The sequence below is a fragment of the Magnolia sinica genome, chromosome 14 (assembly GCF_029962835.1).
Source record: "Magnolia sinica isolate HGM2019 chromosome 14, MsV1, whole genome shotgun sequence".
Taxonomy (NCBI): domain Eukaryota; kingdom Viridiplantae; phylum Streptophyta; class Magnoliopsida; order Magnoliales; family Magnoliaceae; genus Magnolia; species Magnolia sinica.
Window position 1 is genome coordinate 9,488,961 of NC_080586.1, and position 60,948 is coordinate 9,549,908.

Here is a 60,948-nt window from a genome sequence, read left to right on the forward strand (position 1 = left end):
TTTTAATTTTTTAGCATTGAGTATGGTGCACGACGATACGCATAAATGACGCTTTTTCATTAGCCCTGAATAACAGTGTCCAGAGATGAACTAATAAGTAAAAGACTACACAAATAGGAAAACAAGATTGTGTATTGTTTATTGTAATTGTGTGTGCCCCCCAGCCAACAAAAACTTCATGTATGCAGAAGCTACAAGGGGCCAACAGAGAAGCATGTGAGAAATCCACTCCATCCATCAGTTTCAGCGGGTCATGTTAGGGCATTCACCATAGTGAGGTTGGAAATACACACCATTGGAGCCTCCCTAAGGCTCATGGGCGTTTATTTATATTATAAACGGGTCATAAGGTCATTCCCACTTGGATGAACCTAAAAAAATAAATAAATATTAGCTTGATCCCAAAAAATTTAAAAATAAATAAATATTAGCTTGATCCAAAACTTCTATAGGCCAAGAAGGTTTCATTTCCTACCATGTGATCGATTTAAGTTTTAGATCAGTCTTATTTTTTGAGCTTACGCCCCAACACAGACCTGCTTCGAGTTTTAGATCTGCCTTATGTTTTAGCTCATGCCCTCACACAAGCTGACATTTCGGTGGAGCACAGGCAATTTGCATACTATTGTGTACGCATCCGCGTCCGTGAAACTTATGGACCATGCAAAGTCATTTAATTACGGCAAGCTAATAGCCACGAATGCTTTTTAAAAGTTATTTCTAAGTGCCTGCGTACCATCTATCACACTCTGCCGGAGTATTAAAGTTTTTCTCTAATGGATAAGGTTACAAGTGGTTACATGGCACAGCTCTTGGAGATCCGAGCCGTGCATAAGAAGGGCCCACAATGTATCAGATACAGTACGTGCCACCTCATTCACAGTTGAAATGTCCCACACACACATGCTAGTTTGGTACTTGTGTTTAGAAGTGCGTCTCAAAAAAGTGCATGTGGGGTCAGCAAGCTCCAAAGGAGGGAAACATTTTCCGTGAAAGAAATGGTGTGCTTTCCTACGTGTGTATGTCTTATCTGCATCTGAAGTGGGCCCCACTTGACCATGATTTATGATGCCATTCCGCACTTGGTTGGTCGGGATTTATGGTCCGTTTCATTCCACGTCTCGGTCAGGAACTGGTGCATAGCCGGGCGTGTCTCTCTCTCTCTCTCTCTCTCTCTCTTTCTCTCTCTCTTTTATATATATATATATATATATATATATATATATATATATATATATATATATATATATATATGTATGGAACATGGTTCTATGTAGTCGAGCTCATGAGAACTCCCACAAGTTCGAGCTGTGTGGGCCTCACCATGATGTGTGTCGAACAACAATACCGTGCATTTGATGGGTCTCCTTTAAATTATGGGATATTCTAAAAATTAGCCATACATGGAACTCAGGTGGGCCCTATTATCTAAAATCACGTGAAGACATGCCTAAAACATATAAAAGCACTTGGTGGGGCCCACTTGAAATTTGGATGCATCTGAAACTTAGTCTAACCCCTTATCTAAGTGGGACACATAAACTTCCCATGAGGTCGAGTTGTGGGCCCACTGTGATGCGTGTTGAACATCTACGCCATCAGCCAGATGCACCATTCCATGGTGGGCCTAGGGCTTAAAAATCAAGTCAATCCAAAACTTGTGTGGGCCACACCACATACAAAAGTTGACAAGGGTTACGCTACATTAAAACATTCATAATCATTTGTTGGGCTCACTGAGATGTGGTTCACAAATCCAGCCTATCCATTTTGAGTGTCCCACTTGGATGAGGGGTCAGACCTAGTTTCAGACGCATCCAAATTTCAGGTGGACCCTACCAAGTTCTTTTATATGTTTTAGGCATGTCTTCACATGATTTTAGATGGTATGGCCCACCTGAGTTCCGTATACGTTTGATTTTTAGGATATCCCATAATTTAAAAGGGACCCATCAAATACATGGTGTTGATGTTTAACATACATCATGGTGGGGCCCACATAGCTTGACCTCAGGGGAAGTTCCATGCGCTCGACCGCATAGAACTCACGTGCACATTTACACACGGGTTGGAGGCATGAAGTTGAGCCGTTCATGTGATGTGACACCCCATAAAACCCCCGAGGCTCAAATTTTAACCTTTTCCAAAACTCTAGTAGACCATAGCAAGCAGAAGCATTATCTTCCCTTGATTCGCTTCTCCCTTGGGTCTGGCGCACCAGAATTTTGGATCAAGCTAAAATTTGAGTCATGAAGGTTATATGAGGCGCCATATCACATGGACATACTTTATATTTTGTGCCCATACTATGTATGCGTGTATGCAAAGTGTACACACATGCACACACAAACCCGCACCACACACTCTTACACATGGTCACACCACATGGGCACTTGATCCCATAATCAGTGTTGAAATGAAACTTGTTTACTATTAAGTCATGAGTTAGACATACATTTCATTATATTTGATTAATAAAGAAATTAATAAATTCTATGTAATAATTAATTAATTGTTATAATTTTCTTTGCTTTCTTATTTTGAAAATAATTTAAAAAAACAAAGCTTAAAGTCACGGTGGATTAAATAATAATTACTCACAGTCTTCTATTACAAGATATAAGGTGATAATTTCCTAACAATTTTAATGAACTCAACACATATCTTAACTATTGCAATTGAATTAATTGCATACCTGGACTCCACTTAGTAGATTTCAATAATTACAAATTTACAAGATAAGCCAAACGCTTTTTGGTGATTTGTGATATTTGGAAGATAAGCCAAATGCTTTTTGGTGATTTATGTGATGGATTGTATTATTTTATTTTTGTCTTGTAAATATAGCCCATCGAATGAGTTGAATAGATTGATAAAATGCTAAAGTAATTTTCAAGGTTGGATCCACCTATTTGTAGTACTGGACATTTCACATATCTACGGTGCTATGGCATGTGCATTGTAATTTGATTCTTCATCTCCTTATGCACGGATCATCATAGCATGTGTTCTAAAAATGGCCATGCTCTTATAAGGTTACAAAGTAACTTTTATATTTGTTTATTCTATTGTTGGCCTGATATTTATTTTATACATCTATTTTTTAAATTCTATTAATTCATATGTTTAAAAATTTAAAAAAAATTCAAATTCAATCCTTTAATATTATAGAAAAAATCATAATATTAAAAACTTATCATTGTGCTCGGTCGTATCTATGTTTTCGATGTACACAGGAAGGAAAGTTTCGATAACGGGTGTTTCCATCTCATTGGTATTTTGCTATGCCTAATTTCACTTTGGATCTACTTTATTTTTAGACTTTTGTAGTAAGATGATTTGGGAAAAATAAAAGATGGGATTACATTTCTCACTGATATTTCTATGGGCCACATGGAGGATTTCGGCTCAACAGTAGAAAAGCTAGATTATTTCTGGTCAATTGTTAAAAGTGTAAGGATATTTTAGTAAATTAAACTCGGGAGTGCGCAATCCCGAGAATCCGAAGGTGGTATGAATAGCCCGAGAAAGAGGGAGGAAATTCGCGTGTCATTTATCCCAACGTGCGCTTTTCACCTTTTTGCAGCTTACGTGGAAATGCTTAGGATTTCTGACACGTGCGACCTACTGTACTTGTGTTGACCAACAGATACAAACTACCGAGGGTATATCCGTAACAGTATATCCGTAACAGATACGGTACATTGAGTTCGTTTTACGTCTGTCGCGACTCAGGACGCAGCGTCTGTCGCCAACCACTGGACCCAAATGCGGATGTCATTCAGTGATTTGGACCGTCCATATGTTCTTCATCGACATAGATGATAGACTTGTAAAGTTTCAGTAATGATTTTAAACGTTGATTTTAAGAGTTGAATGAGAGGCATTGATATGGTTGCTTTCGTTGTTGTGGCCCAGCTAGCATAAGTATCACAACATGGACGGTTAAAAGAAATTGACTATCAGTTCGATTTTAATTGTGCATTGTGGACCATTAGATGAGTGCACTTGATTAATTTTCAGCTGTACATCTAGATGGTGGGGCCATCAATGGACTGATAGGATTTGATGTTGAGGCCTGTGAGCAGCACGAATTTGAAAGGCAACTCTCGCAGTGTACTATCCATTTCTATTTCTAATGTGATACTAGTGCTTTCGTGGGACATACGAGCATGTGGACGGTGGTAATCGTTATCAATCTAGTGGGCCCACTGAGGTGCTCTATGCTCGTGATTCACGCCTACCCGACAAGTCAAACTGTCGAACAGTGGACAGCTGCTGGAGATGAATGCTCTAGGTTTGTTGATGAGCACTGGACCCGCAGGTGTAGAGTGGACCCGATTATTTTTTTCGGGTCTGGGTTTATTTTTTTGGACCCACTTAGGAATCTGACAGAGCTAGGGTTTGCCATTTTGTGACTGAGCTAGAAATGGACGAGATTGCCTGTGACAGGCTATTGCCGGAAGTTTCTGGGCTGGAAAATTATGGGGATCATCTATGAGGTTTTTAAGAAATCCACCAGGTCCATTTGTTTTGTCAGACCATTTTATGATATGATATAAAAAAATAAAGTAGATTCAAAACTCAAGTGGGCCACATGAGAGGGAATAGTGGGGATTGAGCTAGTACCGTTCAAGCATTCATCGGATCATCCCAGTGGTAATGAGCTTATAAACGGTTTGAATGGCATATAAACATGATGTTAGATCCCAGGAAGGTTTCAACGATGGGTATTACTTTTCCACACTTTGTTGATGTCTTTAATTGGCAAATAATAGGGTTTATTGATTTGATAAACCACTCAATGTCTTTAAGAAAGGGTTGTTGCCATCGACAAAATCTTGATATCATCGAAAAAATTTGAAAAAATATATGGTTAGTTGTTGGAACGTTTTTTTTTTTTTCTACTCGATATCATTGAAGGTGTTCGATGCCATCAACAGATCATCAATACTTGCAAGACCACCTTATACTCATACATTGTCCAAGGGATGGACGTGATACACCTGGACACTGGAATATATATGCATGTTGTATATATATATATATATATATATATATATATATATATATATATATATATATTGGTGTAATCAGGATTTGTGATAGATTAGAGGAGTTATAGGCTTTTTAATTCAATCCTAAGAATTTCAAGAGTATAGCTTAAGCTTGTAAATGAAATTCAAGGCTTTTTCAAATCAATAATTTTTTTTCTCTTGTATTTTTTAATTTTATAGTTCATCATTCATCGCTATGTGGTATGACTTAAAAAGAAAAACAAAAGTAAAATTTGAATTACTTATGCTGGAACTTGACGGTGTGATTGGTAGTACTTTGGTTGATTCAGCTACGTGTACTTCTGCGGTTCGCCAACACCACATGCATGTAAGAGTGGTCATTAACCAACCATGCATGTGTCAAAGGAGCATCGGTGTGTCCCATCTAATGCATCCATCAGGTGGTCCTTCTATCAAATGCGCTTTTTGACACAAACCCGACCCAAACAAAGTTCCAAACACCTGATGGTCTGATGGATACCCAAGGGATATCTGGACCTGATCAGATCCCCGCCGTAACGAGACCCGGACCCGGCAAGACCCCAACTAAATCAGCCCCGCACGGGTACTCTACCACCTGAAGAGGACCCAACCAATTGTCAGCCCTAAATTGCTTATTATTGTTTGAAGTTGACATCACATCCGTCAATCTTAGGCTATATATCTGTCCAGTCCGGCCCATTCTTCATATTCTAGCATCCTAATTACAGCATATCGACCGGATGGTCCTCATCAACATTCTAACAAATTGACGGTGGAGATGAATTATAACAAGAAAAGTTCAATCATCAATCTGGATTATCCACCTGATGCACCTAATCGGCATCCTGAAAAACTGATCACCTTGATAAATGAAAATCGGTAACAATAAAATGGTCAATGATCAACGGTTATATAGAATCATCTGATTCATGTGATGGTTTTTTGCATGGTTTTTTGTAGGGTGTCTTAATAAGAGGCGGATGGGTTAGATCAACGGTGCAGATCGACTCATTCCAGTACAACTAATTGCATTGAAAGCTGCAGTGTGCATGGTGATGGAGACTATAGGCTCTGAGGGCTCATCGTGTATGGGCCACAGTTCAAAACTTGCACTGATGGTATGATCCTTTGGTGGCATACAAATTAATGGTACCACACAATTTCAGTGGAGCAGTGGGACACCTTCCTTTTTGCTTTTCAAGTACTTAAATTCATACCCTTTATTCCCCTTCCCCACCTCATTTGTCCCCCAGATCATCTCTCTCTCTCTCTCTCTCTCTCTCTCTCTCTCTCCCGATCCCATAGATGCTATGGCCATAGACCAAAACTCATACCCACTAGACAATCTTAACCCTTAAGTTAGAGGTTTTTTTATTTTTTGGTAAGAAAAAATGGATGATTGGCTGATTTTTTATTAATCTTGTACTAGCATGAAAAATGGTCCACCAAATGATTGGCCAGATTGTATAGTGCGTGTGATTTTGGGCTCTAGCTCATCTAAGGTGGGCTATGTTGATTGATCAGCTTGGATCTCATACATATGTGCCATATGTACAAACTCCCACATGACTGATGAATAGCTTGCATATTGAATCAGGTTGTTTCATTGAGATTTCCTTGTAGAAAAATGTTTTCTACAAGTGCTATGCCTGGTGATAAACAATATTATCTTAATTGGTTTAACCTTTCATTTATATTTGGTTTTTCTTTTATGTATATCCGTTTATTTTTATTTATATCTTGCTTCGTATACACATTATACATCTCTATACAAGCTTTATTTGGGGTAAAACAAATATATAAAAAGTCGTTGAGAGAATTCTCCAAAATCTCATATGTTTATTGTATTATCATGGTGTCAGGGCAGTTCCTCTCGACCATTGTTATCATGATATCGGAGTGGTTCCTCTCAACCAGTGTTTGTTGAGCTCCGTCATGATCCTCATCGTCATCGCCAGGCTTCCAAACATCACGGTCAATATTGTTACTGTTGGGGGACCACGGAAGCACACAGAAATGAATCAAACAAAGTATTTCAATCGCATAATCAAGTCCAATTACAAACACTCAGAATTTAATGTGGAAAAACCCTTACGGGAAAAAACCACGGTTCAAAGCGACAATAGAAATTACAAGAGATAGAGATTACCCAATTCGAACAAGCCTCGAATCTCCCTAAGTTATGCCTTTGAAACCCTAGAACGAATTAAAAAGCTCTCCCAATTTCTTGATACTCCCAAATCATGATTACACCCATATATATAGCCTATATGAGAATCACAATTGAAATCGAAAATAAATCCCGCACTTACGCAATTTTGTGCTCGCCCTCGATGACATATTCGATGGCATCGATAGACCGTTGATGACATCGAATGTCTTCGATGGCATTGAGAATGTTTCAAAACTGTCCAGCAATAAAACATGAATTTTTCAGATTTTTCTAATGGCATCTTCAATGGAATTTTGATATCATCGACGACTTATCGATGGTATCAAACTCCTTTGATAGCATCAAGTAGGACACCACAAAGTGTCTAGCAACCAACATGGGATTTTTGAATTTTTCTGATGGCATCGAGCAGCTGTCAATGGCATCGAACAACTATCGATGGAATCGAACAGTCTGTCGATGACATTGACAACCCTATTGCTGCAAGATTTGAGACATTAATCGTTACCGCCATTGAAAATACTGCATATTTCCCTACGTGCAGTAGGCCAATGTCTCCTGCACCCATCACCACCTGCAACAATCTCAAATCTCACAAACCCTGCTAAGCCCTTGACACTCATCATCGGAGACCCAAATCCGCCATTACAGTTGTCCCCCTTGCCCTTGCAGCCCGCTAGCATCACTGCTCTGTTGCCAACAAAGAGAGGCAAGGATGAGTGCATGCATCCAACCCATCCAACAAGATCACCCCACCATGAAATTTGGTCCCCTAAAATCAGTCGGATCGATCCAACCATCACGCCAGCCACCACGTGAATTGGTTTTTGAATAGTTGTTCATTGATTTCTATAGTGGAGCCTGCTATATTGTATATATACCATCCAAACCTGTTCAATATGTTGACCTAATAATGACGATGAGATACCAAAAAAAATCAGGCAAATACAATCGTCAGGCGGACCAAATCATATAATAAAACAGATAACTGTTCCAAAAAATCGAAACTTACACGGTCACTTACATGATGGTTGGATCACCTTAGTTTTAAAGCGTCCAACTTTTATGGTAGGTCGACCCTGCTAGACCGGTGTTGCGCCATACACACACCTTGGCGGTCCCAGGCGCAACACTCATATAATAAGCATACTCTACAGGGACTCTTAGAGTAGCCAGCCTCCAGGCCACAGCAGCATCATAGCCTCTCTTTCAGCAGTTCATTTGGTGCACGCCATGTTGTGGTACATTAGCAAACTTGCACAAGTCGCATGTACAAGTGGGTGCTTGTGATGGGTACGCATAGTAGAAATGACTGACGGGTGTCGAAATCATGTCGACTGTCGGCAACTAACGTGCGCCTCTATGGCCCACTAAACTCTCATGAACGGTTTTCACAACCCTTGCTCCTCTAGATGATAACATTGTCTCCCACAATGCTAGCCCGATTGACGTATTCCCTCTCTCAAATCTTGCTAACTTCAATGAGAAACCATTGAAAGTGTTGGTTGAAAGGATCTCGAAATCTTTAGGAATCCTGCATAAAGCTAGTCCAAAAGACCACTCTCACCCCACATTTCAAAAAAAGCTATGAACTTGATTATCACCATGTCCCCTTCTCCAATGCCCTTTAAGGATTCTAACTCTTTTATGGTGGCCCACCACTTACTAATGGCACGTCACATCGTCGTCTGATGGATTGGCCTTGTCTGACATGAATCTCCGAGCGGCTAGTCAATCTCAACAATGGGTGACGCTGATTTGATGTTTGTTGGGTATTATCTAATGCGTTCGCCAATACAAGGCCAGGCTTTTTCAGGACCATGACATCCTTTGTATGATTCATAAGTTATTGTGACTTAGCGAGTTTTCTTATACGAAAAGAATTTCTTTCCATTTAGGATTGCATGCGGTCATATATAAGGCGGTACAGGATGTTTGGTAGCTTTATGTCTGAGTCTTGCGTCCCGCCCGATGGACGCGCGGGTGGTGTTTGTTTAGGTGGGTTAGCTATTGCTTTTGAAAAAAAGTGGAATAGAGTTGAGTTTGGCCACAGGAGGGAAATTCATTATAGCTAGTGGAAGCTTTTATACAACACTGCGAGTGTATGTGGCCTTTCGACATTGGAAGTACATATGTGGCCCACTCAAACTTAGTTTTTGGAGAATTTTTAGCAGGGTTTTATCTTACTTTGAAAAGCACATCACTTCCCTTTCTTTGGGTCTAATAAACTAAGTTCAATCCTTTTCTTTTTTATTTTTATTTTTTCTCTTTTTCACTTTGAAAACATGATGGGGAGGGTCCAACAAACCCTGGCACAAGGCCATTTCTTGCTTTAAACTGACGAAACATGAAAAGCGAGCATGGCAGGTGGGCGAAAGCTCATCCCGCCTCTCAGGTTGGCCACTGGAATGTGTGGGACCGAAGGAGACACTCGTACGAATACACTCAAGAGATCTCTACTCATTCAAAACTATAAAATGCACAACCATTTTTGGTGGGGACGACTGACAAGAGAATGAAGTAACAAATCCCTTTATTTCATATAATCATAAGGTCACTAAATGATCAATGGCACCTCCTTCCCAATGGGCCATTATTCTTTCAAATGACTCTATTAGATATGGTTAGATCGATGATGTCTTTCCAACTTTTCATAAATCACTACCCGTCCACTTGACATAACACTCACCAAATGTTAATTACCGGGACGCAGGTGGTAGCATCTTAGATCTTCCGAATCTCCCGAGTGGCCCACCAAACACATAAATCCGGGTTAAAGGAAGACTAAGCCCCATGTTGCACACCTATTTGATGTAACACCTAAGTCTAAGTGCATGCCCATCCTTTTGTTTCTTATGCTAGGGTCAACCATCCACATCAGATGGACCATTAGCATGTCTGGGATGGGTATCTACCTTCCACTCATTAAATATTTTTCTAATCCTAAACAAATCATGCAAAGTGCACAAAACATATCTTCACATGTAATGTAGCACTAAGTGCTTTGAGATTTATTATATGTTATTGTAGAGATAATGTTTGGGCACTTTAAATCATGGGAAGGACTTCCCAAGTGCAATGATATTGAGTATAAATAGAAGATATTTGATACCATACGACCTCGAGGTATTGTTATAGGATACTTTGCGATTGCAACCATTGGATCTAGGTCATATTTCAACAATCCAAACTGTTTATATGATGGGTCTTTTTGTGGATGGAGATGCTTAAAGAAAAATAAATCTCAAATTAAATTATTTCAACCCACACTTTGATTATTCAATTTTTTTCCTTTGAACATTGACTTTGTATATATGTAACTTTATTTTTCTAGGCTATTGATCAAAAGTTTAGTATTATCTTGAAGACTTTTGAGGCAGCACCATTGCCTCTATATATCATTAGAGCGACGGTTTGGATCAAACATACCAAATATAGTGGGGTCATGTCAAGGCTTATATATTACAACAAATCTCTAAAGAAAATTACTTAGAATTGGACCTCTACTTATGGTTTAATAAGAAATATATAATCATCAACCGAAGAAACACAAATGATGCTTGTGTTCTCGACGGTATACAAGTCGGGGCATCGGTGATCCGAGCCATTAATCTTTGGATATCCACCATAGATGGACCATGATCCAAAATTTTCCGACATTGGAAGATCATAACCCCCACATGGGCCTATTTTCAATTGAATGTAGATCGTGGTTGTATCTTCATCCTCGATCGTCAATTTGCAGGCGACGCACTGAAAGGTAGCATTTTATAGGGAGATCTTTGGATCATGGACCATCTACACTAGATCACAACAGACCAATGGTCTGGATCACTGATCCATTAATGGCCCACTTGTACAACTTGAAAGTATACCATGTTGTATGCGTGCTTGGGTCCTCAACCTCATAATTATAGAATCCAGAAAGTCCTCGAGAGTCCAAGATCATCCCTGGCATCACTAACATTGAAAGAGAAATAGTGGGCCCCACTGTCTCTCAATGCTTTTGAATTATTGTTGCTCTTAGCGACATGAGCTTAATAAGTTTTCAAGCCTCCAAATGCAAGAGAGAATAGCTGAGATTTTGTAATTATCACGAGTAATTGGAATATGAAAAATAGCTATAGGAACTCTCCGTGCAGTGCCACGTGGCCACGTGGTTGAGATATGGTCCCACATGATCAATGGTTTGAACTATCAAACCATGGGCCACAGCTGTATGAATTGGGGGTTACTCCCCCTGCCACCAACCAAGGCTGATGGTCGGTGCTCTGTGGGTCCCACCATGATGTATGTGTTTCATCCATGCCGTCCATCCATTTTTCTAGATAATTTTATGATATGAGACGAAAAATGAGTGATATCCCAATCTCAAGTGGACCACATTATAGGAAACAGTGTTAAATGATCGTCGACCATTAAAAACTTTTTGGGAGCCATAAAAGTTTTTTATCAATCTTATATTTGTTTTTTTTTCCCTCCATATTGGTCTTTATGACCTAAACAATAGATTTTATGTCAAATAAACAGTACAGTGGGCCTTAGGAGGATTTTAATGGTGGATATCCATTCACTATTGTTTTCCTGTGGTGTGGTCAACCTGAGAGTTATATACCTCTCATTTTTGGGTTCAAGTCTTAAAATGATCTTTAAAAACGGATGAACGGAATGGATGAAACACATAAATCATGGTGGGGCCCAGAGAGCACCGACCATCAGCCATGGGCTGATGGCAGGGGGGGAGTAGCCATTCCGTTTCCATGAATTGGCTGCATTGTAATATTATTCACGTTTTGCTGCATCGGGACTCGGGCAGACTCCTGTGTTTGTTATGCGCAATTTAAAAATGGTGGTGACTCATCCTCGCCTTTAGCACCAGTACTGTAAAAAGCTATTCAGACCATCTAAATTGTGGGTCCCATGGTCGATGGATCGTATCTATAAGATTTCACTAATTAGGAAAATTCTCAGAATCTCATTAATGGCCACAATAGGTGATTGAAAGTTAAATAGTGAATGAAGGAAGTTCAAATTTAAAAGTCATATGGTTAGTATCATCTTCGCATTGCATGTTATTAATTAGGCTTTGTCGGTAATTGCGCCGGTGATTGGGAAAATTTTGATTGTTGTACAACTATGCCATGTGTACCATTGAAAAGTCCCATCATTATTTAGACCAAGGAAAGTGGAAGGGGCGACGCATATATGAAAAGGATGGAACGTATAAAAAAAAGTGAGAGAAAAACAAATTTGTAAGAAATGTGACTACATGCAGAAAAAGAAAGAGAAAATTAATAATTGTAATGATGGATGACTCATCTCCACATTATTCATGCTTGGCCTGCTTTAACTTTAGATCTGCCTCTTTTTTCTTTTCTTTTTTGTTCTGTTCTTTTTTTAAAAAAATTATTTGGCATCCTAACACAAGTCGCATAAGTCGGGTTACACAAGAAAGAGTGTGAAACAATAAGAATGAGTGATTAAAACCCTGAATTCATAATGGGAGATTTTGAGTTCACAAGGGAAAAAAAATTATATATTCTATTGAATAATGTATGCATGATTTTTCGATTACACCTCCAAAATCTAAACTCTAATTTGAAATTATTCAAAATAGTAAAATTTTCTTTTTAAGCTTAATTTGTCAAAATTAGAAATGTCCAAATAAATTTTAACAAAGCATTTCCGGTGTCATTACAAGCAATTCATACAAAAAATAAAAATATCAAAGCTAAAAAAGAAATATGAAAAAAATAAAAATTATACATTTTTTAAAATCACAAATTTAAACTGAAAGTATACGCTTTCCTACAAAATTGAGGTACACAACCTGCTAAGCCAATCAATTAAACCTAGATATAAATCGATGACAATGCCTAGATCAAAAGTTATGGCTATTTTACGGTCAAAATTTCGAACAATAAGTTTTCTATATTTGAAATGAATTTCTTCAAACCATGCATACCTAAGGCCAAGTTAGGCCATGCCCTATATAGGACTAGTTCCAATTATGACATATTACTTGGCTTTCATTGGGGCCTTTTTTGGACCGGCCCTACTAAGAATGTGTTTGTGACACGTCCGATATAATCATCACAACAAATATATGGGATAAATTTTACACAATTATAGAGTCTATTGTATAATCTCCTTACTAGGTATTATGCTCCATGTGGGTCACACATGAAGAATAGGAAGAAACTTGTGCATGCAACTCTAGTAAAAAATTGGAGCAAAAATCACATATTTTAGATTTCAAAGTCTATAACCTCATTTAAAATATCTCCCCATATCTATAGTTTGTCACCATATGAAACTAACTGTGGAGGGTGCCCCAAAGTTACTAAGACTATATATATATATATATATATATATATATATATATAAAGTACACACACCTATATAGTAAGTTATTTAATACTTTGATTATGTATGAGGCTTGATATGTAGGCACATTGAAAATGTGGGTCCCATGAGATGGAGCATATCTCTAAAATCACGCTGATGGAACAAGTCTAAGGATTCAATTAATGGCTATTAATAGGTGGTTAGAAGTAATATCATGTGAACCAAAGTCAAAGGAAATTAAAATTAGATGGTTAATATTATCTTCTCATTGCAATTTTCAGTTACACTCAATAGATAATTGGGTCAGTGTGACTTGGATGGTCAGGATTGCTGTACGACTGTGACATGCATGTGTACAGTTGAAGTGTCTCCATCACTGTTTAGATGGGGACTTTTACTGCTTGATACATGAGCACTTAGAAATGGGACGTGGAATATATACCAACTAAATTGTAGAATTTATTGCCGTAAAGCTATGTTGCGATCAGATTGATTGAATAATCCTGATCTCCGATTCATGGACAAAATTCCTGAAAAATATTCAATAGGGGTAGGGATGGGTTAGTGTCAACTTGAGCCCCACGGAACCTTAAGAGGACCTAACTTGACCCGAGAGGTGATTAATCTAAACCTAACCAAAATTCCTCTACACTCAACTTTTTTTTTTTTTTTTGTAACACACACACGCGCTACCCCACACACTCACACCGTAGTGCGATTTCACCACCTATAAGTACTCAAACCCTTGACCAGGTATTGAAACTCCACGGGAGCAAGAGTACTCAACCTAACTCAACTCAACCTAACCCAAATGCATGTAAACCTAACATGACCAGAATTTGCTCAGCCCAGATTGGGTTGGAGTTTTCCAATCCAACTTAAACTTGGGTTGGCTCAGCTCCAAACCTCATCTTCAGCCCTACTAATTAGGAGGGTGTAACTGATGGCAGCACAGTTCGGGTTAATGGTTAAACCAACGTCAATGGTCAACTTGATGCTCAAGTCAACCAAGCCCAACCCTACTTATTGAATACTCAACCCTAACACAAGTTAGATTTGATCAGGTTAACTTGGGTTAGGTTAGATGGCTTAGGTTTAACACTATTTTACTGCCAAAAGTAGAAACCAAATCTATATATATATATATATTAGCAGCTACTGCTAACAAATCACTGATCATCATTGGGTTCAAGTTACATCGACATAAAGTGGGGTTGGGAATTTTCAGCCTAACTTGTGTATGATGTGTGTTTGTTCGAGTTACATGCATATGAGTATGGTAGCTAATTGGACCGGTTGAACACGCGGTATAACCTTTTTGGGCCGAACCACAGGTAAAAATAGGTTGGAGTTTGATTTCAATTTTAAAACATTAATAATAGTGAAGAATGTGGACAACATCATCCAACAGGAGTTAACCTGCACACCAACTTGCGTGTTGACTTGTAATAAGTGTTGACTTGTAATGAAAGATAAATATTCTTCTGCTTACTTTTTCATTGTTGCTATGCTTGACATGTGCATATGACACTTTTACATTATCGCTAAATAAGTGTATGTTGCATGTGTTAGATGCAATTCATGTGGAATTTTCAGTGAGCCTACATGATGTCCATTTAGTCAAAATTACATTTTGCTTTCGGAGACTTTTAGTATAAAGTAGTTGGATTTTCCCAAAAACTACCTAATTAATTATGGAACTTAAGTTTAGTACCTTTTTCATAAACGTCTTTAAAGCCACCTCATTAATGGATATATATAACATTAATCATTCCACTACCTTCCATCTTGAAAGAAGATGGGTGGTTGGCTTGGGTGGGCCCCACTGTGTTGTTTATGTAAAATCTATCTTGACCACGAAGCGCGTCACCCCATGTTAGGTTAAGAGCTAAAAATCAGCTCCATCTGTGATTCAGTTGGATCACATGGTTGGAAACAGTGTACAAGACAACACTCGCCGTCCAAGCGTTTTCCATTAGTGTGGCCCACATGACACATGTATGGGTATGATTTTTGGATACATGACTAAATGTCTATGTTGAATTTAATGATTAGAGTGGATTTCATATAATTCTCATGTGTGAGCCCTATAAAAATTAAGGGTGATGGCTATCTCCCAACTGTTTTCTTTGATGTGGCTCAGTAGAATCATAGGTCAACTTGACTTCTTCTTCTTCTTTCTTTTTTATTTTATTTTTCTTTGGGCCTAATATTGTACTAAAAATCTAATTGTTGAAGCGGATCTTACATAAATGTCATGGTGATCCCATTAAAATCAAAAGTGTCTTCCACATAATTCTAGCTGTTTTTTCTTCTTCATGATCTCTGTACATTAAGAGAGAAGGACACCCATACTTAACTTTTGGTAGCATCCATTGTGATGTTTATGTAAGATCTATTTCCATTAGATGTGTAATCACATTTTAGGCTCTGAGCCAAAAAAATCAACAAGACTTCTATTTCAGTTGGGAGACACCAAAGAAAACAGTTATAGAGAGATGTCCACCCTCGATTTTTACATGGCCCACTGTGATAATTGTATGAAATAAACCCCAACTATTAGATGCTAGACCATATAAAAGTTTAGGCATAAGGCCTAAAATTCAGGCCCATCCATGATTCACATGGGGCATACCAATGGAAATAGTTTGGAGGATGATTGTTGTTGTAGGCTATTTTCAATCATGTGATCCACCTAAATCACAAACGGGGTAGTTTATGGTCCCTCGGCTTAACATGAGGTGACGCACTTGGTGGTCCTTATGGATTTTATGTAAACATCACGACACGGGCCCCCAAGCAGCTGACCTACTTGCGGACACACCCACCCAATCTGCGATTAAAAAAGTGTAATGAAAGGTAGCAGAATGATCATGACATGGATTAATGAGTTAGTTGCTTGAAAACCTTTTCGAAAAAGGTATTAAAATGTAAATTTCATATTAATTATGTAGTTCTTCATAATAATAAAAATTCTAATAAATCCAAGATAGTAAGTTTTACAAAGATAATTAGTGATTAAATTCTAAATTACTTAATTAACAAGTTAAAGAGGAGAAAAGTAGGGTGGTGAAAAAGCATTATGGTGTGAGCTAGTTGCCGAGGGGGGGGGGGGGTGTGAGTGTCTATAAAAAAAAAATTAAAAAAATAAAAATAAAAAGTAGAGAGCTAGGGAGTTATTCCATTCTTGATACTATTGTACTTTGAAATGGTACAATTAGTATGCATTTGCTCCATCCAATCATTCAATTTATGGAAATTACATTATAAAAGTTATTTTTTAAAAATTAAATTGATTCAATGTTTATAATATGTTATTAATGAGAAGTTATTTGTTGTTTGGATCATTAACTATTTTCATTTAGCCATCTACTAGATATCCACCAAGTAGTTAATTGAAAAAATCAAATCAATTTATTTTTCTAATGAAAATTCATTTGAATGTAAACTCATGATTTGTATGATTTAATTTTAAGTTATTATCTTTGTTATGGGTAAAATGGAGCTAAACAAATGTATGAGACAAATGAGGTGAGCAACGAGACTTGATGACTTTATATATTGCTTGAGGGTTGGAAAATCACCCCAACCTTTGGTGTCAGCTACTTTCTACCTCGGCTTTAGTTGTCACTTTGGCCTACGACCCGATCTTAGGTACCGACCTCGATCTCAGAATAGATAGAAGAATCCTCTCCCTATACGGGTAGGATTAACTTTCAAGATCTTTGCCGAGAATCACGCTGATCGAAGTAAAGTTAGAGATATTCTTGGAATTAGAGTCTGACTCTAATACGGGCCCTTGAAATCAACTCAGATATGCAAATCGCCTAGAAAGCCTATAAATATACCCCCTGCCATGGGTAAATGTATAGACAATTATCCCGATTATACTACACCTACTATGAGTTCATACACTTGACTTAAGCATCGGAGAGTCCATGTCCTTAACCGGCACATCCAGTACATTCTCTTGTTCTCCAATAAATTACAAGTACTCAGCGGCTCACGGGAGGTGAGACGTGATCGACCAGATTTTAGAATCAACAGTTTTTCACTTGTATAATTTTTTAGTATCCATGTATCAATCAACTTACTCTATGAAAGTTTCTCTCCTTGTAAAAAGGAGGAGATAGCCTAGCCTGTTAGTTGCACATTTATAAATTTTCTAAACACCCATTCTTTTTGCGAAAACTATTCCATATTTTAAAATAAAGTAAAGCTTAGTCTCATCCAAAAACTAAATGCTTGTGTAAAAATGTCCATTTTGCATTATATACAACATGAATGAGATTACAAGGTTTAGAGAGCCATCATAATCTTCATTATAACAATGCTATGATGTTAACAATTATCTAATATGACGTTAATGTAATGGAAGACTATTAAGCTTGGCTAATTTATTTTTAAATATATTAACACTGTCTTCATTTTTCTCATGGATACTGTTGATGCAAGAATATGGTGACTCCAACTATGCCCTGATGGTTAGCTCTGAGCCCGGTGAGCCTACACAAGAGAAAGATAAAAGAGACCCTACCTAGAGCAGGGGACCCTCTGATGCCAAAGTTAGGCTAGGAATCCAGGTCTAAGTAGTGTAGCTTAGGGTTTAGAGTGCCAAATGTTGCTTACCTGTTCCAATGGGTTCATCTTCTATTTATACCTGTGGATCGAAGGGGACTTGGCCGTTATTCTCAGCACAATCTCTTCCATCAAGTGGGCTCTACGAGTGCGCTGATGTCGGCTGTTACCCTTAGATCGTGCACCGGGCGACTCTCCTGCATACCTCATTAGGACTGATCTTTGAACGTGATCTTCGGCCACGTTTATATCCGAGCTAATTTCAACCCATGGCCCTCCGAGCTCGTGAGCGGTTTAGCCTTGGTTGGATCTCAGATGACCTACATTAACACCAAATCCTAGACCTTGGACCTCTGCTCGTGGGCCGAGATATAGAGGGATATCCTCCTCGAAGTCTAGCATTGCTCACGACCCTCCGAGCTACTTGTCGGAGTCTGTGGGTCGGGCACATCTTGATTTCTTATAAGTTTCAAGCTGGAGTCAACATTCAGGGGTCCAATCCAGGGCCATAGTTCTTCAAATGAGAGTTTCAGATCTAGGGTCGTAGTTCTTCGTATGAGAGTTCCAAACATTGGTGTGGCCCACTTTACCCCTCTTTCACAACCCTAGTTTTGGAACCATAATTCGGAAGCACGGTCGGCTTGGATGTAGTGTTATTACTCCGAGGCTCTGCTTGTCGGCTTCTCCAAGTCGGCCTTTGTTGGGTTCAGCTTAGATTTTCCCATAACAGATGCAAGCAAAGTTTTGTCATTAACAATTTATTCAGGGCAGACAGCAATTAGCTGGTTTGTCTCCCCAATTCATGCACCGTACAAATGAGCATTGCTCATTTCCAGTAGCATAATTTTTAAGATAGCATGCAAAGTTGCATTCTTGCATTGTTGTGGATTGGAACATGAAATTCTATAAAGATGTGTCACATGTGCTGCATGTGTTACAATCCATCTTCAAATATTCACCTGTAAAACATGTGCTACCATCAATCTTCAAACACCCATATGTGTCGTTATACACATGATCCGTTTGTCATATGTGCCAATATTTGTCTTCAAACTCCTACATACATTATACATACTACTGTCTATTTTATATTTATTCTAGGCATTTAATAAACAACTTTTAGAAAAGTTGGATTATGAAATATATAGATATGTTAGTTTCCTTTTTAATAATAAAAACCATTATAGGACAGACCACATTATGGGTGGGATATATCAAAAATAATTCTTAAATAAAAATATTTCAACTTTTTGATTATTCAATGGTTATAGAAAGTATTTGGAATCAAAGAAAATAATCAAAGATAAAAATCACAATATAAGAGGTTTACACACACACACGCACACACACGCACACACACACACACACTCCATCTAAGGTGATCTAGGCTAAGGTCTTAAAATATCTTATGGCAAATATATTTTGGGGTGTGTGCAGGCTACTCGGTATCAAATTTTCAAAATGATAAAATGCCATTAAGATAAGGGAGCGGGTAAAATCTACACAAATGATGGGTTAAGGGGGTAATATTATGGATAATATTATATATGTTAGTATGTAACGCCCTGAAATTTGGGGGTCGAGCATAACTCAGCTCCCGAGTTTCAAAACATCACTTATGCAACATATTGAATGATGGATTTATGTTGTCTGTATGAGTGTATAAAACATGGAATAGATTAAACCAAACTGCAAACATAATTTAAGGATAAGTGAAGAACGCAAGCGGAAGACTTAAAGAAATATAAGTGTACATGTGCAAATCCCTGAAATACATATACATACCAGGTCATACTTACAGGTGTTACTATCAAAATTACAAGTATTAAATTACATCATTTATTTCCAAAAGAAATTCCAGAATCCCGCGCATCAGAACCAGGCTCACTAGAACCCGCCTGAAAACTGCATGAAAGAAAATGCAGCCTCATCATCCTTGATCTCCTACTCTGCCTCAGATGTCTCATCAACATCTGCAACTAAGACAGAGTCTGGTGGGTGTTTAAACATCGCCCCAGAACGTGGGAGTGAGTGATCAACTCAGTGGAATAATAAAGCAAATGTTAACATGTTATCAATTCAATCAAGCAATAATGATAAAGCAGAACAATCAAACATGTCCTAAGTACTCTTGTTAATGCAAGGATGCATGTAGAATGATGCGTGCCCTCGTGCGTATACCCTCAGCGTCTTCATCTTATGTTACGCATGATATCGCCTCAAAGTACGCCACCTCTTCTAGGCACATGTAAATGCGGTGCATGAACATGATTACCAAGTTATTATTAGTCCTTTTCATACAGCAGGATTGAAAAGCTAAGGTACCTTCCTCATATCAATGTCCAAACAGTGATCCATTTTAGGGTCGTCAGTCCTAGATCATCTCATACGATCATATGGTTTTAGGTCGTTGCAAAGGGCTCGTCACCAATCAATGCACGCCTATCATACCTTCATTACTACAATAAGGCTCGTTACCTCAATGCGGTATCCAGGCATGCTCGAGGTCACTACAAAGGGCTTGTCACCAATCAATGTAGGCCGACAGCACGAATATAGTGTCCCATACCACCATAATCGGCTCACGAGTTTGGTTGCTCACTAATCACTACGGGGAGGCTCGTCACCCCAGCGTAGGCCAACAGCTCGACCACGGTGTCCCATACCACCATGTCCGGCTCATGAGTCTTAGCGGATCCAGGTACAATGGTTAATAGGATTTGCACTGGTAAGTTTGGTACCTTAGATTCAAGTAATAACGTCCATACATGGTGAACATACATCGGACAATCGGGTTACTTGACGAACTCGACTAGCACGAGCGCATGTTGGGTTGAACGACATAGAGTGCGCAAACACTCCATGTGGCCAAACCACTGCCGACAACTCTAATACGACTCAGGTTCGTCAAATTACGTCCTATGTGGCGAAAGCAACCTCAACCACAATCTCAAGGCCGATTACCGATTTCCTAGACTATTCCATAGTCCCAAACACATTCCACTACAACAGATATTCATATCAACAATTTGGAATAGTAATGGAACAACAACTCAAATCATATGGTATGTAAGCATTTGAAGAATATCAACTCAATACGGATTTTCACATAAGTAATACTTGAAATTAAACAACAAGGAATATGACTTGCATGTGGTAAATCATACACATCAATAGGAGTGTTAAGAATCGCTCCTCAACGCCTACAATTAAGTTATTATATTACACTTTAGATCATACAGACATTTCTACAAACACTTAGAATACATAGTTCAACATACATGACGCATGTTGAAATACACGCATTTGGACAATTCCTTTTGCCAAGGAGTTGTCACACATACAATTAGCACAAGTATACGACAATTAATCATCGCAAACACAGGTTCATATTTTATACATATACGGTACTTCTTACATATACATAGAATACACAAATTTCAATATAGCACATGCATATCAGGAACGCAAAATAAACATAACATTTGACATGTGAAATCTCATTCATAACAAGAATAAACCATTCACTGACATTGAAAGCCTTGAAAACCATAACCTATACGATTAAAGTCCGCACCTTAAATCAGAAATAGAACACTGAACTGATTCAGACGATATGTCTTCGTCAATAGCGATAAGATAACTTAAAGCAAGAATAGAAATGAGCTACAACACACATAAACTATTCTAAGCTCTAAAATAGATTAACGTTAGGTTAACTTACCCAAGGAAGGAACTTAGAATCGCCGGAATAACGATTCTAAAGTGATGGTTTAAGGATGAAAGAGAACAGGAAAGAATCTAAGATGATTCACCAACTTCTCTCTCACTTTCTCTCTCTTTTCCCCTCTCTTTCTTAGCTAGGGTTAAGAAATTCGTATGGAAAAGATAGTTAGGGTTTTAAGGTCTATATATAGGCCTAACATTGATGAAAATAACCCCAGGGCCAAGGTATACTTAGGTTATAACCAAAACAGGCTTCCGGTGGGCTTTTTTCCACGAGAGGTCGGACTTAAGCTCACTGACCATGGATCTAGGTTAAGCTGAGTTTTCGTACCGATCGGATCTTCAGATCAGCCGTGGCGGACCACACTCAATTCAACGGTCACCGAAATTCGATCAGGTCCACAAGTACAAGGATATGCCTGGGCCATCTTCCCTGATTAGAGGGTGAAATTGGGTCAGAATCCAACGGTTAGATTGCTTAAAATCGTCGTACAAGCGACACGACTCAGATTTCATAAAAGCTTATTAAATTTTCCACCGTTCTCACACTCTTCACTCCGAACTCAATCAAATCGACCCAGAATATCATCTGGACTTGATTTTTGAGGTGATGGCCAAGTCCAACATGGTGACCAATACAGCCTAAGATCATCGCTATCGGACTTACGACGTGCGGTCCAGGTCCGATCCAGAACTTCCAAAAATTTTCAAGAGCAACTGGATTTAGCGATGAATCCCAGATTTCAGAGTAACCTAGCGCTAACTATTCTACAGGTTTTGAGTCATGCAGATCAAATTTAAAGTGATTGATGTGAATTTTACAAGTAATCGAGTTTAGCGCTAATTACCCCAATTAACTACCAAGGAAAATAGAGGTAGTACTCAGGTCTTAGCATAAAACTTTTCGGGTCATTACATAGTAACCATATGGCACTGTGATAACTCCATGGTTGCCTTATTTTCCATATAGCAATGACATCTCGGTGATTGCAACCTGTAACGCCTTGAAAATTGGGGGTCGTGCATACGCTCGCAATTTTTATAGTTGTATGATAAATCAGGTTTAAATGCACAATTGGGAATTACTGGAAACATGAATCACAATTCACAACTAGTCTATTGAGATAAAGGAGTCTAAATATATACAAGCCCAAATTAATATAAACGGGTCGCATAAGGCGTTGCCCAACAAGATCACAAAAATATATCCAAAAAGAATGATGAGCTGAGTCCAACACTCGGCGATCCAAGTCCACTCGCGAACTCTGCGGTGAACTACCCATTAACTGAAAATAGAACAACTCATCCTCCTCATCCAAGCTCTCGCACCGCAAGGCTACTCGTACTCGGCGTCGCCTGCAACTACTGAAGAGTCTGGTTGGTGTTTTAAAATACTGTCCCAGAGTAGGAGTGAGTGATCAACTCAGTGGGTGCTATTAGTCTTAAGTTGTGACATTCATCAGTTATATTATGAATTTAATGAAAAGTAGATGTTCACAAATACCTAACTGATCTTATTAATGCACATGCACAGAGGATGATATGATGTATGCCCTCGCCACAACTCTCCCTCGAGCGACTCCATCTAACGATCACGTATGTCAACACTCCCTCAGAGCGACCTCGACTGCCAAGTCGCCAACCTAGCTAGTGCAATGCAATGGTAATATTAACCAGGTTCTTAATTAAGTCCATTCATCCAGCAGGTTGGGGAATCTGATACACCCCATGTATCAAATGCCCTGAACTAGTTGCGAGGCTAAGATCCCCCAACATGTGAGGCCGAGACCCCACGGTCCTTGATCCCGTCAGGTTGTCCATCTTCGACTTCAAGCACATGGGGAGTGCTGAGAGAAAGGGATCGCTCGCGGTCACTATGGGGGGGCGCGACACCCTAGCGTAGGTCGACAGCTCGGAACAGTGTCCCATTCCACCATGCCCGACTCACGAGGTAGTAGACCCGTTTCAATTTGATTATCGATGGGCTACAATGGTTGTAGGGTATTCCAGGTTCCATACATATATGAGCAAACAGGGTTAACAATCAAGGTTGGTCAGTAAATAGGTTAGACCACACGAGTCAAGTAAGCACGCGACAGACGACATCGGGTACAAGTGACCCATGTAGTCTAACTACTATCGCCCGCAAGCCCTTGCTCAAATCCATGGGTTTAGCCTCAGGATAGTCCTACCAGTGGGACCACCTTCACTTCCTCATATTCTTGACCAATCCAAAGGTTTGGATGGTGATCTATAACATGCCAACTATCAAAGTATCAACTAGCATAAACAACATCATGTTCTCATTTTTCTCAACATACAATTTCAATTTCTCTTAGCAAGCAAAGCTAACAATATCACGAACAAGGTGTGTGTGTGTGGTGTGGGTTGGTGAGGAAGTTAAGCACTTCTTGCATCCCTTAGAACCAAAATGCACAAGAATCAATAAATCATACATGTTAGAGGGCACATCATATAAGGAATCAAGCAAGACATGGACATATATTCAACCATTGTAGCAAATCATGTGAGAGGCAAGAACAACATCATGTGAGAACTAAACAAACATACCATTCCGTGTAATTTTAAAATAAACATATAATTCCTAGGTTTTCTCTAGAATTTTCAAATACATCATTCAAGCAATCAAAATCATTAGGCTCATAATATAGTTGGTGCTAGACCACCTAAGGATAATAGTCCACACCTATGGATCGTTGAAAACGTTAGGAAATGATCTAGGGTTGCCAAACTCGCGGGTCGATTCGTAGAGATCCTGAACCAAATGAACTTGCATATTAGGATTAAATGCATTTCCTAACTCAACCCCAAAGATTATCAAAAATGATGGGTGCTTATCTCCCCATTCGGATGGAAGTGGCTTATAGTTGTGGATATGGGAAAGGAAAGGTATTTCTCTAAGGCCCTAAGCTTCCTTGGGCCCTACCTCCTACCACATACTCATTTCCTTTCTTCTTCCTCTCTCTTTCTCCTCCTTTCTCCTCTTCCTCTTCTCCCTTTCTCTCTTTTCTCTCTTCTCTCTTTCCTTTCTCTAGGGCAAATTCGTATGGGGAGAGGGGTGCCCTAAAGAAGCCCCTTTTATAATGTCAGATTTGGTGTAAATGGCCCCAAGTGCTAGGTTTTTACTATACTAGACCTATGAGAGGGTCTTTCTAAACTTTAGGGCCCACTATGGGGCGTAGGAGTCAACACCCACCGTTGGATAATTGGCCCTAATGATGATCAACGTATGTAAATGATCGACCCGTCATTTGGACACGCTGATTGACAGATATGATTAAAAGTCTGTTCAATAGTCACCGATAGTCGATCAGGGCCGCGGCTATATGGATATGAGCAGAAAAATATCCTTACTCCACGAGTAAATTTTGGTCACAAACTAACGGTCCGAAATCCTCAACTTTGCATAAGAGTGGACGACTTAATTCACTTAAGTTCCAACTCCTTCCTTTAGGGTATTTGCACTTCTCATGCACTTGTCCTTTAGCACAAGTTGAGTAGTTTTGGATAATACCCCGGTTCGACTCCCGCGATGGGCGTCAAGCCCAGTAAGATGGACATTATTCTATAGTTTTGGAATTAGTAGCCCACCAATGAGCGGTCTAGAACTTGTTTGAAGAATCGGAGCAGTTCTGGTGGCCCTTTGGCCATGAAACTTATAGGATAAGTGCTCCATGGCCCGATGAAGGGCCATGTAAAATTTGGGGATAATCGGATATGGGGTTTGGTCGCACGGGTCCGATTCGCGATCAACAGTCACCATGCCACGATCGGGACCCAGATTTTGTGGGCGGGCGTAGACAAATACATTAGACCTTTACTGTAAATTTGAAAGAAATTCGACGGCTAAAATGCCTGAAATTCCAGTTTTATTTACCAATGCTAGATTCCAATTCTGGCATTGGTGGGTTGCATTTGGCAAGTGCCATTGGGACGGACTGAATAGTTTATTTCTGGATGTCCACTGGGCCCGTGGTCTGCGATGGACCACAAGCCCAGTGAGATCTATGCTTTCCCAAATTTTTAGATTTTTCTGACCTTCCTCGGCTGCTGCACGGCCTACACAAGCTGTCGTCGAGTACAAATCGATCATCTGAGTTGATGGCTTGCACACAGTCTGATCGTGACCAGACTGGACTACTCATGTATAAGCTAATGTTGAGTGCTAACGGTCAGTAAGTGATAATATAAGTTAATTAAAAAAATTCAAGGATTTTTGAAAATCCAAAACAGTGAAAATCCAGGATGTTACACAACCATTTAATTAATGGATTAGAAAAATGCAACTAATAGTCCAGGTTCAACTAAAGAATGACCTGAAAATTGTTAGTAGGATTGTCAATGGATACCTAGAACATGAGAACTGGATGGACCCGACCTAATTTTATTGGGTATAGGTCCCATTTTTGTGGCCCATTAAGAAATTAGGTTGGGTTCGGGTATCATCCTTTGGACCTAGTTAAAAATCGAGTCTAGTCGGGTTCGACTCACATGGACCCAATTAAAGTTGGGTAGGGTATCACCTTTGGACCTAGTTAAAAATTGGGTCTAGTCGGGTTTAGCTTGGGTCCATGTGATGGACCCAATTAAAGTTGGGTAGGGTTAGGCTTATTCGATTTCATGTCAATTAAAATTAGGTGTGGTCGGGTCTAGTTAAGTCTATGTCAGGTCTATTTAATTTTAATAGTAAAACTAGATGTATTCAATATATATTGGTTATTCTAGTGAAAGAGATGAGGATTCCTAATCCACACACATGTAAAAGAACTCGCTTGTACACTATGTGTCTCAAATGTTACGGTAGTGGAGCACTATAAGCATTCATGCCCATGATGCATATTATTAGTGCATTTATTTGTGCACCTATGTGTCAATCATGAGCGTCTGAGTGTCAGTGAGTTGGCTGAGCCATTGGGAACTGAAAACCCAAAATTAAGAGGATATGAAGCATCAAGGAGTGAAGAACATGTAAATTGAGGTGTCTTAGTGACTATAACCTTAGACCCAAAACAAACTAAACTTCTAGATGATCCATTCCTTAATAGGTAAACCCTTATTTGATTATCTCATATCCTTAAAGGACTTAATTGGAACATAATAATTATAGAATAAAGAGGTGCAAATTTGTTGTAAATCAAACTAATCAAAACAACAATTTTCGAGGGATCTTCGATCCCATCAACAGGTTGTCGATGGGTCTCAATCGAACCCTCAATCGATCGAAACTCAGGACTCAATCGATCGAAGGTAGCCAGAAACGTCTAACACTTATTATCTAATTACTGGAGTTTCTCGATACCATCGAAGGAGAGTTTGATTGATCCAAGACATCACTTGATCGATTGATAGAGCTAATTTTCTGTCCATTTTTTATATAATTAGAACTTGTTTACTTTATAAAGAGTATTATGTTCTTGTGCAGAATGATTGATTTTTTGTGTAAATAGAACCTAAGTGATTTCCTACTCATATCCATCATCCTAGACTCTAAACCAAACCCATTCATGACACCCTTCTTGTGATTAACCACTCTAATAGGCATTCCAAGCTCGATTATCAATGTGTTCATGTTCTCTCCATTGTTCTAAAAATTAGACCCAAATCTATAGGAAAATCCTTGTTTAAAACCATTAGAACATCCATCTAGGTGAATCCTCATTGGAAAACAACTATCCATTTAGTTGTAAGAGATTCTACCTTTCTCCCATTACATTGGTCACCTCATTGGTACATCGTATGCGAGGTGTTGGATCATGGAGCTGAACCATCGACATCAATAAACGTATGAGCAATTGAGAAGTTGATTCAAGCATGTAAGAGCATCGAAGAATCATGTTAAGACGGTGCAACAACATGACTCAATTCAATAAGTGAGGTTGTCATTTGTTAGAGGTTATCAGTACTCTTTCCTTACGTGGGATTAAGTGTAGAGTTTGTAACTCAAACTTGAATAGGTTCTTATATAGGACCTAGGCTTTTGTGTAGGGCTAAATTCACTAGATATGGGCGCATACGTGTTAGTCTCCATTTGAGCATCTGACGGGAGTATACGTAGGGTCTTGGATTAAGAATACATTCATCGAACATGGGTATGTAAGTGTTAGCCTCTATGGAGAGCCTCCGATACGAGAGTGTATGTGTAGGTTAGTGATTAGCCTAAGAGAAACCATTATAAATGTTAGAGCTGAATCTGATTTAAAACTTTTGATAGTGAAATTCTAGTACACTCGAAGAGAGTGCGTCTGTCGGAAGTAGACTAGGCAAGTAGTTGAACCACTATATACGCTTGTGTTTGGGATTGTCATTTGTGCACATTTCTATTTATGCTTGCGAGTTTATATTGAATAGTTAGCGCATCCCACATACAAGATCATTGTCTTGCTCTATAGATTAGTTGCTTAATGTTGCATCTATTGTAGTCTATGTGATTGAACTCAGTTGGCTTGAAAGCTTAAGTATTAATTGCCTTATTAGTTTGAATTGATAAATCCTTTTATTAGGAGAGAATTTTTAAGTAGTCCTATTCACTTCCCCTCTAGGACATAGTCATAATTCTAAACTTCGTCAAGCTTCCACACGTGTCGTGGTAAACAATTCACGCAATTTCATATATGGCGTTTCGTGATAGAAAATGTATTCTTATTTTTCTTCTTTGCATACACACCCATATACATAGGTATGTGGTCATGGGAATCCTAGTTGAATTGGACTTTGGCACATACTCTCTCATATGATGTTATTTATTTAAGAAGAACATGTATAGAAATTGAGATAATCTTCTAAAGACTTTTAGGTGAGAAATTCCTTGTATATTGGAAAAGTGGGAGAGAGGTAAACTTTATATATAATTTTTTTATTTCACTTGTTTTAGTGAAAAATAAAGTTGCGTATGTTAATACCTCATAGATGTACTCATATTGCCAAATTGAAATCGCGTAAATCTTTATGCCCTTATCTCTTATTTTTTGCTTTGGCTTTTAGATTTTTTGTTTAGATATTTTATTTGATAGTTTTGCTTTACTTATGTTGATCGTGTGCAAGTGTTTTTCTACAACAATTTGTATTAGAGCTAAATATTGAAAATCATTTTAATACAAGATTAGTGTTGACGTTCGTACTGCAATTATATTTTAAATGGTTGGATCGAGTTCTATCATATTCGAGGTGTCTAGGTTTGATGGATCCAACTACACTTATGAAAATTAAAGATGAACACGATGTTGGTAAAATAAGGTTGCACAATTATAATAAAATGTAAAAGAAAATCTTTAGAGATGAAACATAAGATATTCAAGAAAAAAATCACTTAAGTATATTGGATCTTTGTCATACAGTAGATGATTTAGTTTTATTCAACGTGTCTAATTAAACCATTGATTAATGTTTGTGAGACAAATTATAAAAACGTATATGAAGAAAAAATACTAACAAATAAGATTTTCTTATGGTTTAAGTGCATAACTTGAAGAAAAAAGAAGATTTCTCATTGTAAGAATATTTAAATAAGTTAAACACCTTCATTAACAAATTAGTGATAATTAATTATATAGAAAAGTTTGTACTCTACTTTGTTTGATGTCAGATTCTTGGTATATTTTGATTATGAATCTTAGTAATAGTTCATATCTCAATATAGAGTCAACCATGTCCATGTTGTTTATTGAAGAGTCCCATAAAAAAATACATTAGGGATCTTTTAATGATGTCATGATAGTAAAAGAAAATTTTATTAATAAAGGTACTAGCGAGAGAGATTAGACAAGATCCAAGTTGAAATGGCATAAAACTGAAAGGTTTTGAAATTGTAGAAAGAAAGACAATTCATTTGAGTATGGGAAAGTGTTGTAGACAATGATTCTACAAGAGAATATGAAGCATAAATGAATTTTAGATTAGGGTGCTTCGTTCCATATGACACTACACAAATTGTTTTTATACATATCATTATGTGATAGCAGCTCGATTTACATGGACGATGGTAACACATGTAAAATTGTGGGAATTCGAGAGTTGGACTCACCATATTGATGGTAGGACTGCACACGGGTCATTTTGGTCCAGTTTTGTCCTAACGGTTCCAGGAAAATCGGAACTGGAACCGAACTGGATCGTTAAAACTAGTTCGGTTCTATGGTTCCAGGCTTTTTATAATCCAGCCTAATTGCATTTTAAAAAAATAAAATAAATCTAGCCCATGTCCATTCGTATTGTGATCCATTTGATGAATGATCTAGATATTGTGTAAGGTATGCAAAATACATTTACGGAAACAATCAAAGGATTCATTGTAAACCAGAAATCATGAATTAAAATGGACAACTAAAATATATTGAGAGAGAGTGAGAGAGTGATGAGAATGGAATGTGGACAGCAGGGGTGACGTGAAGAGAATCAAGAGATTAGTTTTTTTTTTTTTAATATTTATTGCTTGGGATGGTTCGGTTCCAAGTTCAGTTTCAGGTTTGGTTCTAAGTTTGGTTCCAGGTTTGGTTCCAAGGTTGGTTCTACTGTTCGGTTCGGTTTGGTTCTACATAACCCCAAATCGAGAACTAAACTAATCGCTTCTTTAAATTTCAGAACCGGTGCACTTCAGAACTGGACCAAACTGTGCAGTTTGGTTAGTTCTGATCCGATTTACCGCTTCCACCCGTTCCATGTCCACCCCTAGTTGATGGTATCACATGTGCAATTTCAAATGTAACACATTGAATCTGTAGAAACTCTTCTATTATTGAAAAAGTTTAATGGAAATAGTTATAAATTTTCTGGTGAAAATGGTTGATTGATGTAAAAGGGACAATGGTAGTTGCGAAAATAGAATTGATAAGTAGTTATACCGGCTAATTGAAGATACCGTAGTTGGAGATATTATTGTTGTCATTACTGTGACAGAATCTGTTACATCCAGCACAGGTGATTGGGCTATATTAGCAAGTAAAGACTAAAAGATATTTCTTGATCAAAATTTACTTCCTGATTTAATATTTATTAATTTAAATTTTTTATGAGGATTCTTTATTTAGAAATTTTGAATGAATTCAATATTTTATATTCCATTGTTAGAGGTATGAATATCTTAAATTTTATTCATTTTAAAACCTAGGAGGCTTATATTGAATCTCTGGTCTTAAATCTAATTTGTTCAGATACTTTGAAGGTCATGTTTATACCTGTCCTGGCGCGTCCATATGAACCAATGAGATATCAACATGTGTCGGCACTACGTACTGATTACGGATAAAATCCTACTCATGCCTCGAGGATATCTTTCACCCCATATCCTTCGCGACATGTCACCTGCCAAAAACAGAATGTCTTAGAGCCACACGTACGCTTGCTCACAAATGAGATACGACAATGAAGGACATATGACCCTCACATAAGTGACATATGTAGTCAAAGCAGCGTGCTCGACAAGCTTATAAAGACCCACCGAGAGAGGAAATTTATCACAATCCAGATACACTCGGCAAGGCTGTCTTACACAATCTCGCCTAAATGGGAAACTTCTTAAGAGACAATCCGTACTTTCATGGAGATTATGAAGGTTTGAGGAGCCGATTCTTCCCAAAATGAAAGGAAATTAAATGACGCGATGAAGAATCCTAATTTGACTAGGATACATATTGATCCCGTAACATTTAAGGATTTCTGTAGCCAAGTTTCCAGGATATTTGAAAATGGATTGATCCTGTGACCTTCAAGGATCACGGACCAACAAGGAAACCTAAGAAGGGTTGCCACCTCCTGAGCTATATAAGGAGCACATGATGAAGAGCTTGGGGCCCATGCCAACACACAAACTCTCTACATAATGTAACACTGTTTATCCTAAGTTTAGCTTTAGTTCCTCCACTTCTGTCCAACCCCACTGCAAAAAGTGGAGAGTTACGGGTAGCTTAGATCACTGTTGTCCAGTGTCATCATTGTAATATGCCTAGGAGTGGTATAAATATCCACAACCCACTATTATCAGCTCCTCGATCAATCGAGTCCTTACTTGGCATATCATACCTTGGTCACATCCTACTGACCATCTGCTTTAATTGTTTGTCTATACAAGCGACCGTAGGTATTTATTTTCATTTGATTTCTTCGTTTATTTTATTTTCTTGCTTGTACTAAATTCCATTATAAATTAATAAAATTGGTGTTTTAGTCTTTTATTTTTAATTCTTCCCATACATTACCGCATTATTGAGAAATCTAAGGCTTGCGATTACTGTTGAAGGAAAAACCCTTACTTAAAGGTAAAAAGTTCCCATTCAGAAGTACTAACTTTCTAAATCACCCGTTCACTATAAACATTGGTGGCTGGACAGTCATATAAACCTTCACAAGTCTAAACCTATGCTTGATTTGGCATCTAGGGTTGCAAGAGATCAATTGAACTTAAGTCAAGTGCTACTCTAGCACGCTCGCATTATCCTAATTGGGGTTGTTTGACTTTCTAATTCCACGGTAAATTAGAGAAAATATAAAATTGTTATTTCCCATTGTAATTCCAGCTTGCTTTCCAAGGTAACATTGACGACCATTGTAACATCTTAAATTTTTGCCATTTTGGATTGTTAAAAATCTTTTTTTAAAAAATAACTAGCCCATGTCGTCACTTACTGATCATTGATGCTCGAAGTAGGCCTATATGTAAGTGATACTAGTAAAGAACTGCACAAATTCAATTAACCAATCGTATGGAACCATCAAATCCACCCGATCACTTAACCCTCAATTTTAGCCTCGTGAATTATTCATCTAAGGCCCAAATCAAACCGACCTATCACTGACTAATCAAGACAACCATAACTAAATTAAAGATCTACCCAAAGTCGACCCGACTATGGGCCGGATCTTAACTAATGGACCAAGTCAACTTATTTACTCATTTAGCCTAAGAACCAACGGTTTAGGGTGATCATGAATGAATCATCATTTTTGCTAATTTTGAATAGGCCACACTATGAACTTAGTTAATCTAGACCCTAAAAGTTGCGCCCAAGAAATCTCTCTACCTAATTCATTAAAAAAATCTCCGATTATCGGAACAAGCTCCAGACTACTCGTTAGTGGCCCACTAGTTCCGAAATTATAAAATAATGCCCGTCTTACTAGGCTTGACGTCCATCGCGGGTGGCAAACCAAGATAGTATCTAGAACTGCTCAACTTGGGTCAGAAGCTAAGTGCATAAAACGAGTGAATCCCCCAGGCTGAAATCTGAAAACTTAAGTGAAATAGTCCTTCCACTCTTTTGCAAAGTTGTGACATTCCAACCGTTGAATTGTAATCAAACTCGAGCCATGAGCCAGGGATATTTCCCTGCTCATATCCGTATAACTAAGATCTCGATCGAATATCAGTGACCGTTGATCGCAAATCAGGACCCCACGACCAATTAGGTTGTCCGTTTGCCACTAAACTCAGAATAACCCTTCATCTGACATTGGGACACATGCCCCATGACACATATGGGCCAAGGAGCCACTGGGATGGCCCAAGGGACTAGAAATCTACCCACTAAGGGTATATATGTTAAAACAAGAGTTTCTAAGGCCAATTAAACAAAACTTCAGATTATATAAGTCCCAAAATCTCTCCCACACTCCCATACAAATTTTCCTGCAAGTGGGGAGAGAGAGGAGAGAATAGAGAGGGAGTAGAGAGAGAGAGAGCTCCAAGGAGCTGGAAATTGGGGAATTCCCTCTCCTACCACAACCCCGCGCTGGAACTCACGACTCCACCGCCGTAAAAGCGGTCCACCAGTGATCGGAAGGTATCTATCCACCTCTTTCTCAACTCTTAGCATATCAGTCCATATGCATGCACCCTAACATGCAATTCTATCTGCATAGGGCTCCAGCACACCAAGCCGCAGGACCGACGCCTTGAGAGCGGCTCCACAAGCTGTCAAACCATTCCTAGGTGTGGACCATTATCTTTAGGTGGCCAATTATCGAGCCTAGGCTAAAATTAATGATTGTGTGTGCAAAATTTGCTTTGCATGTTGATTTACAAGGAATCTGTTTGTATATAGTTCGTTATAAATATGCCTAAATATGTTTAGAATAAAAGATGCTTAATTTCATGTCAAATTAGACTAAGTTATTATAATCTTTTCCTTTTTTTCCCCCCTTGTTTCCCTTCTCATTATGTGAAACTGAATATGGATTATCCCCAAGTTTGAAGTAATTTGGAAAAATTATACGGCATGTCTCTTATGCAATTAAATTGAGTCAAATACCTGTGGATTGTTTGCATGCATACTCGAATTTTCTGAAAGTAGTAGTACATGATCTTCATATGATGATAAGCAATCTGAAACTTATTTACATGCATGCCTGAAATTTCTGTAATTAGAAGTATTTCATGACTTTCTTATGATATTAAGTAATTGAACCTTATATACAAGCATGCCTGAACTTTTTACATTTAGAAGTAATTCGTGATCCTCTTTATGTTGTTAGGTAAATTTAAATCCCTTTCCTGGGTTGGTTAGTGAAACTTCAAGGTCTGTATGGGCAGCCCCACTGGTTGAGTCGCCTAGCGACTAATCTGACGAATTTAGGTCGAGCACGGGTAGTCAGCAGTAGTTGGACAACGTGGGTTGCTAGCACCTAATGTCGGATGTCCCGTAATTCGCCTGAATCAGACAAATTGGCCCACTAATTGACCAACCATGTCTGTTAACCATGTATGATCGCGCCTGTTTGAACCTGAGACACCCTACGCCCATGTAGTGCCCACTGGTAATGATTATGATGAGATCTACAAGTCTCGGGAGCTGGGCATGGTGGAATGAGACACTATGCTTGAGAAGTCGGCCTACGTTGGGGTGACAAGCCTCCTCGTAGTGACCAGAGTAATTCAGGGTATAAACCCGTCTCGTGAGCTGGGCATGATGGAATGAGATACTATGCTCAAGTTGTCGGCCTACACTGGGGTGATGAACCTCCTCGTAGTGACCGCGAGTAAGCCTACTTTACAAGCCGCCTTTCGTATGCATTTTTTGGGAGTAACTAACCCAAACGGATTAAGGATCTTAGCCGCAAGGCTGCCGTGATCGCCTGGGTCTCTCGATCGGGTTAGGGCATTAATTACTTCGTTAGGGTGTCTCAGTTTCTCCAAAATTGTTGGATGAATGAATGTAACTAAATACTTGGCTTAATATATTTTCTATCACATCGCATTAGTTAAGTTGGCGACTCGATAGTCGAGGTCGCATTGAGGGAGTATTGGGTATTATGAATATAAGATGATGTAGCTCAAGAGAGTGTTAGATGACAATGGTATGCACCACATCATAATAACATGCATATGCATTAAAAAAAGTAGCTAGGAACATTGTGTTTGATACTTTTCATTAATTGTGTTTATGGAATTGATAACTTGTGTAACTTATTGCTAATAAAACCTAATGAGTTGATCACTCACTCCCACTCTGGGACAGTGTTTTAAAACACCAACCTGACACTATCGTAGATGCAGGTGTCAAGGAGCTCGACACGCTAGATGAGGTGAGTATAGACGAGGAGGAGGAGCTCTCCTACTTTTGGCTTTTGGGCAGATCACTATATGCCGTCCTAGGACTAGTGATGGGGGCTTAGGGCAAGGGGACATTTGCACATTCTTTTGGACCATATATTTTGTTGGGATGCTATCTCGTATATCATGCATACTATTTCATTTTGTTGATCACACATTTTATTAGTCGCACTTTAATTCAATAATTTAGTCGTGGTTTATGTCGCATGATCCATTTAATTTCTCAATTGCTTATGTATCAATTAGATTATACTTGCATTTTGTCAATCCGCAAGACATAAGTGGTACCCGGGATGTCGGGAGTCGAGTATCTACTCGGCCCCCGAAATCCGGGACGTTACAACCATCATTTAAAAAAAACTTTTCATCATGCAACTTGATGAGAGAAATTTAAAATTATTTGGCCCACCTTGATATTTGTGACTTATTTACACCTTCATTCCTTCAATCAAATCATTTTAAGGCATGATTTGAAACATGAGGCACTATCGAAGCTCAAGTGGACCACACTATAGGAAACAATCAGGATTGAATGCTACCGTTGAAAGCTTCTAGGGGGCTCCAAAAGTTTTAAATCAAGCCAATTTTTTGTTTTCCTTTTATCCATGGTTGTGTGACCTCATGAACAGGTTGGATGATAAATAGATATCAATGTGGTCCTTACGGAGAACAAATTTCAAACATGGATGTTTTAAAGACCACCAAGTGGTTTGCTTGAGTTTTAGATTTGCCTCATTTTTGGGCTCATGCTCTAAAATGTACTGCTAAAATAAATGGATGGGGAGGATAAGTCGCAAGGCAAAAATCATTACTAGTTTCCATCTCAAGCAAACAGAGTGAAAAGGTAATTATTACCCATTTCCGTGTATTTCTCATATGAAGTAGAAAATCAAAAACTCCTTGACTGAATACGGACCGTTTATTAATACGTGTGACCTCATGTTTGATTGAATAACAACATGCCACTATCGAATCTAAGAGTGATGCTTTTTCTTATTTAATCAAGTTTAAAGTATTTATTGAAATCAGAAAGAAAAAAAGATTTAGTGTCTGAGAATTGATAACGGAGGAGAGTATACTTTGAATGAATTCAAGAATTTTTGTAATTAGCATGGCATAAAGACATACTGCACAGTCTTTGGTATTCCACGGTAGAACAAAGTTGTTGAATATATAAATCATATGCTTATGAATCGTATTAGGAGTATGTTGAGTTTGGCTAAGTTTGAGAAGTATATTTAAGCAGAAGCCATTACCGCAACTTATAATTTAGTAAATCAATCTCCTACAATTGCAATAGATTGATTATGCTAACAAAAGAAGTGAGGTTTCCCAATCCATATGAAAAAAACCCATTTGCGCACCATATGTATCTCAAATGTTGAGGCGATGTCATAAGCACTCATGCCTATGATGCACATGCCATTGTCTTTACTATCTCACTTTTGCCTACGCACCTAAGCTCATGCAGTCATTTGAAGTTTAATTGGATCAGGCTTTGGCACATGCTCTCTCATACAATATTGTTTATATGAGGTGAACAACACAGAGAGTGCGATCATGTTATAAATATTTATAGGTGAGAGTTTTCTTATATAATGGAAAATTGAGTGAAGAGAAAGACATTATATTTTTAATTTACTTATATATTGAAGAAAAAAAGCTCCATATTACTGGTTGAAGATGTAGGCATGTTGCCAAATCATGTGAATTTGTATCTCTTATTTCGTTTTTTTGTTAGCTTTTAGTTTTTGATGGCTTTGCTTTGCCTACATTGGCCTTTTGTGAGTGTGTTTTTCTTTCTTTCTTTTTTTTTCTTTTTTTTTTCCACCAGTCAAAATAGTATATATGTGTGATCTAATCCATCCATTGGGAGCGCCTAACCATTTAAATGTTCTTATTTGTCTCAAACCCAACATCAAGTACCCAATATTGTGCCCGAAGGCCGAAACCGATCGGGTCCAAATCATTGTCATCAGGACCTAGAAGGATCCGGACAACCCAGCTACGGTTGCTATATGTACCCGGCGTGGCCCATTCATTTAGGCACAGCAGACCAGTGTCCTCGTCTTGATTTTGTACAGGTGTGGCCCTATTGGTTAATCCAAACCGTTGATCTAATGGCCAACTACCAGAACTCTGGTGGAAACGGGATGGTTAACATCAAATAGTTGATGTGGGCCATGTGTATTCTGTATGGGATCCATCTGATGAATGGCTTGGATCTAGCACACGTGTCGTTTTGGCACACTGGGTGGTATGTGGATCGACTCCCTCGTCCGCTGAGGTGCTCGAGTCATGCTTCCTGGCGTGGCCCATTATGAGGCCTTGATTGGATCTCTTTTTTCAAGGCCCAAAGGCTGGGATTGATTTGAGGCCCACCCTAGTGAATAAACGGGCTATTCCTGAACTTTGGTTTTATGATGGTTTATGTTGAGGACTGGACCATCCGAATCAATGGCCATTTTGTACTGACCTATGGACAGAGGACGGTGGGTCCCTGACTCAAATTTCAAGCCTTCCAAATAGATGGGCCAGATGAGCACAGATTCTAAGTAGACCTGAGCCCAGCCCATTAACCACCCTAGCTTCCGAAGGGCAGCGGTTTAGGTGCGACCCGGGACTCACAGAAGACGATGCGGCCTTTACCGTGGGGCCCACTTTAATGTATGAATTCTGTATCAAATCCGTACATCCTTTTTTCCAGATCATTTTATGGGATTATTCAAAAAATGAAGTAGATCCAATTATCAGGTGGACCATACAATAGGAAACAGTAGTGATTGAACATGCGACCATTAAAAACTTCTTAGGGCGCACCTTAATGTTTCCATAGTGTTTATTTTCCATCCAATCCGTTGATAAGGTAACATAAACCTGGATAAAGGTGGAAAAATGAATATCATCTTGATCCAGAACTTTTGTGGCCCATTAATGGTTAATCACTACTATTCCTTATGGTATGGTTCACCTGATGATTGGATCTGCTTCATTTTTTGGGATAATGCACTAAAATGATCTGGAAAAGAAGGGATAGACGGTGTGGATACAGAATGAATACATCAAGGTGGGCCCCATGGTAAGGGCCGCACCGTCTTCGGTGAGGCAGGGTCTCACCTAATCCGCTCCCGATCCGATTGCCATTCCCCGTATAAAAAATCCGGTTAGTCCACTGATAAGGTGATCCACTTTTTTAAAGTATTATGTAAGGTTCTTTATTTTTTATTTTACAATCAATTGCTTCCATACACGTGTGGTGTGGCACGTATGATGACTGCACGGGCCTGGACCAAGATTCAAGTGGGGCTTGCCTGATTAACGGCCTGGATCTTGCACATATGTGCGCGTTGGGAAGTGTGCCAGGGAGTCCCCGGTCCCAATGCGAATCTCCCTTGCAGGACGCACGGAGCAGAAAAGCCAGAAATGCGTAAGCCGCACCCAGCGTATCGTAGAAGAAAGACAAACGGAGCGCCTTGTGCGCTCGCAACCTCCAAGCGCACCTTATCTTCACTTTTAAATTAATACGTTCATGAATAGACACTTGCCTACCAGACAAGCAGCCTCACACGATTGGCTAAACTTCACTCCGGCGCACGTTAGCACTATTAGAAACCGTGACCCCATTAAAGCTCATATTAGGGTTCGTCTAACATGCGCCCCCCACGAGAACCCTACGCCCCCTTTGTTTTCTCGTGAGCCGTTTGATCCGGTATGCGCAGGGAGCGCAGATCACCCCCAACCCCGCACCCGAAACTCGCGTTCGAAAATCCTGGGCCGAGCGAAAATCATGGGACCGCAAAAACCGCTACCGTCCCATCCTACGGCCCACATCGCCTATGCGCTCGATAACTCCGTGTATACCGTCGGCGCACGATAGCTTCAACCCGTCATAAATAGTCCTCCGTCCGCCATGGATGCGCGCCGCTCCTCTCTTTCCTCTTCCTCCACTCTCCTCCCTTTCTAACGTTTGCATCTTCCTTCAAATCGGTACGTATAAAAACATCATTCTCCCGATTGAATTTCATTGAATTTAGGGTTATTCGATATATCTGATTTCCGCTCTTTCTTTTTCTTTTTCTTTTTTCTTATTTTTCTCTCCTTTGTCGATTAGGGCTTGTTTTGTTTTTCTCGAAATTGGGTTGAAATTTGTGGAATTTAAGATATGATTGAGATCAGTCCTATTGATCGGACGACGGAGCCTGTAGGAGATGGAGAACCCATCGCGGCCGGCGGTGATGAGAGATCCGTATGAGGTTTTGGGGATTTCTAGGGTTTCGACGGATTTCGAAATCAAGACGGCTTACAGGAAGTTGGCTCTAAAGTAAGTCCCTTTGATAATTCAAATGGGGGAGAGATATATATGAGAGATTCGGTATGTTTTAATTGCGTCTTCGTTTCTTTTGCGAAAGTGCATATACAGTTGTTATTGTGTATAGTCGGTAGTTTAGTTAGTTATTCTCCCTCTTTAAATGCCCTGAGATTTATATTTTTGGCATTTTGGATGTCACGCACTTGGCACGTGTATGTACATTTGTGTTTTACTATGTGCTTTTCTCAATGTTGCTTAAATGGTGGTGATTCTTCAACATCTACATGTGGCATGCATGTACTCATGGATGGAGCATATCCTGAGAATCACACTTATTGGACGGTTGTAGTTGTATCCGGTTGTTGGTGGCCATCAAATAGACGGTCAGAAAATTTTCAGCTATCAAAATTCAGTGGCCAATGTCAGCTGGTTTACTGCTCACAGTGGCCGATATCACTATATCATATGGTTATCTGCTCTGATGTTAGAGTGCGAGTTTAATTCCATTTTGAAAGCAAGCTGAATCCAGATTATGTTAGGACTATTCTTGGCAGCTGGGATGTATTTGGAGTCTGATTTCTAGCTGGCAGTGTCAATCATCTTTCATTGAGTTCCTCGGCCTTTTGTCCTGTTCGTCTGTCTGCTTTCTGAGAAGATTTTTGTGTGAAGAGTATCCCATTATCTGAAAGAGTGCAATGGGCCACGGACTTCCGTTCTTGTCTAAATGGGTGCTTGTTGGCCCATGTTTGTTGTGTTTCCTTCTTCTTCTTCTTCTTTTTTTTTTTTTTTTCTTTAGGAAGAGATGAATTTAATGAGCTACATAACAAATTGTAATATTTTGCAGTTTCTACCAAAAAAGAAATATAGTAAAAAAAAGTTATCAAATGATCACTAAGATAGTCCAGTTAATTTGATTCTTGGGATATGCTACATTCACAATGAGGTGTACTATTTGGGCACTCCAAAAATGAGAGACCACATTTTAAGAAATAGTGGAAAATGCATAGTCTATTAGCCTGTTTATGAATGCGTCTATCTTATAAAATGCATAGTCTATTAGTCCAGTTAATTTGATTCTTGGGATATGCTACATTCACAATGAGGTGTACTATTTGGGCACTCCAAAAATGAGAGACCACATTTTAAGAAATAGTGGAAAATGCATAGTCTATTAGCCTGTTTATGAATGCGTCTATCCTATAATATTCCATGATTGCTTGCATTTGGAGGAACTAAAGAAGTGTAAATAATGTAAAAAATACCATCATCATCAGTTAGGCCTTATCCCAATTAATTGGGGTCAACTAAACGAATCCTATTTTTCCCTTCTAGTCTATCATGGACCATATACTCAGTTAAACCATAGGTTCTCAGGTCTTTTTTTACCATCTCCTCCCACGTCCTTTTGGGCCTTCCCCTTTCCCATTTAGAGTTTTCAACATGAACCAACTCACTCTAACTTGTGTAGTTCTTCGTCTTTGTTGCATATGGCCAAACCATCTAAGTCTACTTTCACCCATTTTATTACCTATTGTTGGGACTCCTAAGCCCAGCCCCCTTAAATACATTCATTTCTAAGTCTATCCTTCCTTGTATTGCCACTCATCCATCTCAACGTCCTCATTTCAGCTATTCTCATCTTATGAACATGTTGTTCCTTAAGTGCCCAACATTATGTCCCATACGGCATGCAGTTCTTATAGTTATCTTATAAATTTTCCCCTTAAGTTTGATTGGTATGCCATGATCACATAAAATTCCAGAGGCACATCTCCACTTCTTTCACTTGGCTGAATTTTATGAGCAACATGTTTCTCAATCATTTGGGATACTTGTTAGTCAGCAATCTAATTCCTCTTTTCTACTCCTATTGTTGCTAATATTGCATTCCAAATACTCTGTTTTAGTTCAATTTATTTTGAAAATTTATATTCTAAGGCATCCCTCCATTGTTTTAGGTATGTGTTTACCCCCTTCCCCGTCTTGTCAATAAGAACTATATCATCTGCAAACAACATACACAACGGGGTGCTTCTTGCGAACACCTTGATAACTTGTCCATAACCAATTCAAAAAAAAGAAAAGAAAAAAGGCTCAATGTTGACCCCTTGTGTAAGCCTATTGTAACTAGAAAATTGCTTATCTCTCCACTACCAGTCCATACATTTCTTACCGGTTTCCTCATACATATCCTTAGTCATTTAAATATATCACTCCCCATATCAACTCTCTAGGTACCCTATCGTATTGTTTCTCTAAGTCAATAAAAACTTCAAGGGCGAAGAAATGCCATGTTATGGAATACCATCGCCATGACAACGACGACGACTCCTCCATTGCCATGACAACGACAACAACTGAGTGGTGTCTATGTTGATGACGACAACTCCATCGCCATGACAATGACGACGACGCTGACGACTCCTTCATCGCCATTTTAGGAAACCTCTTTTCTCCGTTCAGATCAAGCTGCCCTTCTCTTCGGTTATGGGTGACGACAAAGGAAAAGGGAAGTCTGACGATTTATTCAATCCCTCCGATGAAAATGACTGGACTGTTGTCCAATCCAGGCACCACATAAAGAAGTTGGTTGGGCTCGGTCATAGGAAATACTCTTCTTACCCTACTCTATATGTAAGAGGGTATCCCTTCGGGTGGTTTCCTCTCAATCTGGAGAGGATCTTTGGCCACGCAGGAGCAGTCATGGATGTTATCATGCCTCGAGATAAAGACATTGGTGAGTATCGCGGTTTCGCTCTCATTCGCATAGGTAGTGAAGTTGAACTGGCCCGCACGGTGCAGATGTTACATGGAGTGAGCTACGATGGCAAAAAAATGCTAGTCCAGAGGGCCAGATTTGGTCCGGACTCTTTGTCCACCAACACCTCTCAGAAACGATCCCTCCCCTTTATGGTCCCTCCGCAGGATCGTCAGCCTGCTACTGCAGTCACCTCACCTTCTTCCCGTTCTGAACGCGTTTCTTTCCAACATGCCCTGATCAACGGATCATCTCACATCGACCCTCAACCTCTAAATCTGCCACTCCCACCAAAGGATCAGTGTGCGCCGCAATGCTCTGCAAGTGTGGATGCTGTTTCTGATCACACGATCGTTGTCCCCCAGGATATTTTCGAGAGGAACCGAGTGAACCTCGTTAAATCGATGGTTGTCATCACTTCAGAGGACGCGACTATATGTTCTGTGAGGAACTGGATTACCGAACACACTTGTTTTCTACTCGGGGCATCCGATTTCAAACCTCTAAGCCAAGACGCTCTCTGGGTTAGAGTATGCCCTGGCCTTAATCCTGATACTCTAACAATGGCGGAAAGCTTGTGTGACGATGGTCCGATCAAAAAAATACTGCCCTGGGAAGAATTCTCCATCTTTGGGAAAGAAAACATTTGGGTTCTCATCTGGAACATCCCTATGGAATGCTGGTACGATGAGTTTCTCATCAAAGCGGCATCTTCTTTGGGATTCCTCCTTGAGATGGATCCCAAGACTCAGCTGGGAACGGAACTGGGGGTCATTAGGGCAAGGGTAAGGCGGAAGAAAGGTGATCCTCTCCCGACAAATTTGAAGGTAAACATTGATAATCGGATTATCACGCTTCCTGTACAGACTGGTTCCCCCTGTGCTTCGCATCCCAGATGGGGTGATGTGTGGAGGGCCAGGGAATCAAAGTCGCAACCGCTGTATCATTTGCAATTGAAAAGTTGGGAAGAAGGAGCACATGCACCCTGATCCAGTGGACTACCGGAACCGCAGCATGTCAGACCCCATATCATTTCTCCTCCTGCAAACGGCGAAATTCGGCGCTTGCATCGTATGCGTGGCCCCGCATCCCCTCCTTCTGATCCTCGTTTGTCAGAGTATACTGCCGACGTCGGCTTGAAGAGATTTTTCTCTGTTGACATTTCGACATGCGTCCAAGACCCTCTCTCCTCTCCTCGGCGAGCGAACCCTCCATCCCCCTGGCAAAAGCGATGCTGACATGTGGCTTGTCTCTTCTTCATCGATCGAGCAGCATTAATCGCGACGAGTCATCCGCTTCGGGATCGCGACACGTGTCGCCTGCCTGCTCATCCTCCGGCTGCAGGGAAGCCGCAACTGACGAGCGTCCCCTTGTCTCGAGATCGATGTCTCTTATTGAGGTCGAGGCTCTTGACTCGGGTCCATGCTCTACCCGATTCCATCTCTTCCCTGGAAGATGGGGCCCTCTGAAGATCTCCGACCCTATCCCCACCAACCCAACTCCTTTCCCTGGCCCACACCCGACTCCCAGACCTGACGCACCTTATGTTTTTCCCTCCATCTCCCATCCTTCACCTCCAGCTCCCCATCGCCATCTTCTCTCTAACCTGTCTAACGATTTTCCTTGTGAAGATATGTCTAATATCCAAAATTCAGAATCCAGAACTGATTCTCCGACTCCATCATCTCCTATCACATCCGCCTCCAGAGACTGGGCGGACCTTGGCCCCCTTACGCTTTTTGACGACGAGACTTCTACGGATATCATCGATGCAGAACTGCTCCAGATGTGTCCTCAGCTTCCCATCCAACAACAAGGAGAAGATTCCATACCATCATCAGAAGGTAAAAGCAAGGAGGAAATCTACAAGAAAATCCAAGATAAAAAATGGATTCAAGACGCAGTAGGAAACGTGGGTCGCTACCTTGGTCTCTCTTTCGGCAACAGAATTGAGGATTACACGGCTCTGTTTCAATTCATTGAGAATAGAGGGAGGCCTCTGCCTTCTCCTAAGGCCCCGGCTAAACAACTGCCTCGCTCGCCTTGCAACAGGGAACTCCTTAGACTTCAATCGTTGCCAGCCATTCCCTCCACGTCCTCAGCTAGAGGTGGAAAGAAGGTTTCTCGGGGCAGCTCGGTGTCCCAATGATTGTCTTATCCTGGAATGTCAGGGGGATTGGCTCCAAGCAGAAGCGAAGCCTCATTAAACGGTCCATTTCTAGAAAAGATCTGGATGTGATTTGTCTCCAAGAGACAAAAGTTTCAGTTTTTTAGTCCGCTCATCTTAAGACTATTTGGGAAGCCCAAGATGCTAATTTCGTCATTCTTGACGCGTCGGGATCTTCAGGGGGTATTCTTATAGCGTGGAAATCCTCGAGGTGGGATCTTCTCTATTCGCTGTCAGGGGTCTTTTCTAAAGCAATCGTTCTCCAAGATAAGTTTTCGACTTTCAGTTGCATTCTGGTTTCTGTTTATGGACCTACTGATGATTCCATTAGATCTTTATTTTGGGATGAGCTGACTGCCATCAGACAGTCTTTCTCAGGTCCTTATTGCTTCGCGGGCGATTTCAACGTTACTCGCTTTGCCGATGAACACTCTCGTTCAAGGCGATCTTCTCGCGCCACGCTTCAATTCTCTAATTGGATTCAAGCTCATGAGCTGGTGGACCTACCCCTCTTCGATGCAAAATTCACCTGGACTGATGGCCGCAGATCCCCTATTCAGTCACGATTAGATAGATTCCTTTTATCTGCGGACTGGATCGATGAATTCCTGAATTTGACTCAACTGGCCCTCCCCAGATCGACCTTCAACCACTGCCCAATCCTCCTCTCAATAATTGCCGTTGACTGGGGTCCCAAACCATTCATATTCAACCCCGCTTGGCTGCAAATCGAAGGTTTCCGTCAACAAGTTATGGATTGGTGGGCCTCCTTTCAGCCTGATGGTTTCGATGGACACCGGCTATTGTGCAAATTACGTTGGCTCAAGGAGAAGCTGAAAATCTGGAATCATGATCACCTCAAGCAGCGAGACCGTGATTCGGACGCTTTGCTTTCTGACCTGCAACGGCTCGACAATGAATTCGAGGGCCGCGATTTTCCTTCTGAGGCTTTATCCAGACGAATCCAGGTCATTCAATCCCTTTCATCCATAGCTTTGGAGGATGATATCTCCTGGAAAATTAAATCAAGATCCAGGTGGATAGCTGAGGGTGATAAGAACTCTAAATATTTCCATGAAATTGCCAATTTTCGTGCCCGAGCTAAGGTTATCCACAACATTTCTGTGGAAGGCAGTTAGATCGATGACAGGGATGAAATTTCAGAAGCAGTGATCTCCCACTTCAGAACTCTGCTTTCTTCTGAAGCATGGTCCAGACCTCGGCTAGATGGAATTCTCTTCCCTACTCTTCCCCCCGTCGTAGCTGATTGGTTGGAATCCCCCTTCTCTATTGATGAAATCAAAGCTGCCATTACCGCTATGGATGGAGACAAATCTCCCGGGCCTGGTGGCTTCCCCATGTGCTTCTTTCATTACTTCTAGGACATTGTGCAATCTGATGTGGTTGCCTATCTAAATGAATTCCACGATAGGGCTAAACTCTCAAAGGACATTGGAGCTTCCTTTATCGCTCTCATTCCTAAGACGCCTGGGGCTAACTCCTTCTCTGACTTCAGGCCGATCAGCCTTATTGGAAGCCTCTACAAAATCCTAGCAAAAACCCTCTCCATTCGCCTTGCGTCTAGAGCTGTACACGAGTCGAGTCGAGCCGAGTATCGCACTACTCGTACTCGGCTCTTAATGCCTGAGTCGTGCTCGTACTCGACTCTACTCGGCCAACGAGCATGGACTCCCTGCTCGTACTCTACTCGCCCGAGTACAAGCCGAGTACGAGTAGATAACGAGTCGAGTCGAGTCCAAGTTTTCGAGGCGAGTTCGAGTACGAGCAGAAATTGGCCAAATTTAAGGCCATCCAAGGTCCATATTTTGGACAAATTTGTGGGCCGTCTAACAGTCCAAAAATTGGACAGATTTAAGGCCATCCTTGCTGTCCAAAATGGACAGATTGTGGGCCTTTCTCATGGCAAAAAATTGGGCAGATTTGAATCACATTAGGCATACAATAATAAAAAGAAAAAGAAAGTATGGATAAGGATTAGGGACTCATACTCTTTGCAGACGAGTAGGGCAGGGATGAGCGTGCAGGGCAAGGACGACGGATGAGTAGGGTAGGGACGACGGACGAGTATCTCCACCCTTTGCGTGCAGCGGACCAGCGGTGCAGGGCACCGGATAGGCCACAGGGACGAGAGAGAGAGAGAGGGAAGAAGAGGGACGGCCGGACAGGGGACAGGGGAGGAGTGAGAGAGAGAGAGAGGGAAGAAGAGGGACGGCCGGCCAGTCACTGGGGGAGAGAGAGAGAGAGAGAGAGAGAGAGAGAGAGAGAGAGAGGGAGGGAAGGGGGTTTTCGTTTTTGAACGGGCGCTGTTTGAAAACGACCCAGACGAGTAGGGTTTTTTTTAAAAGCGAGTTATATATACTGGTACACGAGTCGAGTACGAGTCGAGTACCGAGTCGAGTACTTCTCAACTCGTACTCTACTCGTTTTCTAAACGAGCCTTATAAACCCGCTCGTACTCGGCTCAAAATCACACGAGTTGAGTACGAGTCGAGTATTCCGAGTCGAGTCGAGCGAGTACTCGAGCCTTAGTCTGCTCGTGTACAGCTCTACTTGCGTCTGTGATGGACAGGCTTATTTCCAAGCACCAACATGCTTTCATAAAGGGACGACAGATCGTGGATGCTGTGCTCATCACCAATGAAATTCTCCACACCTGCCATACCTCAGAGATAGTCTGTTTTCTGCAAACTAGACATTGAAAAGACATATGACCACGTGGACTGGAACTTCCTTTATTACATGCTCACTCGTGTGGGTTTTGGCCATAAATGGCGAAAGTGGATGAAGGCCTGCATTGAATCCCCCCATTTTTCGGTTCTCCTTAACGGTTTCCCCAAGGGATTCTTCTCCAGCTCGAGGGGCCTGCGTCAAGGGGATCCCCTATCGCCCCTCCCCTTTCTTCTGATTTCTGAAGCCCTTTCCCAAATGCTTCTAAAGGGCCAGAGTGTTGGTTTGTATAAAGGTATTTCAATGCCTGGGATTCCTCTTCCGATCACTCACATTCAATTCGCCGATGACACGCTGATTACCTGTGAAGCCGAAGCCGAAGCCATCGCCAATCTTCTTACGACGCTGTGGTGTTTTGAGGCTATCTCGGGCCTGCGCATTAATATGGAAAAATCGAAAATTTTCGGGATCCACATTGTCGAGCTTGAACTCTCTTCTTTTGCTCATATCGTTGGCTGTTCCACTACTTCGCTGCCGACCTTCTTCGTTGGCCTCCCGTTGGTCATTGGCTCCCCTCCCCTCTCTATGTGGGACGGTGGTGGAGAAATTTCAGAAATCTCTGGCTACTTGGAAATGTCGGTATTTGTTTATAGGGGGCAGAGTTACGCTCATTAAAGCTGTGTTATCAAATATTCTCATCTATTTCATGTCCCTCTTCCCCTGCCCCGTAGCCATTCGATGTCGGATCGACAACCTAAGGAGAAACTTCTTCTGGAATGGAAAAGAAAACTAAAACAAAATTCATCTTCTCGACTGGCAGGAGGTCTGTACGCATTTTCAAGAGGGTGGTGCAAGTGTTAAAAATCTGAAGGTCATGAACAAGGCCCTTCTGGGTAAATGGACCTGGAGACTGGGATCAGAACCGGATGCTCTTTAGAACAGTGTCATAAAAGGCTAATATGGAACCTCTCCGAGTGGTTGGTGGATTGCGGATTCTTCAGCTTACAGAGCCTCTCGTCTGTGGAAAGGGATCCTTCGATCCAAAAATGCGGTGTTGGAAAACATTTCTTTCCAGTTGGGAGACAGAGCGGCAATTCGTTTCTGGGAAGACCACTGGATTGGGGAGAGGTGCTTGAAAGAGAGCTTCCCCTCCATTTATCGTCTCGCTGTTTGGAAGGACAAGCCCATAAACAGATTCTACTCCCGCTCTGACCATGGTATCGTCTGGGACATCACCTGCCGCAGAAATCTCCACGATTGGGAGGTTCCCGTCTTCGCAGATCTCCTGCACCATTTATCCACGGCCTCCCCTTCCCCCATTGATAGGGACCAAATCATCTGGACTAAGGAAAAATCTTCACATTTCACAGTCAAATCCTTCTACATTTCTCTCCTCCGGTCCCACCCCCCCTCTGTGCCGGTTTCACCATTTATCTGGAAATACCCCGTCCCTCCCAAATACATTTGTTTCACTTGGCTGGCCTCTAGGAACCGTATCTTAACCATCAACAATCTTATGAAGAGGGGAATGCAGCTCGCTAACATTTGCCTTTGTTGTATGGCTGCTGCGGAATCGGTCGACCATCTACTAGTACATTGTCCTCTAGTTTCTGAGATCAGGTCGGACTTTCTCTCAAGATTCAGCGTTAGCAGTGTTATGCCGGCAGCAGCGTCTTCTCTCCTATCCTATTGGCATGGGTTCAAGTTGGGCAAAAATATCTCCAAGGTTTGGAAAATGGCGCTTATGGCTATTTGGTGGGCAGTCTGGAAGGAGCGTAATGACAGATGCTTTAACAATATGCAGGCCCCAGCTTCATTTGTCGGGTCTAGAGCTAAGCAACTTCTCATCGAATGGGCTGCTGTTGTTCCTTCTCTTAAAAATTTTAATCTTCTCTTTTTTAGGTTTTTAGTTTCCTTCTGGCTCTTTTTTCTTTTTTCTTTTTGCTTCTGCTATCTCAGCAGTCCCCCTTGTTTTTTCTCTTTTGTTCCGTTTAATGCATTCTCGAAAAAAAAAAACCATGTGGAGATCCTTCTCTCCCTATATTTCTTTGTATCCAAGTAGATTGGTTGTCGATTCTATTTCATTCAAGGTATTAAAAAATGATTTGCGGCCGTTACGTAATATTAATAGTGGGAACTGTTACATGTTACAAGGCCATAACGACCGTCACGGAAAAATTGCCAATAATGGCTCCTTACGGGGCTGATACAGTAGGGTTTTTTTTTTTTTTTTTTCCCCTTTTCTTTTGTTTTGTTTTCTTTTTTTTTTTATTTAATTTTAATTTAATTTAATTTTTTATTTTTTAACGAAATGGCCATAATGGTTGTTATGGCCGGTATCGTAATGGTAATCATGGCCACCGTTACCGTTATTGAATACCTTGGTTTCATTGGCCATCATGGTGTTCCCCCAATCCTACGTGAACAAAATGGTTCAGTGTTTCGTATAGTGAAACGCATTAAAATTTTAAAATGTTTGAAAAGAATATAGAATTGTAAATGCTATATAATGCATATTAACATGCAAAACACAACTCACCGTCGATATTATTTCTAAAATCCTTGAATGAAGTGACTAACATGACGTATCTTTCAAAAAGTAAAATAAAGTGACTAACATGAAGTCATACAAGAACCACTCCCGTAAAGGCATAACCCATATGTAGATCAAGAGGAAGGAATGCGTGACCTTGCTTAGGCATGCGCTCACTGCTATAGCATGCATTGTCAGAAAAGGCACTGAAAAATGAAGACGGAGAGCTCAGTGTTACTGTTTTGGCCCAAAAGCAGAAAGCGGGTGTGTTTCTGTTCCACAGTAACTGGATGTTTTGGCCGAAAGAAACCACCATTGACTGTTACGATTAAAAGTTAAACTTTTAGTTGGTCTGTTTGCTTGCTAGTGAAGGCACATCCCATCTTTGTTTATGGGTGCTACTTATCCATCGCCCTCATGGATCTGTTGCAATTTCCCTTTTTTCTTCAAATAGTTTCTTTGGCTGCTGATAATTAAAGAAGTAAAAGTCTCAATAATACACCACAAGCCCACTCTTAATATTTATATTTGTACTTTATACCCAAAATAATCCAAGTGCTTGGAAGCACCTAGGCCACCTGCCTCCTTGGTACCTGTGCATTTTCCTGTCGGAAGAACACTTTAAAATAAGCTGCTTCCATGCATAAGAATATGGGTATTTTAGTTGTATATTTTGTGCCCCTAGAATATTATAGATGACAGTATTGTTAAATGTAAATATTGTTCGCTGAGCTACAAAACGGTTGTTTTTTTATGGATACTTTGAACACGACAATGGCTTTGTTTGAAGTATCAATGTCTAAGCCTTTCTGGGGTGTTATCAGGGATGTTTTGCATTGCTGCTGTCAAGTTTCCGATAGGATAGTACAAAAGTTTCTACTATCAATTACCTATTCTGGCTAAACATTGGGACAATATTAGCATGGACTTCGTGCTTGAGCTACTGTAGAAACGGAGGAAACAATTTGTTTTGTCAGTCGATCAATCTTCAAAAGTGGCAATATCCCTTTCAAGGCAACAATAAACACTACCCCTTCGGCGAATCTATTCTCTGGGTACAAAAGGTTCATGGATTGTGTAAAACTATCACTTCAAATGTCTATTGAAAGTTCCTAACTCAGCTTTGGCACACTTTGTGGTGGATATGAGGATGAACTTGCTATTTTGTTGGTCCATACTATGTCCTAATATATGAAAAAGCTATCCACGAGATCCTGAAATCCCCATGGTGGTGGAAATTTTGGATTTGTTGCCTAGAGCAACCCTGTTCCATTGACAAGTTCATGTGGATTCTGTCTTCCAATGTTTACTTTTCCTCTAGGCTGTATCTTAAAGCTTTATGTTTAGGATCCTCCACCTCCCCACATTAGGCAAAAGTTTGGAGGTCCAGCACTCCATTCTGAGTGGAGGGCTTCATGCGGACTGCTGTAGCTAGTAAAATTCTCACACTTGATAAACTCCAAAAGTGAAATGGGTCCATGCCCAATATTTGTAGAATAGGAAGGACTTGAAATTGGCCAATCATCTCTTCATCCATTCAATACGGCTCAGAAGGTCTAGTCCATCGTTTTTTGCCTCTTTAAAGTGGATTGGGTCATTCATGGGTCTATTGTTAGGCTAATGTAAGGACGGAAGTGGGTCCCTTTCAATCCCCAAGGTAGAGTACTGTGGAAGATGTTGCCTCATGCTATAATGTGGAGGATTTGGAATGAGAGAAACATTAGGATTTTTAAAGACAAGTGTCTATCTTTGATTGAGATGTATGTGACAGCTGATTTCATTGAGATATTGGTCGAACAACTGAAAGTTGAAAAGAAAAGGTAGGAGTTGGGACCTATTGAACGTAAGTTCCATACCACAAAGCTTGTACCTCATTTGCAAGGACCTTCTACCGAGGTGCCGCTTCTGCTTCTAAGTTGTGTTTTGGACCTGCATTCCAACTCTCGCTTCCTAGGCTTCTACGCTTGCTAATAGTTTCCTCGCTCTTGCTCTCAAATCACCTCAGGCTTCTGTGCGATATTGAAGGATGGTGAGAATCCATGGACCATGCATTGAAAAAAGAAACACAAAAGCTAAAATAGTTGAGTTGTACAAGCGATATTGCCAGTTAATGAACAAACTTGAGCTCTTTCTGACTGGAGAGGAATCACACAAAAAGTACTGATAAAAAAACACTTATTTGGATGATGACTGCATGATGATGTAAGTCTTTGGGGAAATCTTTGTAGATTGATGGTTCTTTTTAGGATTCTAGCTCTCCTGGGATTTCTGTATTCAATTCCAGTTGGGTTTTAGAAGCACAACTAGAGTTTCTTTATGGATATGTAATCAACCAAAAGTAATAAAGGTCTACGGATATAAATAAGTTCTTTAAAGAGGTTATGATTGAATTTTGGACTGCTTTTTGTTGAATTTCTGCAGCTGCATTTAAAAGGAACATTGATGGTCATATTTTGCTCCAATCTGTGTCTTTCATGGCTTTTGCAACTGTCCCCTGCTTCAGTTTGTTGGTAGAATTGCATTTGATTTGAATAACTCACACATATATGAGATATATATTTATCTGACAAGAGAATGTATGGAAATGAAGTATAATGGTAAAAGATAATCTTAGAATATTTTAATAGAACATCTATTAACTTTAATATATATGTGTGATCCCCCATTTGTTCCTAGGCCCTAGCAGTTATGCTCCTGCAGCCCACTTTTCTAAGCTTATAATGTTCAAGTTCATTAGTTATTATGCATCTTGACTTCTCAGCGTGGCTGTAAAGATTCTGCTTAGGTTGTTTGGTAAATTTCCTTTGATCCTGGTTTTAATATTATTTTGAAATATCTAACAGGTATCACCCTGACAAGAATGTTGGCAACCCTGAAGCTTTGGAACACTTCAAAGAGGTCGCTTACTCATATAACCTTCTATCTGATCCAGAGAAAAGAAGGCATTACGACAGTGATGGATTTGAGGTAAAACTTTGCAATTCTTTCCTTCATGTGAGTAATATACTGAACAATTCTTCGTTTGTTGCTTTTCCCTCCCTTTTCTTCTTAATAAAGTTTACTCATTACTCGTCAAAAACAAACAAGAGTTGTTATATTGATAAATAGAAGCGGTTTCTCTCATTTTTTCCAGTGGCAGTCATGAAGAAAGAATCTATTATCATTCTTCTTTTAAGAGTTAAAATGAATCTATTGTTGGTTACTAGAATGTAAATTCTACTGAAAAAAAAAAAATGCTCACATGCAACTAGCTGTATGATAAGTTACCATGCATCTAGCAGATATGCTGACCTGTCAATTGTGTATGACATCCAACCCTTCAGAAAGGTTAGCCCTATCATGAAGGACGCCTGGTGCAAAAGTCAAGCCAATCCACCCATCGGGTAGGCCACACCACACTAAAAGAACTATGGACAGCTGCCAATCCAATCGAAAGTACAAGTGTGGCACATCCGATAAGTGGATCTGGCTGATTTTTGCACCGGGTGATATACATGATGTGCCAACCTTTTGGAGGGTGGCTGTCATACGCAAATGGCAAGTTGGGACTTATCTGCTAGCTTCATTGCAACTTGGCATTCCAAATAGTTCATGTGAGCAACTCTCAATTCTATTATGGGACAAGAATAAACACTTTTTTTTTTTTTTTTGAGAATTCAGAATTTTATATCCAAAGCCAAAAGGAGAAAAACAAGCAAAAACAGAGAAAACAAAAAGCCAAAATTACAAACCCCAATCTATGTGATGCAGGGACATGTGATGACTTAACCCTAGATGCATGTATAATCAGGTTAAAGAATATTCAAATAAATACACCAATTAACTAACTGTTTTCAATCAAAGGGATTAAGTAAATCTTAACACAAAGATGAGGTTATTCTGTCAGGATCATGCCCTTTAGCATAAGATCACGTAAGCAGTAAAAAGGGAGGACCTCGAGATATGAGAATGTCCCAGATCTAGCATAAGTCAGTCGACGAGTAAGCTTGGATCTGATTCTACTAACTAACCATCCCTATTTTCCGTTCGAAGTAGAAAGGGGTATTCAGAGAGAAACGAAAGGGGTGAAGGATGAGGGGTTCGAGATGAAGAAGGTATAGGTCCTTTTGTCGTTAAAAGAAAAGGAGGAGGATAATTCTTACCTTTTCTTGCACCTCGAAGATCTTAGGAAGAGGGAAACCCGAAATCGGGGTGGAATCCTCTACACCCAAGGGTCAATCCTGAAACCCTAATTTCTTGAATAAAGAGGAAGAAAATAGACGAATTATTATTCATTCAATAATAACGAAAATAGGGTTTCTCACAATGTATATATAAGCTATGAAAAAAGTAAAAGTGCACTAAAGCCCCTGGAAATAAGAAAAATAATAAAAAGACGAAAAATAAAGAAAGTTGCAATAAAACCCCTGAAATAAGAAAAATAACAAAAAAAATTCAAAATTAAAACACGCATGTGGTAGGGTGTGAAATCCAACCCATGGATCTATGGTCGGGGTGAACACCCGTGTGGTAGAGTGTGAAATCCGACCCATGAATCTATGGTCGAGGTGCGGTCATACTGCTCCTGTACTCGTAGCCCGTCAAAAAGTGGGTCCGATGGACCCATCGTCCATCCACATCAACTCCTCCGCTCTGGTACTTTGTCGGCGACACCTCCTCCTCTGGTACACTCTAAAGGGCTCACCACTAATGTTCGCATCATTGTGATGAAAGAAAACACTCTCCTAACTGTGACTCCCACTGTCCCACGTCTATCCTTGAAGCGTCTGCTATTACATTCCAACCAGATGCCCCAAAGAACAGCTATCAGAGCGAGGCGACAATGCCATGGAGGAAGGTACCCAGGCCCCAACATGCCACCCCAAATAAAGGGTCCTCCAAGGAACTTGGAATTGCCCAAGGAACCTTGAAAGCAGCCAGGATGTAGTCCCCCAAATAACATGTTTATGACATGGCTATTTTCTGTTCATATGTGTAAACCATTTGAGTTCTTAACAATCAAAGAAAAAATCATTTGAGTTGTTATAGTTGACATTTGAAAATCCTATTTGCTTCGATACTACATTCAAAGTACAAATGTTGTGACAAGTCCCACGGATAAGAAACTGGTCCTTTAATTATGCACATTTTATACTCAAAGTCAAAGACTTGAAAAATATGTTTACATGGGGTTTTATATACTTGACAGTTTTATTGAAACAAGTAAAAAATTAAAGAGCTTCATCAGCTAACTGTTATAGTTGACTGTGAAGCATAACTTTTCCTTGAGAGAAAAATTAAAGATCTTACCTAGACCGTTTGGGAGTCGAAATTGTTGACTCAACTTGATGAGCTTCATCAGGTAGGAGATGAGCTATGCTTCATACATGAGCAGATGATTACTGAAAAGGCAGGAGACCAAAAATGTTTTTATAGCGAATTAAAAGTGTCTATGGACCATGGTGTGCTTTTATTATGACTAGTGTTTTAAGTATTGACAATATCGGCTGATATATCGCACAGTATATCTTGTATCCGCGATACGAAGTGCATTAGTAGTGGGATATATCCCACATGTTCAATCTGGTGAGCATTTTTTATTTTCGATCATTTTTTTTTTCTTTGTAAATCATGTTAAATCAATGTCAAATTGTTACAAATCCATGGTTTTTCATGTTTTGCATGAAAAATCATGGATTGAGAGCTTCGATTTTGAGATTTGGAGGAGATTGGCAGAGTTGTGGAAAAATGAAAACAAATCAAAATTTCTCAATTTCTCATAAATCGGTTGCAATTTGTGTCCAAATATAAAATAAAACATATATGTAACGTGATCTAGTAGTTCTTCTTTTGCTTTTGAATGTATTGCTTGTGTTTCCACACGTCTTTTTACATTTATAAATTATATGAATAGACTTTGAATATACTTGTATCAATTCAGTTAGACAACACATAGATTAGAACCCCATACAAAGAAAAACTATTATGTGCACTTGTTTTTTGTAATGTTTTGATTTTTAAACGTGTTTTGATGTCTTTTTTTAACAATCACTGAAGTTTTACAGAAAAAATCGACCAATTTCCCAATGTTTCCAACAACAGTGATATATTACTGGCATTTCCTGGTGTATGCCTAACTCTATGGAAGCTCTGCTCTTTAACTGGCACGGTGAACTGGGTGGAGGCTTTGGTAAAAGGAAGTGGAGGGTGATCCTCCTTTGGGCTATCTGGGCAGAGAGAAATAATCGCTGCTTCCGTAATAGTAGTATCTGCACGGCAGGGTTCTTCTTGCAAGTTCTCGTCCTGTTTAGGGATTGGGCTCCATAGGTCTTTCTTTGGGTTGGGTTGGGAGTCAGTCGTGGGACTGTGTTTTCTGTTTTGGCTTTGTAGTGGTTTTTGTTTCTTTCTTTTCTTGTTGTTGTTTTCTCTGTCCTTTGCTTTGTGGTGTCTTTAATAAAATATCATGTTTCAAAAAAAGAAGAAAAAGTGATACACTTTGCGATACAACCGATATATCCCATGCGATAATTGATACGTATCCATATCCCAAGGTTGCAATATGTAATGTGATACCGATATTTTTAACACTACAATGATTCATTATCCTCCTTCACCACCTGGGTGTCTGTTTATAACTGCAACTATATCTTTAGAGAAAGTATTGTGATTTTTCAATGTGACTCTTGTATCTAATGTGCATCTAGAATTCAGATGGATCTGCCTTTTCTTTGGGCATGCATTCAAGAAATACTTCTATTGACGCTTTTATGTAAATGCAAAAAAAGTGAAAAAAAAAAAAAAAAATTTAAAAATCTTCACATTGCTCGTGTATCATCACCAAATCCAGGTGTGTGTATCATCCAGGCCATGTAATAATTTTGTGATCTTGAAAGATCATGCTCAATGAATTATTTTCATGTATGTTCTTGGGAATCAAATCACACATTTTGTATCTGGTTGAACCATTGCCCTAAACCTTTTTAATGTCTACAATCCTACAAATTACGGCCAGCCAATCCAGGTGGAAGAAGAAAGACCAGAGATAGAAAAAAAAATCCATCTACAAATCAAAATAGAAAAGAAAAAGAAATACTTCTGCACAACCTTTTTATGGGATGCATAACAATTGGCCTCTATGCCATCTCCAGATGTTTGTTTGATCCTTTATTAGTTATCAGTGCTGCATTGCTGCTTATTTATGACTCTTTCAATTGATTGAATACAAGGACTGGCCTCTAACATTCTGCATGAACTGCAAGGAAATAAGCCTGTTGCAATGTTATCACATCGAAACTATCACCAACTCTAGGTAGGAGAAGAAAAGTGATTGCTAGGATCAATGGATAAATAATGAAACCATTCAATCTCATCTATGGTTGCTGCCATTGTTTGGTTTTTCAACCTTAACACTAAACACGTCTGTTTTGCTGCATTTCTATTTCACTGCATATATGATTTTGCATGTTACAGTTTATTTAAATAGTTATGCCTTCGTTCTTCCTTTTTTGTATGCGTGTTACTTGATGTAGTCCTAGGCTTGTCGTTCTGTTTTCCTAGTTTAATCATTACGATACTTACTGCATGCAGGCGTCGTATTTGCAGTCTCATTTGTCTATAATGGAAAGAATGTCTGAAGAAACAGGTCTAGTGATGGAGGCTTCCGATAATGGTACAGATTTGTCAACTGATGATATTGGCACAATAGAGGAAACACCTGAAGAAACGATTCTATCACGGCAAACTTCTGTAAATCTCGTCCCCTTTGTTGGCCAAAGATTTGTTTCTCAAGATGCTGCTTATGAATTTTATTGCAGTTATGCAAAGCAATGCGGTTTCTCAATTCGACGTCATCGTACTAGAGGAAAAGATGGAGTTGGCAGGGGAATTACGAGAAGGGATTTTACCTGCCATCGTGGTGGCTATCCACAGATAAAACCATCAGATGAAAGCAAACTACAAAGAAATCGGAAATCATCACGGTGCGGGTGTCCAGCATACATGCGAATTGTTAAAAGGGCAGATTTTGATGTTCCCGAATGGCGTATTACGGGCTTTAGCAACACCCACAACCACGAACTCTTAAAATCGAATGAAGTTCGTCTCCTTCCTGCCTATTGCACTATATCAGCAGATGACAAAAGCCGAATTTGCATGTTTGCAAAAGCTGGGATGTCAGTGCGGCAAATGCTAAGACTAATGGAGCTAGAGAAAGGTGTGAAACTAGGTTGTTTACCATTTACAGAAATAGATGTGAGAAACCTATTACAATCTTTTAGAAATGTGGATAAAGATAATGACGCTATTGACCTTCTTACAATGTGCAAGAACATCAAGGATGAAGAGCCCGACTTCAAGTACGAGTTTAAGATAGATGCACATAACCAGGTGGAGCATATTGCTTGGTCATATGCTTCATCAGTTCGATCATACGAGGCTTTCGGAGATGCAGTGGTTTTTGATACGGCCCACCGCTTGGATGCCTACGACATGCTGCTCGGAATCTGGATCGGAGTTGACAATTACGGCATGAATTCTTTTTTCGGCTGTGTGCTCTTGCGGGATGAGAACATGCATTCTTTTTCATGGGCACTGAAGGTAAAAAGCTCATGAGTTATTTCCCAACATTTTTTCATGTTCCTGATCTTGTTCTATGCCTATAACAGACGTTTTTGGGCTTCATGAAAGGAAAGGCTCCGCAAACAATCTTGACAGACCAAAATATGTGGCTTAAAGAGGCGATTGCTGTTGAAATGCCAGACACCAAACATGCCTTCTGCATTTGGCACATTATCGCGAAGTTCTCTGATTGGTTTTCTGTACTTCTAGGATCACAATATGACAATTGGAAAGCTGAGTTCCATCGGCTCTATAATATGGAGACAGCGGAAGACTTTGAAGAAGGATGGAGGGAGATGGTTAATGCATACGAACTTCATACTAATAAGCATATTGTCAGTTTGTATGCGTTACGGAAGCTTTGGGCATTACCGTACTTGAGATGTCACTTCTTTGCGGGAATGAATGTTACCTTCCAATCAGAGTCTATAAATGCTTTCATCCAACGATTCTTGAGTGCACAATCTCGGCTTGATCATTTTGTAGAACAAGTATGGTGCATTAATGTTCTTGTTATTCTTCTTGTTATTATTCTTATTATTACTATTATTATCTTATTCCAGTTTCATAATCTCACCTTGTTTCAACCTCCTCTTCACAGGTAGCTGTTGTTGTTGATTTTAGGGATCAAGCTGGAGCAAAACAAAAGATGCAACGGAAACTTCACAAAGTCTGTCTCAAAACGGGTTCACCCATTGAAGCTAATGCGGCGACTGTTCTTACACCTTATGCATTCTGCAAGCTCCAAGAAGAACTTGTTTTAGCTCCACAGTATGCATCATTTCAAATGGACGATGGGTATTTTCTTGTGAGACACCATACCCAAATGGATGGCGGGTGCAAAGTGATTTGGATTCCTGGAGAAGAGCTCATTAGATGCAGCTGCCATCAATTTGAATTTTCAGGCATCCTTTGTAGGCATGTTCTTCGTGTCCTCTCAACGAATAACTGCTTTCACATCCCAGACCAATACCTACCCCTTCGTTGGCGTTGTGTGAGCAAGCCCTTTCGGACAACTCCGAGGGAGAATGCTGATAGAGTTCAGCTATTGCAGTCTATGATTTCGGCCCTTATAACGGAATCAGTCTTAACGGAGGAACGCCTTGATGTCGCTTATGAACAAATTGATTCGGTGTTGTCTCGTATTAAAGAATTTCCTAGGCCCATGCATGGTACAAGTGATATTGCCTATGGGAGTCCCAACTCCCTAGTTCTACCTGAGGTGGAGGACTCTGATGGTATTGTTCAAAGCTTTACAACAGGGAATCCTCATGAATCTATTGCTCTGGGAAAGCTAAAAGAAAGAAGAGCAAAAGATGCAGTTGAGCTTTCTAGGAAAAGAAGGCGTTGTTCTGTTCCTTGCTGCGGGCAATTTGGACATGATGCAAGTGACTGCCCAATGGTGGGAGCTGAAGGTTTGAATGGAGATGGACTTGGGTTCTTATAGAATTAGATTTTGGACTGGGTATATATTATGTACGGGTAGTGTTATGCTGATCAATGTTCATACGCCGCTTGCAATACATCATCCCAATGCAATCATACAAATTTGTTTTTTGTCACATCTGTGATTTAGCAGCTGAAAGTTCACATATTCTCTTGGCCTTGTATGAAATTAAGAAGCTTCTTTTCCATTCATGAATGTCGAGAATACTTTGGTCCACATTTTATACAGATAAGAGCTTCAACATGGAAAAGTAGCTCTGTTTTGTAAATCGTGTTGGTTATATCATCTTTCCCTGAAAGAGAATTTAGAAAAAATTATTCATCTTCTCCCCTTCTTTCAGATGTGCTCAGAGTTCTGGTATTCAACTGAGTGCTCTAGTGGAGTTTCTTCTAGTGGCCCTTGGTCGTTCCTCTTGACAAGATACTCATATGACACACATGACAATTTTCTCTTGATTGGTTGCACCTGTTATAGTTCATAGATATTTACTTCCTTACTCCCTGATGTAACTGAGAGATGGTTCTGAGGTGTTGGAAAAATGTGGTTTTTCCGGATAGATGATGATCTACTCATGCCACTTGGGAACCATGAATATAATGCTTGATGCCGTATTCGGGTGATAATGACTGTACTAGCAGTACGTAAGAAGTGATTCTGCTCTCTCCATCAAACAAAGGTATTCAGTTTTTTTTTGTCTTTCTTTTTTCTTTTTTTCTTTTTTTTGAAGAATATAGGTATTCAGTCCTTTGTTTTGTTTTTGTTTTTGTTTTTTGGTTTTTTTTTTTTTTTTTTTGTTTTTTTTTGTTTTGTTTTGTTTTGGCATACCCATTAGTAATCAAACGACCTCAGATAGGGGTTGTATGAGTTAGTTGAACAAAAAGTGAAATTCAAAGATACATTTTGCTAGAAGTCATTTCCTTTTTGACACTAAAATGAAGTTAGCAATGTTCAGGAATATTCTCCATTCAGACTTGGAGGTATTGATCCATCATTTTGTTGCATCTTCTCTGCAAGATGTATCTCATG

At 39.8% G+C, this 60,948-nt stretch overlaps 1 protein-coding gene across 4 annotated transcripts; it reads left to right on the forward strand.

Moving 5' to 3' along the window:
- The first annotated feature begins 38,953 nt into the window (after nucleotides 1-38,953).
- On the forward strand, nucleotides 38,954-60,190 carry LOC131224770 (protein FAR1-RELATED SEQUENCE 11-like). Of its 4 annotated transcripts, none has more exons than XM_058220121.1 (6): nucleotides 38,954-39,412; nucleotides 39,537-39,746; nucleotides 52,724-52,847; nucleotides 57,462-58,454; nucleotides 58,523-58,966; nucleotides 59,077-60,190. In XM_058220121.1, exons 2-6 carry the CDS (start codon nucleotides 39,634-39,636, stop codon nucleotides 59,920-59,922), a joined length of 2,520 nt encoding a protein of 839 aa, XP_058076104.1. In that variant the 5' UTR covers nucleotides 38,954-39,412; nucleotides 39,537-39,633; the 3' UTR covers nucleotides 59,923-60,190. The 4 variants fall into 4 exon arrangements, with proteins under 4 accessions (XP_058076104.1, XP_058076103.1, XP_058076105.1 ...); XM_058220120.1 differs by having other exon boundaries at nucleotides 38,955-39,412; nucleotides 57,447-58,454; XM_058220122.1 differs by lacking the exon at nucleotides 38,954-39,412 and having other exon boundaries at nucleotides 39,604-39,797; nucleotides 57,447-58,454.
- Nucleotides 60,191-60,948: the final 758 nt, after the last annotated feature.

Bases quoted from the DNA above. Each gene is read 5' to 3' on its own strand.
- LOC131224770 (XM_058220120.1), top strand. From the start codon at position 39,634: ATGGAGAACCCATCGCGGCCGGCGGTGATGAGAGATCCGTATGAGGTT. The intron at 58,455-58,522 runs GTAAAAAGCTCA...TGCCTATAACAG, and splicing joins CTTTTTCATGGGCACTGAAG to ACGTTTTTGGGCTTCATGAA. The intron at 58,967-59,076 runs GTATGGTGCATT...TCCTCTTCACAG, and splicing joins TTGATCATTTTGTAGAACAA to GTAGCTGTTGTTGTTGATTT.